The sequence below is a fragment of the Desmodus rotundus genome, chromosome 2, assembly GCF_022682495.2.
Source record: "Desmodus rotundus isolate HL8 chromosome 2, HLdesRot8A.1, whole genome shotgun sequence".
Lineage (NCBI taxonomy): Eukaryota > Metazoa > Chordata > Mammalia > Chiroptera > Phyllostomidae > Desmodus > Desmodus rotundus.
In genome coordinates this window covers 129,211,454-129,283,542 of record NC_071388.1, presented here as the reverse complement: position 1 = coordinate 129,283,542, position 72,089 = coordinate 129,211,454, and the positions used below count along the sequence as shown (strand labels likewise).

The 72,089-nt window shown below is 38.0% G+C and overlaps 1 pseudogene; it reads left to right on the top strand.

Moving 5' to 3' along the window:
• Nucleotides 1-41,074: 41,074 nt before the first annotated feature.
• On the top strand, nt 41,075-71,852 carry LOC112313069 (hsc70-interacting protein pseudogene; annotated as a pseudogene).
• Nucleotides 71,853-72,089: the final 237 nt, after the last annotated feature.

The window sequence follows — 72,089 nt, the reverse complement described above, 5'->3', positions numbered from 1 at the left end:
AACCCCTTAAGAAACTGGAGAGCACAAGAGCCCAGTGGACCCAAGCAAGAGATGTGAGTCAGCTCCCAGGGGCACAGAGATGGGTGACAAAAGGTAGAGAGTGAATCTAATTGGGCAAACAGGAAATATCTAACTAAGTAAGTAGACTGGTATATATGTGAATTTTCAGATAGGCCTTATCAAAGCTTGAGCAAACAATAAGTATCAATCATAGCAAATTCTAATTTACATCTGAATCCTCTTGGATTACTGTTTAATGAACTCTTACTGTTTGACAAACATTGTGTCAGATTCTCTAAATATGCTGTGTCTGGGGTAGTTACTATTATCCCTATTTTACAGGCAAAAAAAAATAAAGTCGTCTAATTCTCAGAAACTTGTCAAAGTCCACAGATAATAAGCAGGAGAGCTTATATTCAAAGTCAGTCTGGCTGACTCCCAAGCTAGCTAGACTCTTCCTTATTATTACAGTTTACTAGACTAAATGAAGCAACAATCCAAGAAATGGCTTTGTGGAAAATCCAGGCCTGTGTATGATGTTAATACTCAGAGAAGACAACAGAATTTGAGCAGGGACTGAGTTGTATATACCCTTTGGTTTAAATCAAAGGTATTGAACAATTTCATCCTTCAAAGAATGAATGTGATGGATAATATCACTGCCCCCGTTCATGTCCCTGAGACTCCATCACTTCAAGGAGCTCTAGATGATTTTCAGTTCCCAGTACCTACATCCAGAAGTGTGGAAGTCCATGCTGCCCTCATGCATGGCAAGTCACTGGTACCTGTTAATAATCATCCCTAAAAAAAGCCCTCCATCACTGACTCTTAGAAATTGGTATAAAAATATGCCAGTTCTCCTGCCACTCATATGGGATAATTCTGAGGGGTCTTTTATACTTTTCTCCAGATTTTCCCTGGTGGCAGGTTTAATACTGCACTCATTTTTGGCTGCCCACCCTTCCAGGATTACTTTCCCACTTCCGCAGTGTGTTCCCTTCCTTCCACTTAGACTCAGATCTTTCTAGCACCACCCAAATTAGAAGAATTTGTGCCAGAAGTTTTTATACCAGTTTTCTCTAGAATAAGCTCCTTAGGAAGGGATTCTAAAATGGGACCAGTGCTCGCCAGATAGCCAAAAGGAGACGGGGGCTGTTGGAAGTGCGGCAGTGATAACCTTTGGCACACTGCAGCACCCAATTGCTAACACTCTCATCTGTACTGGACTGGAATGGAATAGAGGTAGAACCAATTGTATTGGCTTATGAAGTATGTAACTATTGAAAAATATGGCTGCAATCATAATCAAAAGGACCATGGAATTTGTTCATGTCATTAATGTAGTGATAGCTGAAACTACTGCCTGAATTCAATCAATGACCAATTCAGAAGCATGATGTGAAATCTGGAATGTATCTATGGTTGTGTTTAAAGAGACCCTTGTCTTCAGCTGCCATAGCATAGAAACTCTTAGACTTGGTGAAATCATTAACAACAAGCAGGAAAAAATCATGATCATTGTGGAAAGGGAAAGATGCTAAACAGATTGGAAGACAGAAATGTGAAGTCAATGTTTTCTCCAAAATATTTGACCAACTTAGATTTGAGCAAGTGCTCCTCTTGTGTGCAAGTTCATCAGGGGAAGGCGAAATCTGCAAAGCTGTGAGGAATGTGTACCTTGGCTAAGAGTTTTTGAAGCTGCATGTCAGTCTCTTTTCTTTAATAAGACACTGAATTATTCCAAGCAGACAGAACTCTCTTCCCAAGAAGAGCACAGAAACAACGTATGCTATTATAACGCTTGAGATAAACAGTTATTCGGAAAGCTGAAACAGTCAATCAAATAAATAAATAAGATACTGTAGGCAAACAACAATCTGTAAATGAAATGTAGGATTGGTGGCAAAGATGCTGAATAAATGTGAAATTTAATCTGTAATTATAGTCTAAAACAAACCTTCTAAGGACAGGATAAGAAGTTCCATGTACCTTGATGAAACTGAAGGATAGGCCCAGAGGATTTGAAGGAATGTGTTTCCTTGAAAAAAGAAGCAAGACAGAAGGGAGCTGAGGGCAATTCTTCCCTGATGGTTCACCTGATAAGGATTACCTAATTCTGTGGATACCTTGGATAGGATTGATATCCCAGTTTTTGTTGATAAATTATATTGCTACCCTAGTCATTCACTGTTCACAATACTGCTCAATATTTCAGAACATGGGTGGTCTAGTCCCTACCTTATTCAGGGTGAGTAATAGGAGGCATGTGTAAAAGAGTCAAAAGAACTGGATTTGAGTTCTCTGTTCATATCTTTGTGTCAACCAGGTTTCTCCATCTATAAAATTAGCCTGGCAATATTTTCTCTGTGGTGGCGAGTACAGGCATACTTTGTTTTTTGGTGCTTTGCTTTATTGCTGTCCATAGATGTTGTGTTTTCTACAAATTGAAGGTAAGACCCTCCACCAACAAAAAGATTATGACTTGCTTTATTGTGATACTTGTTTTATTGTGGTCGCCTGGTCATATCTCCAAGCTATGTCTGTATATAAACAAAGCACCTTACTAGTGTTAGCAGTTAGTATTATTAACCCTTTGAGTCAAAGTTACTAGAATTCAGGATGAGCCACACGTGCACCACATTGTGTGGTATGACTCAGGCTTTAATTTCAGGATTATGGTGATTAACAAGACATGTCCTCAGGAACCCAATGACATGGAATGTGATTGGTCAAAATCCTCAGCTCCTGCTCTCTACTACACCTGGCTATGTTAGCGCAGAGGCCATGCTTCCTGTGGACCATCCCCAGACTGTAACTGAGCACACTGGGGTATTAGGGCAAACCCGTGCCTTGGAGACTTGGGATTTCTCTGAAGGCCCACCTGAGTTGAGGAGTCTTCGATAGCCTCCCCTAACTTTCCCTAGTAGTGCCCTGCAGCCTGCCATGCTTGTGCCCTGCCTTCCTGACCTTCTTCTTTCTCTGTTTCACTCAGGGTCACACTTATGTCACAGTCTAACAGTTTTCCCAGCCTCTCTCATCTCCCTCCCTTTTCTTTCACACATACTTTCAGTAACATTTTTTTCTTGCATGCATAATCACATTTTAGCATCTGCTTCTTGAAGGACCCAAACTAACACAAAGATAAAATATTTAAAAAGTCATGAGGATATCACCACTTCTCAAATATGCATGTAGCTGAAAAACAATGCCGCTTGTTTTTATTTACATTTTTCTATTTGCTATGGTAGGTGTAAGTCCTTGGTACTCAGTGAAGCTATGCTCATTTTAACTGAGAGAAAATTGCTCCAAAGACCTTGTCTTGTTCCTGCATTTGACTTAATGAAAAGCAGGAGGATCAACATTCCTCTGACCAATATGATCAAGCAGTCCGCGCCGTCATACTTTCCCCCACGTCATTTCATTAGTGGAAATTATTTCCCCTTTCCTATCATTTAGACTTTTCCTCACCCTTCAGCAACCAACTTAGGTGTCCTCTTAGAAATTTTCTCAGACATTCCCAGAACCACTCTGGTTTTTCACCTTGACCATCTACCTAGTCCATTAGTGATCACAACTTGGCTCTGTTAAACTGATATATCTTAAGTGTATTTTAAAAAGTAACTTGATGAGAAAGATTATAGGACAGTTTTGGGAATTATGCTTGAAAGTACTTAAGAAATAGTTTTTAAGCCATTTAGTAAGGATTTGCTGGTAGATTATTTACAAATGACCCTTAGCGACTTAATGAAGTAGATCCAACAGGAATTATGCTGGGAAACATTCTACGGACTTAAATGAATTTCTGTTTGGTAAACCAAAGAAACTACTTCTTTTTTCAGAAATAGCCAGTAATAAACCAAGTCTCTGACCCCTACCAATGAATGCTATTTGCTGTTTGATTCTAGGTGTTCAAGCATAAAGAATTGCTTGAGGCAGTCAAAGAGGAAATTAATGGAACTTTTTGAGAGGACAATTGGGAATAAATCAAATGTAGAATCTAAGGCCCAAGAACTTTGGTGTAAAATAAAGGTGAAGACTTGTGTTTTGTAATTTTCACTGGGACTATTTGTCTAAAGCCCCCTGACTTTTTTTCTCCCAAACTATAGGACCTTTAAGAGCAGGGACTTTGTCTACCAATTACTTAAGGAACTCGCTGAATGGGCCTATGGGTGGAAGGATAAAAGGAGCCAGCAGACCGTGAGATGGTTTGTACTGACCGTGGATCTGTACCCACTAGGATTGCCTGCCAACAACTATGAAGTAGACACTTTCAATGTTGCCTTCCCTATTTCTCTGCTCCTACGACATAGTAGTGACATGCCTGTCTAAAGCCGCTCCACAGAGAGGACCAGCCCAGCTGGAGAGTGAGTACTAGGCCAGTCCTTCTTATGTCTTCTGTTACCACTTGGTCAGAGATAGCATGTGCTAGTCAACTAAGGTCGCTTACTGGGCACCATATGTATGTGTATATATATATTTAATTTGTATTTATATTTAATTTATAGTTATACTTCCCAGGACTTTCCAGAACAAGAAACCCAGTGGAATCAGGTGATTCCACTCTCAAGGCCACAACAGCAGTTACTACTAGGTATGTAAAAGCCAAGTTTTCCAATGCCTGGCTTGTTTTTTCTATCAGAAGATACTGTTTCATGTCTGCTATATGTTTTAAATTACTCTAACTTTGTCCTATATTTTTCAATCAGAAGATATTAAGTTTCAAAAGGTCTTACCTGTCCTTCAATTTTCTATAGTTTCTTTGTTATTTTATTTGCAAGATCCACTGGACTGTAAAGCCACAGTAGGACAGGGCTCCCTTTTCCTGAAGAAAATGTTTCCCTCCTTTCTCTTTAGTTACAGTGCACCTGGCATTGCTGTTTGATGCAGGTGTTTCTGTCCTTGACAGCTCCAGGATCTTTGGATCTTGAGGCAAAGGCTGTGGAGTTTAAACTGGTTTGAGTTAAGATGCATAATTCAAGGTGCCTTCCCATCCAGGCATAGCCTGGGTGTTCTAGGAGCATTTGGGTTTGGTGGCAAAGAATTCCAGGAGCAAATTTTGAGAAATGTAGCATAATTTGTGATTAAGGTTATCGGTGATGTCTAACCTTTAGTAAATGCCAGCTGCATAATGCTGGCTAGTGTGCATTCTGCAGATACTGCACTGCAGTCAGCTCCACCAGGCCATAAGAATCTATTTAATAGAACTCTAATGGGAAATGACCAGGATCTCACTGCAGAGATTAAAAGTGACAATGCTAATTGACTGCAGAGGTACCTACATGAAGAGAGGCCAGAAAAATCATTTAAGACTAAATGAAATTAGACTGATTTGATATTTGAAAAAAGTATTACCTTCCTGCTATGTTTGGCAGGGTGAATTAACTGCTTCGTGTTTCTTAGAGAAGATTAGTTGTAGAACAATGGGACACAGTTATTGGGAAAAGAACTTTCCTCAGTTTGTTTAGAAAAAAGAATTGCAGCTGAAGCTTTCACTGCTACAGCATCACAGTGCTTAATAATCGGTGAACAGTACTGGTATCTAAGTTTGAAAGGATCTCAGCACAGTGAAGGGTGGCCCAATTCTTACCCCAACCAACTAGGGACAGAACAACCAAGAGATTCAGCTGCTGATTGGGAATGTTGTTTAATTCTTAATTTAGAAGGTCATTTTAAAACATTATTCAAAAAAGTACAAACTAATGAAACTTTAAAGTCAATACATAGTGTCTCTCTTTTCTGACTCATATTCTTAGATTCTTCCCTAATTTTCATAAAATTAATAGATATATAAAGCTTTCTTATCTATCAGCTATGCTCCCAACTATGTCAGTGGATTTGCACACGCATTTCTCTCTCTTCAGTCAGATAATTTCTATCCACCTCTCAGGTCTCAGCTTAAATGTTTTTTTGCTTTTTTTTCCCCCCAAGGACATCTTTCAACATCCAGACCACCAGGTGGATATGTATTGTATCACTGTGGTTGAGAACACACAGAGGGGCTCGTTGAAAACTCTAACTTGGTCACTGGCTAGCTCTGTGGCCATTAGCAGGTTAGTAATCCTCTAACCGCCTCAAGGTCTTCAGCTATTATGTGGAAATGATAATGACTGCAATTACTTCATGGGGTTGTTGTAAGAAACAAATATAAGGAGTTTCTATTATTTTTATAAGCTCTCATCGCCCTGTGTACTTTTCAGTCATTGTTCTTTTTATATTAGTCCTTTTAGTGCTAATTAATGCATATTAGTACATATATTGGTGTGATTATTTGATAAATATCTGTCTCTCCCACTATGATATAGATCCCACAATGTTAGTGAGTTTAGCATTGGATCTCTTGGGTCTAGGACAGTGCTAGTTCATATTAGAGACTAATTAAATATTTGAATGAATGACTGAATAGTGGCTTCTATTGGCAGCAACTTACAACTTCTTACACTGTGGGCAATTGAAGTCATTTCTCCACATTATTTTCCACAATGGTTCACTCAGTGATTCTCAGCTCTCAAACCTCTGCTGAGGTAACTTAGCTAATTAGAGTCTCCAAACTACTTTTTTTCTGAATGACTCCAGGTGTGAATTCCTGGTATACCACTGAGAGTACCAATTCTTAACCCTGGTATGTAGTGAAGTGAAAAGTTTTCTAAGTAATTTGTTACTAATAATGGAAGAAATATAAAAGTTTTCAAGAGATATATTATTTTTATTTATTAAGGTAAAGTTTATAAACAGTGAAATGCACACTCTTAAGTGTATAATGTAATGGAGATTTTGCAAATGTATGCCTACACTAATCAATAGAACATTTCCACACCAATCAACAGAAAATATCTGTAACCTCTCCAAACTGCCTCTTTCTCCATCCAGTCCATTCACAACTCTCATAGGCAATCTCCATTCTGAATTTACTCCTCACACACATCCAATTTTTTTGAGGTATAATTGACATATAATGTATAACTTTAAGGGGTACAATGTGTTGAGTTGATATACTTATATATTGCAAAATTATTGCCACCATAGAATTAGCTAACATTTCCATCATGTCGTATAATAACTATTTCCTTCTTTTGGTGAAAATGTGTAAGATCTGCTACCAACTTCCAAGTATATTAATAATATGGTATTAACCCTAATCACCTTGTGTACATTGGATCCCCAGAGATTATTCATTTTATAATTGGAAGTTTTCATTCTTTGTCTACCTCCTAATTTCCCCTATCCCCTAAGTTACCACCATTCTACTTTCTATTTCTATGAGGTCAGCTTTTTCAGATTCCACATATAAGTAAGATCATATAGTATTTGTCTTTCCCTGTATGACTTCTGACTTATTTCACTTAGCATAATTCTCTCAAGGTCAATCCATGTTGTCACACTGGAATGATTTCCTTCTTTCTCATGGTGGAATTATATATATATCAGGTAGGCCAAAATGTTCATTTGTTTTTCTGTACAATAGCTTTAGGAGTGCTTAGTTGTCTTTACCTTCACTTGAAACAATTTTATTAGATTGTATTGTGACAGCCATCATATCAGTGTATATTTAAAAAATTTACCCAAATTGGTGACTGTTCATGTAGCCATTTTAATATTGAAGATGGAAGAAAATATGCAACATTTTTGGCATATTGTGCTTTATTATTTCAAAAAAGGTAAAGATGCAACTGAAACTCAAAAAAGAAAGATCTGTGCAACGTATGGAGAAGGTGCTGTGACTGACTGAACATATTAAAAGTGTTTTGTGAAATTTCATGGTGGAGATTTCTTGCTGGACAATGTTTCATGGTCGGGTAGACCAGTTGAAGCTCATAGCGATCAAATAGAGACATTAATTGTGAACAATCAACATTCTACCACATGGGAAATAGCCAGCATACTCAAAATATCCATATCAATAAAGTTATTGGTAAAAATGAAAAAATGTGTACTTATTTTATGGAAAAAACCATAGGGGCTTTTTGTCCAACCCAGACACTTTGGCTGTTTCCATATCTTAAATAATTCTGCAATAAACACAATTCTTTTCTTTTTCTTTTTTAAAAATTATTTTATTGTTGTTCAATTACAAGCTTTTGTTTTTCTGGTTTCTATTTCATTTATTTCTGCTCTAATCTTTGTTATTTCCTTTCTTCTGCTTATTTTAGGCTTAGTTTGTTCTTCTTTTCCCAGTCCCTTAAGATGTAAAATTAGTTTTTTTAATTTGATCTTTCTTGTTTCTTAATGTAGGTATTTATTCTACAAAGTTCTCTCAGAACTGCTTTTGCAGCATTATACAGATTTTTATGTGTTATGTTTCTATTTTTGTTTCAAGATTTTTTTTTATTTCTCTTTTGATTTCTTCTTTGACTCATTGGTTGTTCAGGGGTGTGGTTTTTAAAATTTCCACATCTTGGTGAATTCTTAAGCTGTCCTCATATTATTGATTTCTAGTTTCATACGGGTATAACCAGGAAAAATATTTGATATCATTTCAATCTTTTTAAAAATTTGCTAAGACTTGCTTTGTGACCTATTGTATGATCTATCCAGGAGACTATTTCATCTGTGCTTGAGAAGAATGTGCACTTAATTGCTGCTGGATGGAATGTTCCGTATTTGTCTGTTAGGTCCATTTAGTCTGAAGTATGGTTCAAGTCCAATGTTGCCTTCTTGTTTTTCTGTCTGGATGATCAATCCATTGTTGAAAGTTGGGTATTGAATTTCCCTGCTATTATTGTATTGTTGTCTTTAGTATTTGATTAATGTATTTCAGTGCTCCCATTGGGTGCATATGTATTTATGATTGTTAATATCTTATTGATGCAATGTCTCCTTTATCGTCATATAATGACCTTATTTATCTCATTACCATTTTTGGCTTAAATGCTTATTTTGACTGATATATGTATAGCTACTTCTGCTCTCTTGTGGTTTCCACTTCATGGAGTATCTTTTTCCATTCCTTCACTTTGAGCCTGTGTGTGTCTTTAAAGCTGAAATGATTCTCTTGTAGGCAGTGTATAGTTGGTTCTTGTCTTTTTATCCATCCAGCAATATTATATCTTTTGATCAATCCATTTACATTTTACAGTAACTGTCAATAGGTAAGGACTTACTAATGCCATCTTACTAATTATTTTCTGGCTGCTTTGTAGTTCCCTTGTTTCTTTCCTCCTCTCTTGCTGGCTTCCATTGTTAATTGATGATTTTCTGTAGTAGTATGCTTTCATTTCTTTCTCTTTATCTTTCGTGAATCAACTGTAAGATTTTTCTTTGTGGTTACCATGATGCTTATATAAAACATCTCCAGATATAATAGTCTATTTTATGCTTGTAATAACTTAACTGTGATCAGATACAATAACTTCCTTTTACCCCCTCACTTTTGTGTTTTTGAGTTTATAATTTGCCTTTTTTATGGTATATTTATTAACAAATTATTGTGGCTATAGTTATTTTTAATAGTCTTGTGCTTTAACCTTTATACTAGAGTTAAGTTGTTAACACTTTACCACATTACACTAGTAAAATATTCTGAATTTGACCATATACTTATATTTAGCAGTATTTTGTATATTTTCACATCACTGGTTAGTATCCTTTCATTTCAGCTTGAAGAACTTCTCTTAATATTTCTTGTAAAGCAGGTCTAGTTATGATGAATTTCTTCAGCTTTTATTTGTCTGGGAAAGTCTTTTTCTCTTCATTCCTAAAAGACAGCTTTGCCCGTTTAAATATTCTTGGCTATCAATTTATTTATTTCAACACTTTGAATAAATTATTTTGACAGTTTCCTGGCCTGTAAAGTTTCTACTGAAAAATCTGCTAACAGTTATGAGATGTTCTCTTGTAAACCATAAGCTTTTATTTTTTCCTCTGTATGTTTTTAAGATTTTAAATTAAAAAAATCTTTGACTTTTAAAAATATTTCATTTATTTATTTTTACAGAGAGGGGAAGGGAGGGAGAAAGAGAGGGAGAGAAATATCAATGTGTGAGAGAAACACTGATCAGTTGCCTCTTGTGCACTGCCTACAAACCAGGCATGAGCCCTGAGTGAGATTCAAACCAGTGACCTTTGCTTTGTGGAGCAGCACCCACCAACTAAGCCATACCAGCCAGGGCTCTTTATCTTTAATTTTTGACAGCTCAATTACAATATACCTTGTGTAGAGCTCTTTAAGTTACTTTGGTTTGATGACCTATGAGCTTTATGAACTTGTATATTCAAATCTCTCCCCAGATTTGGGAAGTTCTCTGTCTGCCATTTTTGCATTAAAGAAGCTTTCTGGCTCCCTCTCCAACTCTTCTCCTTCTGGAACTCTAATCATTCATATTGGTCCTTTTAATGTATATATTATAGATCACAGAGACTTTCTTTACTCTTTAAAAAAATTATTTTCTTCTGATTGGATAATTTAAAAACTTCCCATCTTTTATCTCATGGATCCTGTCATCTGCTGATCCATTCTGATGCTGATACTTGCTATTACATTTTTCATTTATTGTGTTATTCAGTTCCAGAATTTCGGGGCTCTTTTTATGATTTGTATCTTTTTTGTTAAACTTCTTATTTTGTTCATGTGTTGTTTTTCTGACTTGGTTGAATTATTTTTCTGTATGCTGTTGTAAGCTCATTGAGTTTCCTTTAAATGGCTATTTTGAATTCTTTGTTAGATAAATTGTAAATCGCATGTCTTTGAGTTTGGTTACATATAATAGTCCTTTGGTGGCATCACATTAGATTAATTTTTCATATTCTTTCAAGTTTTGCATTGCTATGCTTACATTTGAAGTAACTGTCACCTTCTTCATTCTTTACTAACTGCCTTCCACTGTAATGTGTCCAAACTAATATTTTTACTCTAACAGTATCTCCAGTTTTTCTCCTGAACATTTGGACTTTGACACAGGCTCTCTCATCCATGGGTAACTGTCTAAGATAGTGTCTTCCAAGTGTTCCTGATGTGTGGCTGAAAGGTGCTGGAGCCAGTTCATGGGCCACTGCAGGGTTCACAGCCAGGACTGAGGTCTGTCTGCTTATCACCAGATGCATAGGTGGGTGAGATTCTCCCTGGGTCCCATGGCATATGGTGTTTGATCCCACAGTTCCTTCAAAGTCATTTTTGTACATGGATAAATGCTGATTTCTGTTGTTAGTGAATGGACCACAACACAATAGATGTTTTATGCTGCCATTATGCTGACATTACTTCTCACTTCTATTACCAGAGGTTAATTTTCTTGTTCATGGACCTTAATACCCTAATCTTTTGTATATGGCTTTTATTCTTCAACATAACAATTTTGAGATTCATCCATGTTGTGTGTTTTAGTAGTTTCTTCTTTTTTGTTGCCCAGTAGTATTCCATTATATGAATAAACACACTTTGCTTACTAATTCTCCTGTAGAAAAATATTTGAGTTGCTTTCATTTTGAGTCTACATAAATTAAGCTTCAGTAAATATTTTTTGTCAAGTCTTTTTGTGAACATATCTTTTAATTTCCTTTGGGTAAATACCTAGGAATAGAATTTCTGAGTAACAGCATCGATATTTGTTTAATGTCCTTAACCAAACTGCCAAATGTGTTTCCATAGGTGTTCTATCATTTTACAATCTTATCAACAATGTCTGAAAATCTTAGTTGTTCTACGTCCTTGCCAATAACTGGTGTTGTCAGTCATTACTATTGGTCATTCTATTAGGTGTGAAATGTATCTTATTATGTTTTGTGCTAATAATCTGAAGAACCATTATACCCTTATTGGCCACGTCTGTATCTTATTTTTTAAGGCAACTCTTCAAGTATTTTGGACAAAATACTTGAAGAGTATTGAAGGTTGGACTTTTTATTGAGGGTTGGATTTTTAATTGTTGATTTGAATATAGATACAAAACTTTTGTCAGATATCCATAAAAATGATTTTTTTTCAGTTTATGTTTTCCATTTACATTTTATTAATGGGGACTTTTGGTGACACAGTTTTAAATTTTGATATGGTCCAATTATCTTTGTTGCCAATTTATGATTAACCCTTTTTGTGTTGCAAGTAATCTTTTCCTCCTCTAGTATGCTTTAAGATATTCTTCTATATTCTGGCCAAAATGGAGGCATAGATAGATATGCTTCACTTCCCCTCACAACCAAAGGCTAACAACCTATTTAAAAACAAAACAACGACATGAATTGCCAGAAAATCGAACTGTATGGAAGTCCAACAGCCAAGGAATTAAAGAAGAACCATTCATCCAGGCTGGTAGGAGGGGCAGAGATGGGCAGCCAGAGCAGAGAGGATGTGTGGCAAGGTGGCAGGTGGTGGACTAGGTGGTCCCACATTTGTGTGCACATAAAGCAGGAAGAAAAATTGGGGAGTGAGATAGACCATGCAACCCAGGCATCCACCAGTGGGAAAATAAAGCATCAAAACTTCTGGCTATAAACACCTGTGGGTGTTGTAGCAGTGGGCGAAACTGACAGTCTCCCAGGAGAGTCTGTTGGAGGGTCCCATGGGGTCCTAGAACATACACAAGCACACTCACCCAGGAATCAGCACCAAGGTAGCACCTGGTAGGGTGCAACTTGCTTGTGGGAAGTGGGAGAATTGACTGAAAGTGAGGCAAGAGCCAAGCAAGCAGCATTGTTCTCTCTTTGACCCCTACCCCACATACAGAGCCACAATGCAGTGAAATGGGTGGCCCTGCCCTGAAGAATACCTAAGTCTCTGCCCCTTACAACATAACAGGTGAGCTGAGAGAAAAAAATATGGTCCAAATGAAAGAACAGATCAAAACTCCAGAAAAAAGAACTAAGTGATGAAGAGATAGCTAACCTATCAGATGCAGAGTTCAGAAACACTGGTAATCAGGATGCTCACAGAAATTATTGAGTATGGCCCTAAAATAAAGGAAGAAGTGAAAGCTATACAAAGTGAAATGAAGAAAAATATATAGGAAACCAACAGTGAAGGCAAGAAAACTTGGACTCAAATCAATGATTTGGAGCAAAAGGAAGAAACAAACATCCAACTGGAATAGAATGAAGAAATACAAATTCAAAAAAAATGAAGAGAGTCTTAAGAACCTCTGGGGCAATTTTAAACATCCACATCATAAGGATGGCAGAAGGAGAAGAGGAAGAGCAAGAAATTGAAAACTTATTTGAACAAATAATGAAAGAAAACTTTCCCAACCTGGCCAAGGAAATAGATAAGTCTAGGAAGCTCAGAGAGTCCCCAAGAAGTTGTACTCAAAGAGGAACACACCAAGACACATCATAATTATATGACCCAAGATTAAAGAGGAGAGAATCTTAAAAGCAGCAAGAGAAAAGGAGACAGTTACTTACAAAGGAGTTCCCATAAGACTGTCAGCTGATTTCTCAAAAGAAACCTTACAGACAAGAAGGGGTTGGAAAGAAGTATTCCAAGTCATGAAAAGCAAGGACCTACAACCTAGATTACTCTATCCAGCAAAGTTATTGTTTAGAATAGAATGGCAGATCAAGTGCTCCCAGATAAGGTCAAGTTAACGGAGTTCATCATCACCAAGCCATTATTATACGAAATGTTAAAGGGACTTATCTAAGAAAAAGGAGATGATTAAAACTATGAACAGTAAAATGACAACAAACTCACAACTATCAACATCTGAACTTCAAACAAAAACAAAAACAAAAATAAACTAAGCAAACTAGAACAGGAACAGAATCACAGGAATGGAGATCCCATTGATGGTTATCAGGGAGAGGGGGAGGGGGAGAATGGGGGAAAGGTACAGAGAATAAAAAGCATTATCAGTAGGTACCAAATAAACAGAGGGAGATTAAGAATGGTATAGGAGATGGAGAAACCAAAGAACTTACATGCACGACTCATGGACATAAAGTAAGGGGGGTGAATGCTGGAGGGAATGAGGTTACTGGTCAGAGGGGGATAAAAGGGAGGAAAAAAAGGGACAGTTGTAATAGCATAATCAATAAAATATACTTACAAAAGCTATTCTGTACCTTCTGCTAAATTCTTGCAAGGTTCATGTTTTAACCCTCCAACTTTAAGTTTTAAAATATGTTCAACAATTATAGATATTAGCAGTTTCATAAGAATTTTAGAATCATGTACTCAATTAAAAAAATTCAATAGTTTCTTGATTGGAATTGCATTAAACATGAAGATTGATTTGAGGAAAACAGGATATTCTAACAATATTGAGGATTTTTTAAAGGCATAAACTTGACATACTTCTCCATTTAATTTTTTCTTATTCTTTATTAATTTTCCTCAGCAATGATTTCCAGTTTCTAATTTAGAGATCTTACACATGTTTTGTTGAAGTTATTTTAAGTATATTTTATTTTTTGGTCTTACTAAAACAAAATATTTTTTTATTTAAAATACTTTATGTATTTTTAGAGAGGGGGAAGGGAGGGGAAAAAAGCAGGGAGAAACATCCATGTGAGAGAGAAACATTGATTGGTTGCCTTTTGTATGTGTCCTGACTGGGGACAAAACTTTCAACCCAGCTGTGTGCCCTGACCAGGAATTGAACCAGTGACTTTTCATTTTGCAGGATGACACCAAAACAACAGAGCCACTCTGGTCAGGGCAAAAATAATTTTTTAAACAGTTTTCCAATTGCTTGCTAATATTAGAAATATGATTTTTATATACAAATATACAAACATACAAGGATTTTGTATACTAACCCTTTACACTGTTACAATCTAAACTTTACAATCTAAATTTACTTCTTAGCTCTACTAATTTTTTTGTAGATGCCCAATCTATGTACATAATCATGTTGTCTGTGAATAAAGAGTTTATCTCCCATTTCCACTTAATTATTATGTCATTTATTTCTTTTTCTTACTTTATTGTGCTAGCTAAAATTTTCAGTAAAATGTTGAATAGAAATGGAAAGAGTGTACATCATTTCTTTGTTCAGCCTTAGCACAAAGCATTAAAATGTCAAAAATAAGAATTATATTTGTTGTAGGTCTTTCATAATTGCTTTTCATAAAGTGGAGAAAATTAAATTTATTCCCACTTTGCCAAGACCTTTCTAATGATTGGATTTTGGGTTGTCAAATGCTTTTTACTATTAAGATGATCCGTTTTTCTTTATGATTTTGTTAATGCTGTGAATCACATTGATTTATTTTTGAAATTCAATCAAAGTAGAATTCCTGAGATAAACCTTACTTGTCCATAATATATTGCTATATTTAATTATCAACTAATTTGTTTTGTTAAGAAGTATTTAATCTATGTTCATGAGTTGCTGTGCTATTGGTCTTTTCCCACCCTTTTACTTTTATTTTCTTTGTGTCTAAATTTTCTTGCAGACAGCAAATAGTTGATTTATCTTTTTCATCCAGTCTGAGAATACTGGCCTTATAGTTGGGGTGTTCAGTGCATGTACATGAAACATAATTTTATGCAGTTGTGTTTATGTCTACCATTTTGGTGTTTGTATTCTTTGTTCCATCTGGTGTTTGTTCCACTCTTCCTCTTTTTCTGACTTATTTTGTGTTAAATGAATATTATAGGACTATAATAGACTAGAATTTTTTATAGACCTTTTACGCTATATCTTTTTTCCTTAGGATGTGTTGACTTATTATAGCCAAGTTAATATTTTACATAAAATAAGGTTAATATAAGGGATAAAAAGGTAGTCTTCCATTTTTATCTATATTTTCACCTTTTCCTATGTTTTTTATTCTTTTCTGTAGAATTGAGTTTCTGTCTATTGTTAGGGAGGGATAATTTCAGTTATGCTCTTAGTCCCAACATGCATTCCTCTCTAGGATGTGTTGTTTATTCCAGGGTGGCCCTTCTTTACCTTATGGTCTTTACTCCTAAGGCTGGCCTTTATGCGGTCTCTTCACTCTGACTGGGCCAGAACTCTAACATCTCCCAGTATTACACAATGTTTAGTAACTCTGGTCAGCACTTAGCTCCCAAGCAACCATCCATAGCCTTGTCCTGCAGTCTCGCTTTGTGCATGCACAACTCAACACTTGATTGAGATCTGCACTTAATGCCCACACAGACTTTGGCACTCCTCCTCCCTTACCTCCATCCCAAGCTTCCTCTTCTCTGGTAACATGCATCAAAATTCCAAATGCTTAAGCAACAACTTAAGCAACTCTTATCAGTAATGTCTACACACTTAATTCAGATTTTTAAAATTATTCTTGGCTTCTACCTTTTATTGTGACAGAAAGTGCAAAGTGAATGTGGATCAAGCCTTGTGTTTGTTTTTTCTCAAGGATCACAGCCCTGCATTTTTGTTGTTTACTGTTTAAAAGAGTTTTCTTTTGACATTTGTTCAATGTCATAGTAATTTACAGTAGGAAGGGCAGTTCAATACCAGATACTCCATTATGGCTGAAAACAGAATTCCCAGAAATTTACTATTTTAAAATAAAGAAGATGGATTCAAAACTATTTACAAAATAAGGTAACTTTTCATATTTTTACATTTTAATAGAAATTTTGAGTGTCAAAGTATCAGATACAGTTATAAATGGCATAATGCTCTGAATAACCATAGACATACCTTTGAGAGTGTGCCCTAAACAGGGTTTCATCTGTCATGTGGGCTATTAACAGGAGGTTAAGAACTCTTACTCTAGACTCAGGGGTGTCCAACCTTTTTGTGTCTCTGGGGCACACTGGAAGAAGAAAACCTGTCTTGGGCCACACATTAAATACATTGCAACATGTAATCACAAAAAAATCTCATAATGTTTTAAGTAAATTTATGGTTTTGTGTTGGGCCGCATTCATAGCCATACTGGGCTACATGCAGCCCGTCGGCCGTAGGTTGGACACCCCTGCTGAGAGAGGGAGCCAGAGTGAACACATCCTAGGTTACCTATGAAAGCATTGCAGATAAGCTGTCTAGTTTCACTGTGTCTTCTGTAGTTGCTTATTTTGAGTTTTGTGTACCTTTTCAGGGATTAAGTGTGTTGCCAAAATATATGCAAGTTGGGTAGCAAATTTGCATTTTCAGTATATAATGTATTACTTATAAGAGAAGCTGACTCCAATGGGACAAATAAACTAGATATCCTTAAAGTCCAAGTCTCAAGACTGGCTTTGTATGCAGTTGGTTCTTACCGTCCTCACCATACGGCAATACGATCATATTCTGCTCCTAGCTTTCCTCCTTGTTTCAGCTCCATGGTACTTCATTCCTGTTTATCTCTGGGTCCATTGTCTAGTAATTGATGTCACTGCCATCTTCCTATTTCATGGAAAGTAATGTGTTCATAGTGATACTGAATAATTTGTTCATTCAACCAATAGTATTATGAGGGTCTTCTAGTCACTCATGTAAATGTTGGAGACAGAACAGTGAGTACCCAAAGTCCCTGTTCTTCTGGAGTTCATAGTCTGGTGGCATCAGCCTAGCCCAGAATGCATACCACCATGAATTTGCATTAAGTTTAAGGGCTAACTATGGGTGCTAAAGGGCAGAATTTCTTCACTGGGGAATCTGCAGCAGAGTTATGATTTACTTTCCTGCTTCCCTGATGTGTAGGTTTCATCAGGGACCAACGTTGGTGATAAACACTTCACAGTACTTTTTTTACTTTCATATTTGTAAACTATTTCAGTTCTTTTTCATAGTTTGTATACTATTTAATTAAATTAAATAATTGTAGTAAATGTAACTGGCATAAAAGGTTTGGTAACAAACAACTAAATTGATGGAAAGATAATGTTTTGGTCCAGAAATTCTAGAGATTAGTCAAAGTATTAAGTGTTCCATGGGAATCAATTTGCCATACAGAACAGATTGAGAGGGTCAGTTATTTTGGAAAATTGTTTATATGGAGATATTAAAGACTCTGTGGAGTATGCTCCTGAGTTTGGAAAATAATGAGGTGGATAGCATCAGGAATGGGTGCATAGAAGGAAGTGGGGCAGAACCCCTGGGTGTCACTTCCTCTTAGGTACAGTGAATAATTACTGGGAGTCCTCCAGCTAAAACACCCAAAAAACCAAAGTTATGCCAGTTATCCTGATCAGAAGCTCCAGTTCACACATATCATATAAAATACAACACAAATGTTTGCTCATAAGTTCATAGACACTGTTTGAGAGTAGGACCTGCCATTTGTATCTTGAGATTAAAGTTCTAGAAAGATTCTCCCCCAATTTTTTTTAAAAATCCCACAATTGCTGACTTATGCAGTGTCTTCATTGTCTTTCTTCTTGGGCTCATTTGTTAATTTATAATTCTCCTGATCATTATAGCACATTAAATTCCTAAGCACTTCCCCAAAAAGAATTTATCAGATTCCCTCTATGAAAAAGGCTAAAATAGAATGAGTACATTGAGTGACTCTGCGTGTGTGTTGAGGGGTGGTTGATAAAAAAAGAAATTCAGAAAAGGGCTTAGAAAAAAAAAGGTGAAAAACCTGAAGCATAATCTTTTTCTTTATGAATTTTGCTGAGTGCTAACGCCTCAGCTATGTATTCTATATGCCAGCCAATGAACTGCTGGATGGAGACTGATGACTTTTAGATAGTCTTGATTCCCATCTTCTATCATGGAGAATATCCAAACAGATTAAAAGTGAAACAAGTCAAAGTAGAGCTTTCTAAAAAAATTATATCATGGTTTAGATGAAAAGATATATTTCTCCATTAAAATCATATTCACTTCTTTTTAGTTGTCAATGTGGTATGTGCCCCATTTATAACTCTGCACACATGGATTATCCATCATTGCCACCAGATATAAAAGTCACTACAGTTGTTTTTTCTTTTCACCAACTTACTATTTTGACATGTAAAGAAGAGGCATTCTGTAAAATTCTAAACTTTTACAAAGGTAAGAAATGGTAAAATAATAACAACATTTGTCTTCTGTCAGGAAATATTGACACAGAATTGCTATAGAAAAATTGGTTTGTGTTCTGAAGTGTGTCTTATAGATAAATCAGATTTTAGATTTTTACAACAACCTAAATTGTTCTTTTTATGTTAATGCCTATAAAAACATCAGGGCATATACATGAGTGAAAAGATTCTATGCAGTAGGCATCCAATTTGGATAGGAAACTTGCTATCTGACATTAATACAAGGTCATTTTCAAAGTATATGTGGCATATTTCATATTTCATTTGTGTCTAAACTGTGGACTTCTTGGGCAAACAAAGCCCTTTGTAAATGGCAAGGATATGTCTGTTTACTATCTTTGCAAGGTTCTATCCAGCGAATTGAGGGGAAAAAATGGTGCACTGTGTGAATGAAAACAAAAGAATTTATATAGCAAAATCACATAATGGAAACAAGCCCAAAATGATTGAAACATTGGCAGCAAAATCTCTTAGCAGTAAAAGTGAACTATGGTCTACTAGTCAACAATTTCTGAAATTGTTGGAAATTTATCTCACTTCTTGTTTTTTATCCATGCCCATCAACCACAGGCCGAAGTCAAACACACACCGCCATCTGTCTAATCAAACAAGTAAAACTACAGGGTATGGAAATGCAGACAAGGATGCCGTGCACACTTTTAGTAGCCTTATTTTGATGTTAAAGAGAAAAAAGAGCCATAAGCCAAATGTGACTTAATTTAATTTTAAATTATTAAATTGAGAAATAGCAATACTTAAGTCATTTGCTTTCAAACTAATAACAGAAAATTCAAATTCAAATCATATTTGTTAAACATCTACAATATTCAAAGCGTATGCAAGCAAATTGAAGGAACACAGATGACTAGTAAGGAGTAAGGAGTGTGCATCACAGGCTCATGGGCTGCTGTGGCCTTGTGGATTTGGGATTCTGGAAGAGATATTGTCCTAAGAGATAAGGCTGTAGAAGTGAATGTCACTTGAAGACTTTAAATGGGAGGCTAAGCAATATTATCTTTGTGTTACAGGTAAGGAGAAGCCATTAAAGATTTCTTTCATAAGGGAAATGAGCCATTAGGAAGATTCAACTTGATTCAACCTTTATAAGAATGTTTACATAAAAAACATTTCATTCCCTTCACACCTTGGTGAGGTAAGGAGGAGAGTATAAGAGAAAGAGGGAGGAAGGAAGGAATAAAGTATATAGAAGTAGACATTAAAGGTGTACGAAAAAAGAGAAATATTCCAAGGATGGGAAAAAGTGAGAAAAAGAATAAATAGAAATTTTAAGTAAGTTTTGGCTTGAGAATTAGGTGTAGGATATGATCTATTTTGTTAAAGCTGTCAGTTTCTGAGAACTCACCTAACATTTCTTAAACTATAGGTTAATCTGGTTGCCTGAAGTCTGTAAGTACCTAAGACTTGGACTTATTTTGTTTGTATTTAATTATCTGCTTTTAATTTATCTATTCACTTTTAAATTTGTTTATTCTCAATACATTTTTAACATATTTTAGATTTGAGTGGCTTTAGGAAGTTGTTCCACTCTGTGGTTTGTATACCTTCCTGACCTCTGTAAATCTTTGAATTTGTGGATTGAGAACAGTGGGTTGTTAGTGGGAAATGGATCAGATGCTCACAAAATGTCTTTCATGCTTTACCAGCAGCCATTGAAAGAGCATCTGCCACAAATATTCAGCCTCTCTGATGTTTTTATACAGTCCTTTGCACCACTTTGGGCAGGAATCATTTGGTTAAATCCCAATTTTGCTCATTTTTTTCTTCTCTTGCTTCAAAAATACTAGTGGATTTCTTTTCCATTTGCTTTTTATTTTTTTAAAAAATGGTAGGAACCAATTACGCATTACTGAATGGTAAAGTATAAGATATTCTTTTTTTCATAATTGCTTATATATGAACAATAGCTCTGCTATTGGCCATTATCATTAACTATATTGCCAACTATATGGGTTTCCCACTAATTTTTATCCAGATGTATGCCAAATATGTACAATTATTTTCTAAAATGTTAAGATCATTAACTGACTCTCCCTCCATCCTCAGCAGAAGGAATGCACATATTTATCTGTGTGGGTTTAAGGTAGAAAACGCATATGTAATATGATGATTCAACATTTCATTTTTGAGTGGGTCATTTCAATCCTCTAAAGTCTAAAAATTTTATGAAAGTTTATACTTAAAATGTGGTTTTTATTGTCTGTGAATCATGTTTTACTCTCTTTGCAAGATTCGATCCAGAGAATTGAGGAAAGAAAGGGAGCAACATGAAAGATTGCAAACATAAGAATTTATATAGAAAATAAAAACATTAAATACTTATTAATATTGTATACTTAATAATAGCACATATTTATTATACTTATGTATTATATAATTTATACTTATAAAAATATCTTTATAACTATAGGACAACTGGATAAACATGGCAGAGGGCACATAAACTTGTATTTGCTTCCACTTCAAATCCTATCAAAATAAAGGTAAAGAAAAAAATTATAAAACTTGAACAGAGTGACTAGGAGTGGAAAAATCAGTTAATTAAGAATAAAGGCTAACAAAATTTAGAATGACAGGAATTAAAGAGAAGAACCTAAATCCTAAATGTTTGCAGGAACAAACAATTAGTCCACCACAGGCTTTCAGAAAATAACAGGTCTCAGAAATTGGTCTTAAATACCCCAAATGGGGTGACTAGAATACAGAGCTGGAAATAAGGTGATCAAGTCAGGCCAAAAGGGTGAGTCTGACTTTCAAAATTAGTAGAAGCAACCATTCAGACTTTGTTCAAGATTTCTTTTCCATTGGCACCAATGAATCAGTAAGCAAGCATTACCAGGATAATCCAAAAATAAAGGTAAGGGAATAAATAGTCCAGCTGTTAGTCTCCCTGTATTTCCTGCATAAAGGTACATTTGAATTCTGGTAAAACAGCTTCGTGTGCAAGAAATCCACAAATCAGAAGATCCCAGAGCCACAGGCATGTTATATATCATTATAAAAGGTAATAGCTTCCATTATTCCTAAAAGATCTAGCTAGTACCCTGTGGTGGTTAATTTTATTTGTCAGCTTGCCTGGGCTACTTCTGGATGTACCTGTGGAAATATCTCCAGAAGAGATTAGCATTTGAATTTAAGTAAAAAAAGATCACCCTTACCAATACAAGTGAGCTTCATCCATCCAATCCATTGAGGACCTGAATAGAACAAAAAGACAGAGTGAGTACACATTTTTTCTGCTTGACCTGGGACATCCATCTTCTCCTGACCTTGCATATTAAGTGTTCCTAGTTCTCAGGCCTTTAGACTCCAAATTACACCACCAGTGTTTCTGGTTTTGTAGCTTGCAGATGGCAGATTGTGGGACTTCTCAGCTTCCCTAATCTCATGAGCCAATTCCTATAATAAATCTTCTCATATACCCTATTGGTTCTGTTTCTCTGGAGAACCCTGACTAATAACATACACCCAAGAAGAAATTCTTGCTCTGCAACAGTGCTGCTCTTTGGTGTTTTGTAACACCTGTAGCAGGCCTGGTCGTGGCCCAACTCAGAGTAAAAGCCTGTGCAGGAGGCAGCTGGACATTCAGGATCCCAGTCCCATGTTGGGTGGCCCAGTGACTACCCTTTCCACCCTAATGGGAGAATAGAGGTAACTTCTCCGTATAAATTGAACAAGAGGATAGAGCTAGTTTTAAAACAGAAGATTCAAGGAAATGGGAAAAATATAACAGATTATATACTTAAAAAATTATTTAAAGCAAGGTACAGAAAACAGAATAGTAAGATCTCAAGCATCTTCTCAGTGGTCCAAGAGCCAGGTAGAGACTAAAAGACCCTTCTCTGAACTGTGTCAGAAATGTTAAATGAGACTAACATTTTAGGGCTTTACATATCATCTGTCTGCATTGAATCCCACCAATCAATCAAAAAAAAAAGGTATAATTTTGATTCATTCATATCAAACAGATATTGTGTTAGTTGTTGTCATTTTTAAAATTTTTTATTGTATTTTTTCCATTACCATTTAGTCCCCTTATACCTCCCTCCCCCCCTGTAATCATCCCACTGTCATACATATCCATGATTCCTTTTTCCTTTTTTGCTCAAACCCTTGGATCCCCTAACATCCCCCACCCACTTAGCTGTCATCCTGCTCTGTATGTATGAGTCTGTCTCTATTTTGCTTGTTAGTTCAGTTTGTTCATTAGATTCCACATATGAGTGAAATCGTATGGTATTTGTCTTTCTCTAACTGGCTTATTTCACTAAGCATAATGTTCTCCAGGTCCATCCACACTGTAGCAAAGGGTAAAATTTTCTTTTTTTACGGCCGAGTAGTATTCCATTATGTAAATGTCCCATAGTTGTTTTATCCACTCATCTACTGATGGACCCTTGGGCTGCTTCCATATTTTGGCTATTATAAATAACACTGCAATGAATATAGGGGTGCTTGTGTTCTTTTGAATTGATGTTTTGGGTTCTTTTGGATATATTCCCAGATGTAGTATTGCTGGGTCAAAAAGCAGATCCATTTTTAATTCTTTGAGGTATCGCCAGACTGCAGTCCATAGAGGCTGCATCAATCTGCATTCCCAACAATAGTGCAAAAGGGTTCCCCTTTCTCCACATCCTTGCCAGCACTTTTTGTTTGTTGATTTATTGATGACAGTCATTCTGATAGGCCTGAAATGGTATCTCATTGTGGTTTTAATTTGCATTTTTCTCATTATTAATGATGTTGAGCATCTTTTCATGTGTCTATTGACCATCTGTATGTCCTCTTTGGAGAGGTGTCTATTCAGGTCCTTTGCCCATTTTTAAATTGGGTTGTTTGGTTTTTTGGTGTTGAATTTTGTAAGTTCTTTATAAATTTTGAATATTAACCCCTTATCAAATATATCAGCAAATATTTTCTCCCATTCTGTGGGTTGTCTTTTTATTTTATTGATGATTTCCTTTGCTGTGCAAAAACTTTTTAGTTTGGTATAGTTCTGAACTAAAAACTATTATGTATTTTTTTTTATGTTTCCCTTGCCTTGGAGAATATCCAATAAAATATTGCTACAAGCAATATCCAAGATTTTGCTGCCTATATTTTATTCTAGGATTTTATAGTTTGGGGTCTAATATTTAAGTATCTAATATATTTTGAATTTACTCTTGTGTGTTGTGTAAGAAGGTGATCTAGTTTCATTTTTGTGCATGTATCTGTCCAATTTTCCCAAGACCATTATTGAATTAACTGTCTTTTGCCCATTGTATGTACTTGCTTCCTCTGTCAAATATTAATTGACTATAAAGGTATACTTTTATTTCTGGGCTCTCTATTCTATTCCATTGATCTATGTGTCTGTTTTTATGCCAGTACCATGCTGTTTTGATTACTATGGACTTATAGTATAGTTTGATATTTGGTAGTGTGATTCCTCCAACTTTGTTCTTCTTCCTCAAGATCGCTTTTCCCATGCAGAGCCTTTTGTTGTTCCATACAAATTTGTGAAATATTTGTTCTTGTTCTGTGAAATATGTCATTGAAATCTTGGTGTGAATTGCACTGAATCTATAAATTGCTTTGGGTAATATTGCTATTTAATGATGTTAGTTCTTCCTAGTAAACATTTACACATCCAACATAGGTGCACCTAAGTATATAAAGCAAATCTTGATGGACATTAAAGGAGACACTGACAGGAATATAGTCATAGTGGGGGATTTTAACACCCCATTGACTTCAATGGATAGATCTCCCAAACAGAAAATCAACAAGGAGACAGTGGCCTTAAATGACACAATAGATCAAATGGATTTAATTTATATCTTCTTTTTTTAAAATGTGAGAATCTAAGGGAATGGAGGTCATCACACTTGACTAAATAGTCAGGTATTTCATGTTTTAAAATTTTTTGCAGCAAACTTCCAGCTAAGATGGGGGCATAGGTAGATATACTGTGCTTCTTCCCACAACCAAAAGAAGGACAACGGAAAATTTGAAAGCAAAAAATAACCAGAACTGATAGAAAATCAAACCATATGGAAGTCTGACAGCCAAGGAGTTAAAGAAGAAACATTTATCCATAACAGTAGGTAGGGAAGAAATAGGCAGCTGTGGTGGAAAGAACTCTCAACAAGGCTACAGCTGGTGGACCAGGGCAAGTGAGGTGGTGGCTGGTGGAGCGGGGGGCGGGGGGGGGGGTCCCACAGTTATGTAAGGATAAACTGGGAGGAACAACTAGGGAGCGAGACAGACTGCCCAACCCAGGGTTCCAGCCCTGGGAAATAAAGCCTCAAAACCTCTGACTGAAAAGTCCTGTGGGGATTGAGGTGGTGGGAAACTCTCAGCCTCACAGGAGAGTTCACTGGAGAGACCCACAGGGTCCTAGAACCTACATAAATCCACCCACGTGTGAATCAACACTAGAAGGGCCCAATTTGCTTCTGGGTAGCAGGGGAAGTTACTGAACGCTGGCAAAGAGCTGAACAAGTGGCACTGTTCCCCCTGGGACCCGTCCCCCACATTCAGCACCACAACCCAGCAACATGGGTTTCTCCACAATGGTGAATATCTAAGGCTCTTCCCTTAGACTTCCAGGAAGTCCAGGAAGCTCAGAGAGTCCCAAAGAAGTTGGACCCAAGGAGGAACACACCAAGATACATCATAATTACATTACCCAAGATTGAAGATAAAGAGAGAATCTTAAAAGCAGCAAGAGAAAAGGAGACAGTTACCTACAAACGAGTTCCCATAAGACTGTCAGCTGATTTCTCAAAAGAAAGCTTCCAGGCAAGAAGGGGCTGAAAAGAAGTATTCTAAGTCATGAAAGGCAAGGACCTACATCCAAGATTACTGTGTCCAGCAAAGCTATCATTTAGAATGGAAGGGCTGATAAAGTGCTTCTCAGATAAGGTCAAGTTAAAGGAGTTCACCATCACCAAGCTCTTATTATATGAAGGGACTTATTTAAGAAAAAGAAGATCAAAAATATGAATAGTAAATGACAACAAATTCACAACCATCAACAATCAAACCTAAAACAAAAACAAACTAAGCAAACCACTAGAACAGGAACAGAATCACAGAAATGCAGATCACATGGAGAATTATCAGTGGGGAGATGGAACTGGGAAAAAGGTACAGGGAATAAGTAACATAAATGGTAGGTAGAAAATAGACATGGGGAGGTTAAGAATAGTATAGGAAAAGTAGAAGCCAAAGAAATTATATATATCACCCATGGACATGAACTAAGGGGAAGTGGGGGGAGAATGCAGGTGGGAGGGGGTATTAAGGGTGGAGGGCAATAAAGGGTGGAAAATGGGACAACTGTAATAGCATAATCAATAAAATATATTTGAAAAAACTTTGCAGTACAACAGTTGAAAATGACTGCTTTAGAGGAACAGACTATGCTCCTTTCAAAATCATCAAAACATGGGTGGAAAACCCTACTTGTTCACAAATACAGATGATTTTTGACATGGGGTTAGGAGCACTGGCCATTCTGTGCAGTCAAAAATCCATGTATAACTTTTGACTCTTCAAGACTTAGCTACTAATAGCCTACTGTTGATCAGAAACCTTACTGATAAACATAAACAACAGACTAACATATATTTTGTATTCTATATATGTTATATATATGTATTCTTAAAATAAAGTAAGCCAGAGGAAAGAAAGTGTTATTAAGAAATCATAAGGAAGGGAAAATATGTACATATATTTTATGCATTCATAACATACCTAATGTTTTCTTATTTTTTTTCAATATTTGTAGGCTGAGTGGTTCATCTGTAAGTTTTTTCTAATTGTCCCAAATCTCCCCCAAATTTTTTCAATGTATTTATTGAAAAAAACCTGTGTCTAAGTGGACCCATGCAGTTCAAATCCATGTTGTTCAATATGTTCATTATCACCTGTACTGTCCAATGAATTCACAAGTTTTTCTCCCAGTTAGTACAAAGCTGTACAACTCAATTTGTCCTTACTCATAACCCCTTTTCAAAACACCTTGGTACCTTCCTTAGAATTGACGGGGTCCATACTCCTTGCCCTAGTCTCTTCACACTGCTATAACAAATTATCATTAATTGGGGGACTTATAAACAGTAATTTATTTCTCACATTTCTGGAGGCTGGAAAGTCCAAGATCAGGCACCAACAGATTCAACGTCTGGTAAAGGCCCACTTCCTAGTTCACAGATGATGCCTTTCTGTATTTCGCTGTCCTTCTGTGGTGAAGGAAACCAGAGGGATCTTTGAGATCCCTTTTATAAGGTCATTAATCCCATTCCTGAGATTCTACCATCATTACTTGCTGCTTAAAGGTCCCATCTCTTAAAACCATTACCTTTGAGGTTAGGATTTTTCAACATATTGTTGGGGGGGCAAAAACATTCAGACTATTGGTAACAAAATGGCACCAGAATGTTACTTGTGATTGGATCTTGGTTCAGCAACCTCAGTACTTGAGTTCTGGCTAAGAAAGAATGCACAACCAAGACTCAAATAGGAGTAAAAGTTGATTTAGAACGTCACAGAGGTAGAAGAAGTGAGCTGTGGAAGAAGTGAGCCAGCTGGGCTGTGTGGGCTCAGGAAACAAGTTACAGAGGCAGAGGAAGTGTCCTTGCAGCTTAGGAAGAAGAAAGCAAGGATATATGTGCCTGGGGGAAGGGGAGAGGGAAAGGTGCGGGTGTACTGTGCTTAAGAGAAAGCCACCCTGGGTTCTTTGTTTCAAGGGTTTTTATTTGGAAGTCTCAGAAGAGGATCCCAATAGAATATTCATCAGCTTTCCAGGTGTGTCTTTTTAGAGTTGTGGTCTCTACTGATTGGTCAGTGCCAGGGAAGGAGGTCATTAGTCAGCCATGATCCTGACGTCAGCCATGGCATTGCTTCATCTCATTTTGCTGCTTTTCTGGGCCTGGAGTTGAAACACAACTGAGGCCTACATGTCATCTCTAGTTTAACCAAAACTCTGTCTCTGTGGTCAACAGACCTGAGACTTGGTTCTTAAAATTATTTATCTGATGAGGGTCAGAACCTCATTTTCCTGAGGGCTTAGTGCCTAAGGGAGTGGTTGTGCAAGGGCTTGTATGAGTCACATGAGGCTATTCTCTGGCTTTCTTGTTTCTCCTCCAAAGGGGTCTAGCACATGACTAGCAACATTCAGAAGAGGAAAGGTTAGGGGGTCTAAACAGCATGACCAGAAATATGATAGGGGAGGAAAGGCCACCGTTGGGTTGAGGTCCCACCCTTCATAGTCCATTGCTAGGCACCCAGGGCTTTCCACCCTGGGTGATCCTCCATACCTGGTCTGTTGTCTTGCTCTCCTCATGAGGAACTGCCTACTCAAGACCATAGCACTAGGACAAAGAAGAATTAGAACAGTGCACATGGACATAGCTGTAAGAAAGTTGATTGAATCTATACATGGACATGACTCTGGCTAAATGAACTTACCTTCTCCTTTTGCTCTCAGCATCCCCTTAATAAACCTTTACCTTTCTGTATTACCTTCCCCTGTCATACCCACCACACACAGAAAAGCTCAGAGGATTCATTATTAAACTTAATGCTTGTTCATTCTCAACATAAATTTGTTGCACAGAGGGAGATAAGCAGCTTCAGAATACAAATATGTTTTATTATTAATGATATGAAAACCAATGACAAAAGATAGAAGCGGAAACACAAAATCTCATTACACCTGAGTCACTCGAATCTTCACTGTTTTGTTTTTTTTTTCCTTTTTGGTGGAAGGTTGGAAGAGGGAATAGAGGTTTTGGAAGAGGAAGTTAAACACTTGAAAATATCAATATGAATGAAAATATCATAATGTTCTCAGGTGACTGGCTGGGAACATGGATTATATTATGCCAGACTATATTAGCACTGAAACAAAGCAGAACTTCCAAGCTCTTATTAGCTAAACAGAAAATAAATAATGATGCACTGTGTTTTTACAGTTATAAACAAAATCCAGAACAATTAAAGAGCTATTATTAATCATTAATTTCAAGTTATAGTCATTTTCTAATTAGATTTAAATGTAGCCATTAAGCTGTAACAATACTTAATCCTTGGCTGGCTTCTGCATTTCATGTATGTTTAAGAAATAGAAAAATCCTTTTATTTCACTGGTTTGGAAGGATAAGGCCAGTGCTATTAAAGCTGGTGTGGCATTGGACATTTTAATATTAAAGTCAGAGAAGTTAGAGAGAGCAGAGTTAACCTATAGTATATTCAAAACCATATTACAGGAATCCAGTTCTCAAACAAAAGTGAAACAAGGAAAACCTCAGGGACCATAGCAGGAACATAGTATGTAAGAGACATTGATCTTGCTGGGCAGTGACAAGCATAGGGTTTGAGATTAGAAGTGCTTGGTACAGGTAGGAGCCCTGCCCCTTGCGTGGTAACGATGGAACATGGGACGAGCCTCTGGACCTATAGCTGAAGACTGGGCGTCTGTATGCCTGTCATGCCTTCCCGGAGTAATTAAGTAGAGACCAAATAAGATCACATGTAACACTTTCACACTTTGTAAAATAGAGTGTTTTACAAACATAATGTATTAGTTTTCATTCTTGGGTAAAATAGAAAAAAAGGCTCAATTTTATGATCATCTGAAAACATTTTAAACTAAGCTGTTCTTGCTGTATTAGTTACTATGGAAAAACAAATTTTATTTACTGTCATTAAATAATTTTTTATAACTACGTTCTAAATAAAACCCAGTCTGATTAGATTTTGTCAATGGCTGATTTGAGGGTAGCCAATTTTAATAATGACAGGACCAACTTTTAATGGACAGAGAAAGACTGAGGCTAAATAGGAGGCATTATGTTACATACACATGATGGGTCTTCTTATTTAACATACAATCAGTATTTTGTCATGGCGTGGAACAATTATGTTGTTAATACTCATCAAGAGGCCACCCTTGCTCTCTTTATCTACAGAGAATCACAGCTTTAAGAAGTGTTACAATTTCCAGCAACCCTAGTTTGGAATTTTCACTATCATCTTTTTCTTGATAGCAGTATTTATGCTTTAAAATAAATAATTACACCTACAAATACCCCTTTAGAATTTTAGAATTAATAAAGCAGTTTCAATTCCATGACCTCATTTAATATTTACACAACACAGTGTGGGAGGTTTTACGATGACGATGACTGAACTTGCCTGTAACACAGATACCACGGGAAGAGACAGCAGTAATAATATAATGTTCGGACTCTGATCAGAAGGCCTATTTTGTGGCTACCAGGCAGTTTAGCAGTGGAACGAACGAAGCCCAGATTCATGGTCGCGTCAGGCCCAAATGTGGCTCAACATCAGAAAAACACTCCAACAACCTGCGCTCCCACGCCCAAGCATAGACTGACAAACCACTCGGACCCATGGGCTCGGGAGCTTTCATAATTCCTTTCAAATCTACAGTCTCATGCCTTGCCTTACATTGTTAACACCTCAGTTTAGCGACAATACATTTTCTAAAGAACACACATAAGTCGGTTTTTATGAACCATATTGCCTTAAATCAGTTTTGCATTGGCAAAAATGCTGTCGAGCCCTCATTGTCTCATAAATATATATAAGAAGGAAGGAATATTCTAGAAATATAAGATGGTCTTTGTAAATTCACTGTTAGAACACCAGCCTCCTGACTCTGCCTGACCTTTTCCTTCAGGGGACTCCGTCTGACCCAGTACCATTCCCAAGCACTCAGGCCAACCACCCTAATATCTCATAAGATGGGCTACCGGCCCTGCACAGCACATTTTCTGTCCAACAGTCATGCAGTTGCCACCTCAGTTCCAGGCAGGGCCACGAGTCGGTTCATATTCGAAGGCACATCATCCCAAATGGTGAAGAAGTTCTTCACCTCTCCTATCCCCTAACTATGGGCTGGTACAGTAACCCCTTTAAGTAAGGATGTCTTTAAATCGGCAAGAAAACAAGCAGAAGAGTTTATTCCCTCTTCTAGGTGTTCCACCAGTGAACCAGTGATACCAACACCACTACAGACATCATATATATTGTCATAATATAGGAGTATATGTATATTTTTAGTTGGTTTTCTCCTAAAGGGAGACTTTGAGAGTGCACAGCCATGGCTGCCACTGATGTTCTCCTTTTATTTCATAATAATGTTTTATTTTTTTAAACTTCTAGATTTTAAAAAACTTTTATCTTTATTGTTTATGCTGTTACAGTTAAAAGATCATCACATTCCTTTCAGCTCTGACATTCGGATTCTTAGGTCCTAGTAGTACCAGCAGAGGGAGCTGGCAAACCCACAGGATAGTCAAATCCACAAGACGGTTGGAAACATAGTGAAACCAAATTAAAACACAGAGGTAGGTTTTCCTTAGGCTTTTGAGTTACTACATTTAGCTACTGGGGCCAAGGCTGCATAATAACAGCTGAATCTCTCCTGACTGAATGCGTCACTGGCCATCTGTCAGAAGTTTACGTGCGCCAGAGACCCACATTTATGTCATTGCTTCTCTGTGTGCACACGTGCACATGCACACGCATGGAGAATAGCGCACAGGCAGTAATTGACATTTGACAATTACTGTGTGTGTGTGTGTATACGCACACACACACATCCTCACCCAAGGATATGTTTATTGACTTTAGAGAGGCAGGAGGAGAGAGGGAGAAACATCAATCAGTTGCCCCTCATATCCACCCTGACCAAACTCACAACCTTTTGGTGTATGGGACGATGCTCCAATCAACTGAGCCACCCAGCCAGAGCCCAAATATATTTTGAATGATGTGGAATACTATAATGGATTGTCATACCTGTAAAGGTGTTGCTTTTAACCTCTATATGCTCTGTAATCCTCTATATGATGTCTTGTTTTCACTGGACAATGCTCCCATGATGGCTGCATGTTTCTCCCTCATATTTGTGGCCTCATCTCATGTTAGTATTTTTTTCTTTTTTTAAATTATTTTATTGTCATTCAATTACAGTTGTCTGCACTTTCCCCCCACCACTCCTCCCAACCCCAACCATCCCCATCTCCCTCCCCTAATTCCACTCTCCCTTGGTTCATGTTAGCATTTTTATAGTAATAATGAAGTGGACTTTCCTAACGTATCTAACTTCTTGTTAATACATTGAGAGCCAATTCATGTCTCAGTTTGGATTTCAAAAGATTTGTGTGAATACAAACAAGTATTCTTTCTTCAGATACAACGCAAAAGTTTAAGGGAGTAAAGACTGTGTAGACAAATACATCGTAATTACTTAAGCTCCTACTGGTTTTAGTAGTCTTTCCCTGTCATCACTGCTTGTGCCATTGTCAATTGAATACTTACGTCAGAAATGGATCCAGTCAAACTCCAGATACACTTGCTCTTGACGTCTTGGTAGTCACATATGTAATACTGGGAGCAACTCATTCCATGCTGCCTACAAAATAAACAACACTTTCAGTGTAATATATGCAAAGTCTTTGGGAAGCTTCAGGAAAAAATGTTTTCGTGTATTCCAGAATGCATGCATATTCTTCTGTTACCATTTGTTGGTATCATTTTCATCAATAAAGACCTTCATCTAGTTGTAAAAAAAAATACAAAAGAAACCTCTTTCTATATCATAGTGAGAACAACCTTGATGTAGTTCCCAGCTTTGAATTATAATGTATGTCATCAGTAATGTAAGTTGTTATAATTTGCTTCTGACATTAAGATGTTGCTTTAGGGCATATTGTTGCAAATGTATCCTATTCACTTTCTTGCCTTCTAAATGCCCTTCATGTTTCAGTAAAACAATCCAATCAAAGCTAAAGACCAAAAACACTGTAAAACAAACCAAGCATATAAACAGTTTCTAAGCATTCCTGTTACATTTTAGCCCTTTAGCCAGAGGCTCTTAAATTTTTTCAGCTGTGTATAGTAGTTTAACTTAGCAAACTGACCACAGAAAATGTCATCCATGCATATTGTATTCAGTCAGGTTCTTAAGAACTTCACCTCAGAAAGACTTGGAAGATACTGGAATAATTTGGAGTATCAGAAGCCATCTCTCACAGAGCATATCCAAGGTCGATTAACCATGTTCTTTCCCTTGGTACTAGCTTGGGGCAGGACCCTGGAGCCAACAAGCAATAGCCCCACTGCACCTTCTCCCCTGAGATGTTCTCAATGAGACTGTGAGAGATGGCTTTGGGAGGATTCGGATTGTCCGGGGTTGGTGGCAGGAGAATAAATTCAAAGTTGTTAAAGGATCTTCTATTTCACAGTCTCTGGAAAAATGATGTTAATCCCTGTTGTTATTAGCGATGTGGTAAACTAAATTCCTGGAGCAGGATGTTCATTCACTGTGGGAGAGTATGCCAGGATATCAGTTCACTGTGGGAGAATATGCTGTGTAGGATCATTGCAAAACTATCAGGCCACTAATGCTAGAAGTAATAAAAAAGTTGTCTCTGGAGAGATGCTTCCTTTCCAGGGTCCAACAGAGATTTTAATATTATGAAATAATTTAATATTAACTCTTAAATACCCTGCTTTCAGACAAACCATTTAGAGAGAGTATGTGTATATATATATATAGTTTGTCACATTACAAAATGACCTCAGAACTTGAGTCCTTTCAATTAGTATCTTTCCAAATTTCTGATGATTCTATATATTTCATAATATGCATCAAACATATTACTCTCCTAGGCACTGGAGATACACTAGTGAATTAAATAGATATGGCCCTGGCTTCATGGAGCTAACATTTTATTTAGGCAGGTAGGTAATATATGCATATAAATAAAGAGATTAACAATATACTTTCTGATTATGATAAACACTGGGAAGAAAATAAACAGGCTGATGTAATTCAGAGTAAGTTAACTTGAATGTTGTTGCTTATAGCATCAGAAAAAATTCTCAAAAGAAATATTATGTGAACTAAGATACAAATAACCAGAGAAATTTGTCCAGAGTAAGTGCAAAGGCACAGGGAGGAAACCACTTTGACCTATTTGCAAAGTAGGAGGGAAAGACTATGGTTGCTAGTGTCCAGGGAATGAAAGGAAGATGATGCAGTAGGTGGGCAGGGGCAGACAATACGCAGGCTGCACTGTAGAAGGAAGTGTGGATTTTGTTCCGAATGCAGTGAGACATTATTGAAGATTTAAAGAAGGTTATTAGCATATTTTAATGTATGTTAAAAGGCCACTCTGGCTAGTTTGGGATAATGGTATAGGGAGGCAAAAGTGGAAGAAAGGAGACAAGATTATTAGGAAAAAGGAAAGAGACAGTAGTAGCATTGAGCTAAGATAGTGGCAGTAGAAATGTTGAGAAGGGGCCAAATTTGGGTAGAATCAGAAATAGACCCTAAGAAATTATTGAAGGTTTGTAGTAAATAGAATTCAGAAATGGCCCCTAAGACTTAACCCTTTGCTATACGGGCTCTGTATAATCTTCTTCCTTTGCGTGTGAACAGGACCTGTGAATAGCACAGTGGGGTAAAATTTTTCTGCTGTCTTTGAAGAAGTAAGCTGCCATACTGTAAAAGGACCAGCTAGCTAGGATCTGAGGTGTCCTCTAGGTGTTGAGAGTGTCCCCCAACTGATGGAGGGCCTTTGCCCCACAACCACAAAGGTCTAAATTCTATCAACAAGCTGGTGAGCTTGGGAGGGGGACCTGGAGCTTCAGACGACATCATGGTCCAGCCGACACTCTGATTACAGCCCCTGAGCATCTAATCAGTGACTGGACTCCTGATTCATGGAAACTGAGAAAAAATAAACTGTGTTGTTTTCAACCACTAAATTTGTGGTAATTTGTTATGCAGCAATAGAAGCTAACACATGGTTTATAATGGAGAGGACAAAAGAAATGTATAAAACTAAGAGAAGTTCAAAGTTTTGGCTTATGTCTGAATATCATCATTTGCTAAAAGGAACAGTATTCCATTGGAAAAATAGCTAATTATGGAAACAGGGGAGGGAGGTGGGGAGGGCTGGGGTAGGGAGAAAAGGCAGAAAACTGTACTTGAACAACAATAAAATTTTTTTAAAAAAAGAAAGAAAAAAGCTAATTATGGAGCTAAGTCAGGGAAAGAACAAAAGGAGTCATAATTTTTTCATTTGTTTCAGAGAGGAAGGAAGGACTTAAAGACTGAGCAATTTAAGTCATAGGGGACATGGGGCCAGATTAAAGGGGACTGACTCCCACTGGCTCACTCTAAGATAGCCTGAGCAGCAAAATTGAATTAGGAAATAATGTTCTATGACCCATTAAAAGAAACAGCAATTTATAGGCCCATAGCATATAAATAAATAAAAAGGTAAATAAATCAGGGAGAAGGGGAAGTTCTTCCTTAGAGCATTATACTAATAAATATAGGAGAAACTATAGATATAGAAAACTCAACATTTGATAAATATCACAGGCATGAGTAAGTCAAGTGGAAGGTATGAAAGGATGTGAAGACTGTTGGGTGGAGAATTGATGAGAACAGTAGATCAGTCATGGTCCAAGCAGAGAAGCAAAAACATGAAAAGATTTTACATGTATGCATACATGATTTATAGATATATATTTTATACATTATTTTAAATACATAATGATTTATCATTATCATTTTACTACACATTATAATATATTTACATTATATAACTAATATATTTATTATATATGTACATCTCACATTCTTGCAGAAGTATTTGGCCTTCTGCAGCTGTGGAAGCCAATTAAGTAGGCTCCTGTCTTTGAGTGATGAGGGAGCTCTGAGTCCAAAAGGCAGGCAGTAAGCAAAGGAAAATGGATGCAAGGTGGTTGGGGGGTGAGGGAAGCAGGAATGAGCTGGAATATAAGCAGAAGCTATAGACCCTGAAGATGGACTAAAACCTGTGTCAGTCTTTGTTGCTTCTGGTGACGGTGTGTGTTGTGTCCACACAAGTCAGGGCCTTTCAACCTGGCCCAAGAGTCAGAGAAGCAGAAATGGGAACAAGGGAGAGGGGAGCAGTTGCACATCAATGATTTCAGCCAATAGACAAGTGACACGGTGCGAGAGGGCAGAATGGCTCCTGCTTCACTTCCACACCCTGAATGACTCACAGGGTTCTTGCATGGCTCTGCCTCGTGCAAACATTCTGGGAAGTATGGTTCAGCCTAGTCATGCTGACACACTACAAAGCTATCAAAAGTGGGATATAAGGTTAGACCTGGTGTACCTATCCACTAAAAGCTTACCATTTACAAAGGGGAGAACGGTGAGTTTATGGTAAAAACAAACAAACAAACAAACAAACAAGGGAGACACCAACTGGTTGAAGGTTTCCATCACTTCCTTGTGCAAAGATCATCCTCAGGAGCCCCCTGAAGCCCTGATAAGGATACAGCATCATTTCTCTGGTATTCCTACCAAGAATGCATGACCCCTGTCCGAATTCAGGAAAACTTCAGACACACCCAGGTTGAGCAACATTCCACAGAATGAAAGATCTGTACTCTTTAAAAACTTCAAGGCTGTAAAAGGCAAGGAAAGGCTGAATAACTGTTCCAGATTTTTAGAGACATGAGAACTAAATGCAAAGCATGATCCTGGGTGGCATCTTGGACAAGAAGGAAAAGATCCTTAACTGAGAGCTGGAAAATGTGAATGAATTTCAGGTTTGGTTGTAGTTGTCCATCAATGTACATTTCATATTTTGGATGATTGTGTAACAGTTATGTTGGAGAGTATCTTGGTTTTGGAAAATATACACTGTAGTATTTAAGGAGAAAGGAACATTACATAGCAATTTGCCCATAGTTGTCCAGAAAAATAATAATGACAATGGAATTTATATTATGTATATTCATAGGGAGAGAAACAAATATGGTAAAATACACACAATTGTGGTAACTAGGTGAAGGAAATTTGGAAGTTCTTTGTACTGTTTATGCAAATTTTTAATAGTTTAAAATTGCTTGAAGGTAAATTATAGAAAAGAAATGAATAGGAAATGAAGAAGGAAAGACAAATATTGACCACAATTTTTCTAACTTTTGCTGTGAATTGCAGGTTGAGAAATGGAACCAGACTAATAGGGATATTTGGTCTCAAGGAAGGATTTTTTAAAGATAATTAACAGAACTTATTTGTATGTTGACGAGAATGATACAAGTGACTAAGAGGACGCAGACAGGGTAATTTCAAGGGCAAAATCCTTGAAAAGTGCCAAAGGGATTATGTCCATGTGACAAGTAGATGGAATGGTCTCTGAAAGAAACAGAGCCATTTGCCCTTCAAAAGAGAAAGGAAGCTATGAATTTAGATTCATACTATAATAGGATTTGTTATATATGAAATACTTAAAAGTAGAAATGTCCCTAGACATGATGATTAGGAATTATTGTGAAAATAGTAAGGCAAAAATAAATTATATTATTTTTAGAAGTCAAAGCTTTATGCATCCATGTTTAAAACTTTTCATTTATTACAGAGAAAACTAACACATAAAAACGTACACATCATTTCCAGACACCCGGTCCATGGACTCCTGAAGAATTTCTTGCAAAGTCCAAAGAGGAAACAAGGCAAACAACAGAACTGGGATGATCAATTGGCCCTATGTATTTATTCTCTGGCGATGAGGTAAGTTACAGGTTGTATGAGTCATAAAAATGAGTTGCATGAGCCAACAAGTAAAGAAGGGCTATAGGATCAGACCAGACTGTTCCAACTCTGGAAAAATTTGTATGATCGCATCCAGTCAAGTTTCCAAAGATTTACTGACTTATATTCCTGGTTCCACTCTGGATTTTTCAGTAAAAGTGAAAAGCAATTTCCATTTGAGCAAAAAAAATGGTTTGTTAGGCAATGAATGTGTGTGATTGTGTAGTAGAAAAGATAATAGGGGAGTTATGCTTCAGTGTTTTTTGTACAAATTTTGCAGGCTTTATTGAGATCAGTCATTGAATCACAATCTTTTCACAAATACCTTAAAATTTTAGCATTTTAATACTCTATTATATTGGAATTAGTAGGTATTTTCACTTGCTTATCAAGATATAACTCCACAAAGCATTTTTTAATATATAACTCCACAAAATTATCCTTCTGGAGTATTGGTGAATTTGCCAATGTTCCTTCCCTGCTGCGTACATTTTTTCTGTTTATGTTTCAACTTAAACATATATAATTATTATCTGTTTTATAAATACTCTTTGTAGACCCTTTGCTAACCAAGGGAGTTGTATCTATTTGAAATGTGTACACAATGTTACCTCCACTGGCCATATGAATTGCACATTGGTGATACCACTTTGGTGATACCAGCAGGCTCCGTCTTAAATCTCAACTCCACCACTTGCTACCTTCTTGACCTTCAAAAATGTACTTATCTCCAGGAGCCTGCATTTTCTCAAATGTAAAACACAGTAGGGTAGCATCCTGTGATTCATTTCAGCATGCTCCTTCTATAACTTATCCTTCCCCCACTGGAGTTACACTAAATATTGTAATCCTCCTGGAATTTCACTATGTAATTAGTTTAAATCATGTGCATAAAGGTCATTGCGACTTAACACTAAAATTGAAAGAAGTAAACTCTTTAAGAAAGCAGGGACTGTTTAGAATTATCCACGTATTCCCACATTTATCTCTATGGGCTTTTAAATTATATTAGTGATATTTACTAAATAGTTAAGGGCTAATTGTAGACCCAATTCTGAATAAGGTGGTCCTGCCCTGTGGTGCCTACATCACTGAGATGTCATGCAGATTAGATGAGGGCATAAACACGCAGCTCTTGGTGAAGTTTCTGGCACATAGAATGTTCTCGGTAAATGTTAATAGCTATTGTTGTCGTTGGTTGTTCCTATTGCTCCCTTTTACTCAAAATCATGCTGCTCTCCAGAAGCCAGAGAAATAATATACTTCACTTGGACAACCAACTTTGGAAACTGTAAAAGGTATAAAATACCATTCCAGGAGTAATGTAAGGATACAGGATGCTAAGCAAGGAAATATCACTGGCAACACCAAAATCCATCTTCTGATTTTTGGTCTAGTTCTCTCTAGTACTCCTTTCAGTAGAGTTACTCCACTACATCCCCACACTGCTTCCGAGGTAGTCTTTATGTCTTTATGGCAGACTCTCATGACCAGTGTTAATCCCATAGCATCGCTTGCATCGCCGTACAGAATGTCACTCAAGTAAGAATATATTTATTTACTGCTTCTTCCACCCAGTTCCATCCTCTTACTAACAGAGATACATGTGCACTTGCTGTACTTACCATTTCTTGCTCTAAAGAGGTTAGAAATCCTCATTTTTGTTGTTCTTATCCATTGTTAAACACAGTTCCATTTTCACTTTGCTAAAGTTTTCTAATTTAATGGTTAAGTACTTTTGCATTTAGCCCATTGATTTGAATAGAACTTCCATGTATTTCTTGAGAGGAGGGCCTAGGAACTTTGTATTTTGTAAAAGATTATGTTTTCACCAAGGGTTAAAGAAATCTCATTACTATATCCAATATGGATGGACAAAGACACTTGTCTGTATTAGAGACCACCATGTAGATTGGTTATTATGACTTCTGTATTAGTTACTAGAGTATCTCCAGAGCTTTCAGCCACACAGAAATGACTGCCTTCTTAGAAAAGAAGTCTAAACACAAATGATTGCCAATGGCCGGAAGTTAAACCCTGTTAGGAACCATGCTAATGAAAAGCAATTAATGCACAATGAGAGCTGACGTTGTCTTCCATTTAAAACCATTTGTCCAGCTTTTAAAAACTGAAATAAAATTAAGGATCATTAATGTGACCTGGGAGATACAGATTCTAATACAAATGGAAAGCATATTTACAAAATCACTCCTGATATGAATGGAATGGGAGGGTTTCAGAAATATTTCATTAACCACTCACTACCAGTCTCCTACTTCTGCTGCCTCTTTGTCAACTCCTGCCGTATGAGACTAATCAGCACTTGGGGCACTGCCTCTTCAGCTTTTCCTCAAGTACCTGCGCTGCACTTGGTCATTTTGAAGTTTGAGGAAATCTGAAAAGTTTTACTGGAAACTTTCTGCCTGGAGTGATGCCTTTAACCTTTGGGGGATTGAAAGAAGGAGGGACAAGGTGCATCTTGTGTCTAGGGTGACCACTGGACCATGGATGATTTACGATTTCCGGGATAAAGGTGTCAGGAACTGATTGTTTTCCTCCAGCCTGTCTTGAGGTCTTCATGTTTGAATTAAACACACACAGTGTTGGGATACAGTGTGAACCAAGATTACAGGATGGTTTATGGGAAGCAGGAAGACTTCAGTTCTGCATTCAGCTGTCTTTTCCAGTCACTAGGGAAGGGGCAGAAGACCTCTTCCTTCTTCCCTTTTAGGTTGTTTGGCTGGTCTAATAATTAAATTGACATAAGACAGATTAAAAGGAAATAAACAAATTTAATTTTGTATGAATGAGCACCACATAAAATTATTAGACTCAAAGAAGTGACCAAAACAGAAAGCTTTTACACCTTTTAGATACAGAAACAATAAATTTGTGAAGAATTGCAAGACAAAGAGGTTTCACCTTGGATTAGTAAATTGATGTAGAAGTAACACGGTTTGTTTATACGACTCCTTGATCCTAAATTTCCTATCTTTGGTTACCAGGATGCCTTCTGCCCTCCTGGTACAGGGAGGGTACCTTCCACATGGGAGATAAATCTCATGCTTTGAGGGGGACAAAGAAGAGTTAGAGTGTTCTTCTTGCACTGACTTCCCAAGTACTTTTAAGTCAAAATAATCCATATGCCTGAGTGGAACATTTGGGAGTGGCATATTCTGGTCACTTCACTGGTGAAGTTTTTTTGTTTGGAATTTTTATAAATGACCAACAATCATTAATACCAAAGGAACCCACAACTTATATATAAGCTGAAGCTGAGTACTTTCTAGATTTTTCTGGTTGTAAAAGAGTTTACAGAACTACAACATTCCTCACATTTTTGATGGCCCTACTTTGCTTATTCCTTTTACCATGCTTAACCTATTTTCTTTTAACCTGTGGGTCAGTTTAACAACTTGCCATATCTTCATCCATTCACATGTACTTATTTGTTATATTATGTGAATTTATTCTGTTTATACAATACGCTCGAGGTTATGACAACACTGAGGACATAGCAGTGAACAGTAACCTGACCCTGCAGTCGACACCCTACCAGTTTAGTAATGATGACGGACAAGAAAATCAGCAATTATAACTCAGTATTGTATGAGCCATGGCATGCAAAGGGTCGGGAGGTATGTTAGCACAAAATATAAAAAGTAATTCAACTTCAGTGTGGGAGGTGAGAAGGCTTCTCAGAGCAGGTACTGTCAAGATCAAGATCTAAAAGTCTAGTAGGTGTTTTAAGGAGAATTAAGTTCAAAGCACAAGTGTCTGAAACATTATACAATTATATTTGTTTTTTCTCTTGCATTCATGCTTATGGGTTAGACTGAATTACCATATTCATCCATTTATACTTGGAGATGGGTAAGCAGAGCTTATCTGCTCACACATTTAATAGGGAATTTCTGAAATTGAACTCTGAGTCAAGAGAAGAAAAATGCATGTCAGCTTAGATGTCAGCAGTTTAGAGCTTTTTCCTAGGCCATTAGCTTCAAGTCTGTGATTTTTAGGTTCAATTTATTATAGCAGCCAGGGTCCAGGGGTGGCTTGAAATTTATAAAACCAGCTCAATGGAAACACTCAGGGGGCTTATCAGCATGAAGCATCACGCCATGGTGGCCTGTACCTGTCCCTTCTAGTCTTTGGCTCCCTAATGACAGGGTGGAAAAAACCCTGACTCCTTCCAGTGTGAGCAATTATTTAAGACAATCAACCTTGCACAAATTAAACTCTGTAGGTAGCATTTCCTGTATTCATAATATGCCAGACATATACCTACTTATTGGATTGTTGTAAAGAACATTTATAATCACGTTAATTCTCAAGAACAGAATAATACATGTAGTAAGTGCTCATTTATGTAATTATTTTATGTAATTTCAACCTATGCAAGTATTATCATTATTAGTATTAGTAATACTATATTGAAAGTGATCTCCAGTCATATTTCAACAAGGTATGGAGAATTACTCTCCAAATTATTTTGATTATACCACCAGCAGTTAAAAGAAAGTAAAATTTACTTTCTTTTAATTCTTTTGAGTAATTGTCCAAAATCTAAGTTTAGGGAATAACTACCACACTGGAGCCAGATGACAATAGCCAATTGACAATTAACAATAGCCAAAATTGACTGGAGTCAGTTTGTAAGTGTTATCCATAGAGCTCTGTCATATGAGGGTTAAACTTTTTCTCTCACACTTTACATTCTTCTGATATTTGGTTCCTCTGAGAACTTCCCCTCTTCTAAAATCATAATTTCCAGTATCTGACTATATTTTTCCACATTACTCTTTAGTATTCTCAACATTGTGCCAAAATTTCAAACCACTGACTGTAGGTAATTTCCCACTACCCATCCCACCTACATTCTATCTGTCCTTAACCAGCTCAGCTTCCAAAGTTAATTGTTATGTTCCTCTTTTAATAATCTTTTGGTCTCTCCTCTTTTCTTCTACTGTACTGACCTGGAAAACTCTCATTCTTAAGAATACTCACCTGTCTTCCACTTCATGTCTGGACCCAAGCAGATGAGTAAAAAATTTAATGCTGACTTGGTTAGCCATCAGTCGTGGGAAAGCCTGCTGCATTTCTCAAGTATGTTTGCTTTCACATCCTCCAATAGGACTTCATAACATACTTCTTGAATCATGTGCACCCCCTGCCAACACTTTCTCTCAACTGATGGTCTTGCTAATATTTCTCTGATAAATACATATAATTACAAAGTAGCTACTTCATCATATCACCTCCAAATCTGCTCATTTCTCTGCACCTGAACCCACATATTCTTCTGCCTTTCCTCTACTACTATGGATAAACGCCCTTACCTGTGCCCAAGGCCATTCCTTCCAGTTTGCTCCACACCTCAGTTCATTATATAATGTGTAGGAGCCACTTTAGTTTTGCCCTTTCTATCTTACATCATCATTTTTGTCCTCATCCTTAAATTATCTCCAAAGAATAAAAATATGCTCTAATAATACCTCTCCAGTGACTACAACATTTCTTCCCTTCCCTTCCCTCCTAAACTTCTTGAAGTTTTTCTGTGTAGCTGCTGTCTCCATTTCCTTTTACCCTTTCTTCAGCCACTCTACGCCGGCTTCTGTTGCTGACTCCTCGGAGCACTCTTGTATCATCAACAACCCTGCAGGTGGCCAGACCACCAGTCCTTTCTTACACTTGACTCAGCTCACTTCACTCTTCAGCAGCTTTCGACACTGTTCAACATATACTGTTTTTCATGAAACACTGTCTTTTGGGTTTCTTTGCATCCTCCTGCTTTTCTTCCCTTATTATTGGCCTTTCTCAGAATCTGTTGCTGGTTAGTCCTCAGCATGACCTTAAATGTAAGAGTGTTCCAAGGCTCCTTCTTAAATAATTTCTCTTCTCCATCTACCCACTCTCTCCTTAGATGAACTCATTCAGTCTCATTGCTTTAAATGCAAAGTATTTATAAATAATTTATAAATATGCATCTCAAATGTGACCCCTTCTAAAGCTCCACATAGGCATATCTTGCCTGCTTGCCATCACCAGTTAGATATCTGTGGGGCATCTCAGATTTAATATGTCCATCTTTCTACCATTGATTATCTCAACATTTTCATCTGAATTGACTTCTCTTGGGCTTTCCCATCTCAGCAAACAGCACCACCCACTATCTAGCTTAGAAGATTTATTGCTATTTTTTGCTCACATCAGCCATCCATTTCATCTGCAAATTCTGTCAACTCTACCTTTAAAACATATCCTCAATAGGTCTAATCATATCTTTTACTTAATTAACAAAATAACCTCCAAAGGGGGGGTTATCTCCCTTCCTACCCTTACCATTCATTCTCCGCACATTAGCTCCCAGAAATGTGCATCAGACTATGTTCCTGTGCACCCACTGACCTGGGTGCACCCACATCGTGCTCAAAACTTCTCCAAAGACCTCTCATCATGCTTAGAATAAAATCCACACTCTTTCCTCTGCCTAAAGTGCCCTGAGTCTTGCCCACTATACTGACCTCATCTCTCACTACTCTCTCTTTTCTGTTTGCCTCTCTCTTTGTTCCTTACTCCCAACTTTGGTTCATTACACTAACCGTTCCCTTTTAGCTTAAAAGTCATCTCCTCAAAGACATCTTCCTGATATTTGGTCTAAGGATCACTGCTCTGTTTAGGTGTTTTTTTTTTTTTTTAATCTGTGTAACACTTACCACTATCTGAGATTTATTCTTGTTTATCTTTATTCTCTTACTCCAATTCTAGAATTCAAGCTGACTGAGAGTGGGAATCTCATCTGCTAACGTCTATGTTATTATATCCATAGAACTTAGAAAAATACCAGGACACAGTACATGTTCAACAAGTATCAGTCCAATAAATATTGCATTGTGAATACTGAGCTGTGAAGAGGGGAGGGTAGATGGAGTGAAATGGGGAGATGCCAATTTCTTGAATTTATGAGTAGAGTTTTGAGAGATAGAGTTTAATTATGATTGAAAACAATATTTCTTAGGTATGTTAAAGTGAAAAATATTAAAATATACTAAAACTAGTGTGGATTAAGATGAGGGGGAGGGTAGTGTAGTACAGTGTATGCCATCTAATTCCTTATATTCACAGTGACAGACAATGAATACTGTCTGAATATGATAAATGGATTAATAGACGTATAGGCATATTATTGAGATATAGGTAAGTAACCAGAAGAATTAAAAGCAGAAGTGTTTCTAAACAAATGTACGATGATTATGTAAGATGTTAACACTCGGGGAAACTCAGAGAAGGGCTTATGAGAACTCTGTGTTACATTTGCAACTTTTCTGTAAATACAAATTTGCTCCAAGTTTTAAAAATTATGTAAAAAATGGTAGAAGTTGATGAAAGTATTAGTATTTTGGGAATGTGACTCGTGATAAGGAAGGTAAACATGGTTTTTATTTTGTGCTTTTCTTACTATTTGATGTTTTTCTTTGTGTACTTGTGCATAATTGATGGTAGTGATGATAATAAAGAGGACAATGGTGATGACAAGAAAAAGCTTTATAACAGAACTTTATTTAAAAAAATCTTCAGCTCTTTCTAATGGTGCCAGTTGTCTCGGGACAACTGTCACAAGCACTGCGGGACCAGGGGTAAGAGAAAGCACCCACACGAGAAGTGAAAATATGTGCTGGGGTGCCCTGCTGCCAACACAGAGGTAGCCCATGTGCGGGGAGGCAACAATGCGTATCATGCCTTAAGAACTGGACATGGGCAACTTCTCCCGGGGCTCAGAGTGTTGTACACACAAAACAGGGATTATTGATGTTGTCTACAATGCACCCAGCAATGAGCTGGTCCACACCAAGACCCTAGAAAACAACTGCATTTTGCCTGCAGTGGTACAAGTCTCACTGGGCACTGCCTCTAGATTGAAAGAAGGGGACCAAGCTGACTCCTAAGAAGAAAGAGATCGTAAACAGAAACAATCATAGAACATTCAAAAGCAATATGATGAGAGGAAAAAGTGCTACAGTCTGCTGTCTTCTGGAGGAGCAGTTCCAGCAGGTAAACTTCTTGCATGCTTCACTGCAAGAGCAGGCCCACGTGGCCACAGAGATGGTTGTGTGCGAGAGGGCCAGGGGCTGGGGGTCTATGCAAGAAAGGCAAATAAATCCTCCTTTCTCCTATCTTACCTCATGTAATAAAGATGTTTCTTGTTCTGAAAAAAAACTTTATGAGGTACAATTTATATAAAATAACATTTATCCACTATAAACATGTTTCAGTGATTTAATAAAATAAAATGCAAATAAAAATCACTCTCCTTGGGCAATTTTAATGTTATACTTCTGCTTTAAAAAATATATATTTTAGAAGAAGGAAAATATACTTGTTAAGATGATTGAGTAAAGGGCATCATCATTAGGAAGGAAGGGAAGGAGAAGGAAAGGAGGGAGAAAGGGAAGGAAGAAAGGAAGATTTGATGAGTAGGACTAGGTCCATGCCATGCTTGCTGTTCCAATGGGTCTTAGATGATAAAAACAGAGGAACAGCAAGAACCCTCAGGACTGGTCACAGCTTATGAGTTATTTCAATTAGAGCTGTGTGCTGACTGGCTACTGCTTCCACTGAAATAGTGTAGTTCCCAAATAAAAGCTACTAAGAGATGGGCATATTGTTAGGACCTCAGTCTAAGGAGTTAGGGACAAGACCAGAGCTTCAAGTTAGTGTGTACACTGGCATACAGAGCAGAGATATAGGGAAAGCAATTTTATAGATCAAAGTGAGAATTAGAGGGAAAATGTCAAGTTAGTTAATAGGTTCCCACAGCCTTCCTGTATTTGTTTTCTACAATTTACCACAAATTTAGTGGCTAAAACAACACATAAATTTATCTTATAGTTGTGCGAATCGAAAGTCTTACTAAGTCTCACTCGGCTCAAATCAAAGTGTGGACAGATGCTCCTTTATTCCTGGAAGGTCTAGGGGAGACCACCCCAGCATCTAGAAGCTGTCAGTTTTCCTTTGCTCATGACCCTTCTGCTCTTCAAAGGCAACAACAGCAGGCTGAGTTCTTCTTGGGTAGATATCTCCCTGGTTCTTTTCCATCATCATCATCTCTCTCTTTGATGAACCATAGCTAGGGAAGATCTTCTGCTTTTAAGGACTTATGTGATGAGACTGGGTCCACCTGGATAATCTAAGATTATTTCCCCATCTCAGAGTCCATAATCTTAATCATATCTGCAAAGTGCCTTTTGCCATGTAAGGTAATGTATTCACAGGTTCCATATGATTATTGTGTGGATATCTTCGGAGGCAATCATTTGGCCTAATATACCTCTCAAAACTCATAGGTTTTCAGGTTCCCAGCTTCTGAACTTCTTCCAGAAATCCAAGTACGTATTTCTGGGGATCCTAGTTTTGTACTGATGAAGCTGGTTTAGGGCCTGGATGGACGTACTTGTAGGTGTTCTGCCTCGATGCCTGTATGTGAGTGTGCTGTAAGGTGGTAGGCTGACACAGAACATGTATGGTGATTAAAATGGTCATTTGAAATGTTATTCCTCTTTTATCATTTAAAAATATAATATTTAGAAAAAGCAGCTGCTCCTTTGTACGAGGTGGTTTTTTATATCTAATTCTCAGAGCAACCAGTAATTATGAAGATGAGAACTGCACAATAAAATTTAATTTCACCAGGGTAATAAAAAGAGAAAAAACTTTTCTGTTTCTTTATTTTCAATGAAGATGATTGGAAATTATACCTTCTCATCCTTCTATGCGGTTTCTAGGCTATGTTCCCATAATGGATTGTTATGGGTTTTATAAGTAATTTCCTTAATATTTCAATGGTCACAGATAGTGGGGATTGCATGTCTCTTCAGGAAACATATATTTCATCGGTGCTGTCACAATCTGGAGTCCCAGAGCTTGTAGACTGATGCTTTTGCCCATTCTTGCTATCAGACACATAGCACAGAAATAAATGTGTTTATTAGAGACTTTAATGAAATTGAAAATGTTGTAACATTTTTCAATGTCAATGAGCTCATTTTCTTATTTAGATGCTAATGTTGGTTTTTCCTGAGGATTCCACCCTTTAATTGTGAATCATTATTTTTTTTATGTCTGAGGACTCTATCCAAAGAATGACTTGAATTATGGTGGGTGGTTTTCAGCCCCAGATAGGACTATATATTTTTGTTTACCTAAAACCTATGTCATAAAGTAAAGAGATGAGAATGGAAGAGTAGGTGAAGCAGTTAAACTTTAAGTGTTTACCATGATTTTGAGGTCTTACAAGCTGCCAAGAACTGTGCTAAGAGCTGAGCATACTCTATATATGGTACTACACTTGTTTGTTGCTGCTATCATTTTCCCTCTCTCATGTTTTTTTTTTTTTTTTTAATTCCCACTTGAGGATATGCCAAGTGATTTCAGAGAGACAGGGAGGGGGGTCAAAGAGCGAGACAGAGAGACAGAGACACATCAGTTGGTCTCCTCTTGCATGTGTCCTGAGAGGGGACCGAACCCACAACCTTTCCATTTACAGGATGATGCTCCAATCAACTGAACCACACAGGCCAGGGCTACCATTCTTCCCATTTACTGATCAGGAAGTGAACTGTAAATAACTTGCCTATGCTTTCTCAGTATGTTATACAGAGTTAGCGTCCACATCTGACTCCAAATTTTGCCTGTTTCCACCACCACTCAATCCTCAATACTACTGCCCACGTCCATCCTGCTACGAGAACCTGGAGTGACAGACAAGGAGGGAAAGCTTATCTTGTCTTTTACTCTCATCTCTGTTTTTATATCAGATTTGATTTCTACAGTCTGGCAATTCACAACACTTTCACTAGGCTAAGACTAGTTTCTGTTCCCAACTCCAGGGTGTCAAGGTTTTTTTTTTTCTTTTTTATGCCGTAATAACAGGTCTTGATTAACTCATGCTCTTTTAGACCCCTTTGCCACTCATCATTACGTTTCTACTTTCCTTTCCTACTTTCTTCCTCCCTCCTTCCATTCCTCACTTTTTTCCTTGAGTACCCCTGTTGTAAACATATGCTTTATTAATGGTCGTCTAACATCTTTTGACCACCTCTCCTATTCGAGAGACATTTTCTACATTATGAGTCCTGGTTGCCAGACTTGGAATCTAAACCCTTTTTCTCATTCCCCATGGTCTGTCTGGGTCCAAGCAAGGAATCTGGGCCATGCAGCAGACATGACAATGATTTTTTGTTTAATTTGGAAAAAAAGAAGTTAACTTTTCTCTTATGAAAGAATAAAAATCTATCTACTCTAAGAAGGCCATAGAGACACAGGCTCCTTTCAGCTGATTACCAACATGAGAGAGTGACTGTCATGTCAGGGCCACACTGTCCTTTAATACCTCCCATTGGCCCAAACTTCCTACCACGGCCACGTTCAGCTTCAAAAGAGGCTGGACAATGTCGTTTTTACTCTGAGAATCTGGCCATGTGACTAACTAAATTCTATTACATTACAATTCTATTCTAAATTCTATTCTATTACAATGGAAAAGGGAGAGAATGTATAGTGGGGTACAAAGAACAGTCTGTCTTGTAAAAGAGAACAATATGATGATGTAGACACTCACTGAATCTACCTCTTGGCACTTTGTGGTTCCCAGTGGTTCAAAGCATTTAGCTTCTCAGAGGCATCTAGCATCTAGTCTTGAGCTTGATGGGCACAATCTGTGATATTCCAGTGCACTGAGAGGTAGGCCCCACATGTTGACAGCAGTGGCATTTTTAACAATGATCATCACGCATTGAGCATTTTCTGTGGCTGTGGCTTGCTAGCCCTTCTGGTAATCCCCAAAACTACCAAATGCCTCTTAATAAATTCAATTTTTATCAAAGCTAACTAGAACAAAGTCCATGGTATGCATCTAATAACCATCTCCTTACCAGTGTCATCAGATGGAAGATTATAATATTTTCCATTTTTCTCAAAATCAGTTAGTCAATAACCTCTTTTTCTACCTTTTAGAGTAAAAGTAAATGAATACCCTTAAGTATTCCTCTCTATCACATGAAAAATTCCCCTTTTTTAACTTAATATTATGTGTAATTTTATTTATTCTTAAATTGTTAAAAACCACATTTGAAAAGAAGCAAAAGGGAAATTGCTTTCCTGGCCACATGATAAGAGAACCACGAGGTAGAAACAACATATGCCTTGAGTCATAGAATGAAGGGCAAGCATCCCTAATGAGCTACCCAATTTTCATGTGACGAGAAAAAACCTTTGTGTTACAAAGTCACTAAGGTTTAACATTTGTTAGAATTCTTTCAGTAGAGAGCTTCTGACATGCTGTTGTATTTCTCCACTTGTGTAGTGGGGACACAGGTGCATTCACTTTGTGCTAGCTCATCAACTGTGCCTTTCTGATTTATGCATTTTTCTGGATGATTGTTTCACTTGAATAAAAATTTACTAATTAAGAAAAAACAGATAAACCAAAAAAAACCCCAAAATATGTACTATGCTGGATGCTTTCATAGTTTATATAACTTTCCATTCTCACATCTAATTGTGAAGCAGGTGTTGAAAATTTCCAGGGTACACAAGATGAATCTGAGGCTCAGAGACATTCTGACAATGCCAAGGTTAGACAATACCTTGTCATTCTCATAGAATCTCTCCAATACAGGTGTCTGGATCCTCTCACTCAGTTTTCCCATTATACTCTCTATTCAGGAAAGGGTTTTTATAAACCTGCAACACAACACTAAACTGTAAATAGAAAACTCATAGTTGAAAAGGTGCCATAATGAATGGAAACAAAAGTTTGATGAAGAAGGTTGTGAAATGGGAACTACCTAATAAGGAAAAAGTGGGAGTTCTAGGAGATTCCAGTGAAAGAAAGTAATTCCCTTTTCCCTTTGCAGAGAAGTAAGTGTTAAGAAATGTGGGGGTACACGGGGCTAAAAGGATGCTGGAATGCTGGAAGGATGCAAGTACCCCTGGGAAGCCAAGGTGAGTCACAGAAGTAGTAGATACGTAATGCAAGTCACAGACATAACTTTGAAAGTATTAAACTCATAAATGTGGTTTAAAATGTCTGAGACTTTAACTGTATCTATATTTAGGACCAATAGTTGTAAAGATTTACAACTTTAACAAATTGAATATTACTCTTAAAACAAGTTTTTTTCTTCTTACCAGTGTGTTCTGTGTATATAATTTCCATTGTACATTTGTATATCGGAGAATTTCTAGACTAATTAATCTCTACTTTGTATAGAGGTCAACACAATATAGATCAGGAGTTGGCAAACTTTTTCTATAAAGGGCTAAGGGGTAAATATTTTAGGCATTGTAAGTCAAAGAGTCTCTGTTGGTAACTACTCAGTTCTGCTGTTACAGCATGAAAGTAGCCATAGATAATATATAAATAAATGGGTATAGCTGTGTTACAACAAAATTTTAAGTGCAAAACAAGTGGTGAGCTAGATGTGACCTGTGAAAAAAGAAAGAGAGAGGGAGAGAGAAAGAGAGGGAGAGAGAGATGGTGGAAGGGAGGGAGGAAGGAAAATTATGGAAGATGAGATCAGAGAAGTAACCTGGAAACAAATGATGTGAAATCTTGCAAATCATTGAAAGGGATGGCTGTTTGTCCAGGGACAAGGCATGATGTGATTTCCCTGTCAGAAGTGTTTGTTGTGATGGAAAAGTCTATGGTGGGCAAGGAGGGAAGTAAGAACACTAGCTGGGAAGACATCTTGGTGATCCAAGTGAGACTGACAATGTCTCTGACCAAGGTCACTTCCGTGGAGGTGTGGGAAGTAGTCTTGTTCTGGATATATGTAAGATAAAGGCCAAAGGGCTTTCCAGTGTATTGTTTGTTTGATAGGTTTGGGATGGATGACTCCAAGTTGGAGGTGGACCAGATCCTACCTAAGATCTCTCCTCTTACTTCATATTCCTCTCATCATAGAGGATGCATCCAAATTGTTTTTGATACTCAAAACTTGGGTTTTGGGATAAAATGGGAAAAGCAGTTTCACCACGGCTCCTAGAATTTACTGCTGCATAAAGTTTTTCTGCCTTTGGAAAAGCAGAGGCTAAGTCAGAATTGTGGAGACATGCATTGGCTCAATATGTATTATCAACAAATAATTTTGTTTTAGGCATCAGAACACAGGCACAAGTGCTAAGTTATTCACTTTGTCTCTCTTGGGATAATAAAATATTCTAGCCAAAACTCACTAAACTATAAGCCTCTGTTTTTTTCCCCCTTACCCTAGAATATGTTTATTGATTTTTAGAGAGGGAGGAGAGAGACAAAGAGAAACAATGTGAGAGAGAAACATCAATCATTTGCCTCCTGCACTCACCCTGGCTGGTCAAGTCCACAACCTAGGTACATGCCCTGCCTGGGATTCAAACCCACATCCTTTTGGTGTATGGGACTCCGTTCCAACCAACTGAGCTACCCAGCCAGGGCAAGCCTCTACTTTTTAAGAAGAAAAGTGGAACCACAGAAAAAGTGGTTATCCTGGTTTGATAATCTGAAACTATCTGTGTCTAGAAACTCTCTGAGAATAGGTGCTGTGTTCATCCCCTTAGATGGTCTAAAATCAAGTTCTCCTTCACCAGAATTCCTGTGACTGACATATTGTACCTCCAATAAGTTTGAGTAGCCATTAACATCATGCTATCAGCTGCATCTAATGCCCAGAGAAAGTGTTCCTACTAGCATCTGCATCATTATGCCACCCTGGGCCAGCAGAAGGGATAGACTATTGACATTCTTTCTACTTGTTTCTCTATGTCATTGTCCACAGTAGGTGGTATTCTTTATGTTTAATATTCTCGTTATTAAATGTTTTATATTCAGATAAAATATGTAAAATTTCCAAGGAGAATTAGAATTTACTGTGAATTATTTAAATCAATTCACAGAAAGTCTACATTGTTCTTATTCATTCTATCATCTAATAGACAAGTAGTCAAAAGCAGTAAGTAACATACCTGCTGGCATGTTAGAAACTACCAGGGATTACTTTGGTTTACAGGCCCTCAGGCCTTACACCAGTGCTTACCAGAGTGCTGGGAGTTATGCATGGAAATTGTGTTTGTGTTTTGTTTCTTAAAATCTGCACAGAAGATCTTGACATCATGGACCTGGATCAGATTTTCCAGAATGGTGCTTCAGTCTTCCCATGATTACTGCGATCATGAGACTTGGATATGCCATCAAAGCAGCTGTCACTAAAGAACTGAAGCCTTTGAGAAATTGTGGCCCAGACAGGATTTGGGGCAGACCTGCCGTTCCCTGTGAACACAGGATCTGACCATTTGAGATAACGAGCTGAGTGCAGGTGACCTCTATTGGTCACACTGACTGATCACCTATAACTTCATTTCTTTAACTTTAGATAACCAAATGATCAACTCTGCTTCTGTTTGGAGAATTTAATGTGGTTTGTTAGTTTATTTCCACCATCAGTAAATTGCTGATCCCTGCCAAATTTCACTGAAACAGCCAACCATACAGTCTTCAAAATAATTCACATCAATAGCATGAATTGGAAAGCTCTCTCATTCCTTTCTTGGCAATTACAAACTGCTGACTCACACACCTTTCTATGTCGGGTGTGTTTAACCTCATATTGCAGCTTAATAGTTTCATTCCAAACAAAGGCTGGAATTGGAAAGTGCAGGGCTAAAGTGCAGTAGATGAAATGAAAGTTTTGCTATATGTTACCATGTATAGGAATCTTAAATTACCTCTAAATAATACAGAAGCTATGACGTGAGGCTGAGATGAATCTGTGACAGAATGTTTTACCCCGACTCAACTCTCATCTTTTCTCCTAGCAAAGATAGGAAAACAAATTTACTTTGTGGAATTTTTTCTAATTAAGGCATTTTCATTTCAAATTCGAAATTATCACTCAATTTTCTGGATGATCCAGTGAAAAGAGCTGGTTCACCCATCATTTTAGCCAAAATCCAGGCTGTTATTAGTGAAGCATGATATTATTTAGTCATTTGATTTTCCCAGAATAAAGTTCAATATGTTATCATTACAGTCTTGGTTTTTTGAGCATCCAAAATTATCAAATTAAAAAAAAGTAATAGTCAATTTCTGGCACCTTTAAATTGGCAGTTCCCTATCTCCATTCCTACTCTGTGGTAAGATTATGAAATTAGCAAGCTAATCAAGATAAAATCACATGCATTGTGACTTTTCTAAAATGCTGAGCAACCCCTTGTAAAGTTCTGACATACCCACATACATGTTTTTCCTGGACTTATTTGGGAATCACATTCCTGAAAATTTAGTAACAAAACCATATAAATTATTTTGCACTTACATGTAAAATGGAGTTGTGTTCTTGACTCAGGTAACTACACACAGGTTTTCCTACATGATGTTCACTGGGTACTCAATAACATGTGATGTTAGAATTCTTTACTGCCTGACAATATAATATGCATTCAGGCTGTTTTTTTAATCCTTGGCCCCTATACACTAAATGCCAGTAGGGACTCCTCATTGTTGTGACAACCATAAACCTCTCCTTATAAACTTCCCAAGGAGAACTCTTAAGAACCACTGATCCAATTGATGAGGAAATAGCCATCCTTCCAACACACTGAAGGACAGCATCCCACTCAGAGCCTATAAAACGGGGCATTACAAGGTAAACTGGCCTCTACATTTTGAGAGCATTCTCAGTCCTTTTGGACTGGGGGGTGAAGTGAGAGTGCTGTGGATTTACAGTGAGAAGAATCTAAGCTCTAATCATGGTCCTGCCTTGAATTCAGTAACTATGTGACTCTGGGCAAGTTACTTCCCCCCATTCTGAGTCTCATTACCCTTATCAATAAAACACAGGTAAAATAGTGACTGTCCTGCCCATCTCACAGGATTGCCCCCAAATCAAAATGGTATGTGATCTGACTTTGTTATCGAGCTGGTTGTTAGAACTGTGCAGTAATTCTTGATGCTCAGTAATGCCATGAGGAGATGGGCAGGTGACTGTGCTTATAAGCCTAGGACTGGCTTATGTCTGGTTGTATGGATTGACTAAATGTGAATTCACCATATCCAGTGAGTGATGATCGTACCAATCCATGGTTTCCATCCAAGGGTTTACATTGGATATGTACTCCTGTCTGCCTTCTGAACATGTTTCCTATGTTGTCTCTGGGTCACATCTTCCAGGGCTTTCTCTGCTCTCTTTTCTTCAGTCTCTGGCCCATCTCTCCACTGACACCTCCCCTGTTAAGCTATCACTTTCCCATCGACTTATTTTCTCTGCTTTATGAATGCACCCACTCTCCCTTACACCTGCCCTTCTTTCTCCAATACACTTTCCATAGATATGTAACAGTAGCTCCTAACATTAGAATCAGAATTGTAATTATTCCTACCATATTAGTTTACATGGCAAAAATTTCCTAATCATTGCTACTCATCGTTTTAATTTCCAGTGACATTTAGAAAGGCTGTAGTAGACCTTTGGAGTTAAAAAATCAGCTCAGGTGGGTGAGAGCCAACCAGTAACAAAGTCTCCAGGGGCCTGTAATTTGATATGGCTGGCAGATGTCCCCACAAGAGTAAGAAAACTACAAAGAAGTTGTGAAAGTCTAGGAGAGAAGCTGGGAATTAGTGCAGAAGTTCAGGGTCAATGGTGAGCACAGATTAAAGAGTGATCCAGTGGTCTTGATCCAGATGTCATAAGTATGTCAGATACTTCTCCTAGGATAGTGCTTCTCTTGAAGTCTTAGATGTGTCTGAGGATTTTTCTCCTTGCCATGTGAAGACAGAGCCCTAGTGCTGGTTTTCCCTAGCATTGGGCAATTCATATACTCACCAGGGAAAATCTGAAATTTAGAAATTTGACATGGATTTCATTAAAACTCATGAGTGCTCTACTGAAAGACATTCTAAGTTATTCCAGGTGAATCTTAGTGAAAGGCCAGGCTAGAGGTAGGAGTTAGACCTAGTTTCTGAGGGCATGATTTTGAGACAACTAGACATTAACCAAAGGAGCTCTGGAACCAGAACTGACTCAGGGCTCCTCTTAGGCCAAGGTATCAGGAGAACCAAAGTAATGGTGATTCAAAATCAGATGGGTAATTTGTTCATGGTTCTGTGTGGTGGAGGGGTCTCTTCTATTTAAGTAGACCCTACCCAATATCTGGGAAAACTGGAAAAGGGTCCACCTCCCCAGGCAAAGGAACAGAAAGGCATGGCCAGGAAACAAACCAAGGGCTTACTGTTATTAGCAACATTCTCTTCTTAAGAGAAGTCACACCTAATTTAGAAAATTAGTCTGAAATGCAGTTATTCAGGCTGAGCAATGTGGCTGAGGTGAGAGGAACTTTCAGGCTCTGAGACATTCTTACCCCAAGAGCATTAAGCAAGTCTGATGGCAGAACTCACCGCAGACTTGTCCTAAGATTGGTTGGGCCTGAGTAGTATGGTATGCAAGTTAATGGCGTGAGTTTAGGGATTTCTTTTTCTTTTTAATTTTTTAATTTTAATTTTTTGGGGTTTTTGTTTTGTTTTGTTTTGTTTGCTGATTGAGCCTGGCCTGTGTGTCTTTGGGAACTAATAAAATGGGCCTTGGGTCTGCCTGGGCCTAAAGGCTCCCATCCCAACCTCTCCCTGTGGAGAGCTGCTCTGATCCAAAGCTGGTGGCCATTTCTACAGTAATCTGTGGACGTGTGGCTTCCCTGTCCACAGAGGCTTGGCCTGAGCTGTGTCCTCCAATGTTTTTGAACCTTAGCCACTTTACCCCCTACTCACTCAGAGTTCACCATCAGCTCCTTGACCTAAAAGACATCCTTCCTAACTCAAGTTTTGGATTCATCCTCCATGGTCTTCATGAAAGTTTGTGAGCTTACACAGCACCCCAGCCACTCCAGCGGCTTCCCAGGGGCAGCAGTGCTGCTATCCGCAGGATTTATTCCAACTCATGCTTTCTCCATGGTCACCGAGGACCTCATTTTGTACATTTTTTTCATTTTCTGTGTTTCGTTATGGATAGATAGCAAAAATTTCCATTTCCACTGATGACACCATAAGACTTTGGTATAATCGATAGTGAACTGAGATTCAGAGGGCTCAGGGTTAGCAGGCTCTGCCGCTACCAATGCAGATTTAGATGAGCATTAAGCTTCTCCGACCATCCATTTCTTCTTCAGTAAAATGAAAAGGTGGCATCTAGCTCATTTCATAGTTGAGTCACAATAAAAATCAAATGAAACTCTAAATACACACTATAAGGAAAAATACAGATTGAAACTATTGATCCATCTACCCATTCATTCACTCTCAAAGAGTTGATGAGCCCCTATTTATTGTGGCAGAGAAAGTTAAGCACTGGGGCTACTAGTCAAGTGAGTTATTTGGATATAAATAAAATAATCATTCTGACAACTGTAAGTTATTATTCTGACAGAGGCAATAAAGCAGCGGTGTGTGGTTCATGTAGTAAGGAAGATCCAAACTCCTTACGGTGTCAGTTAGCTGAGCTATAGAGGATAGAGAGAATTTAACCAGCTAAAGAGGGTAAGCAAGGGAATATCAGTGACTAAGAAGAGCCTAAGTCAGGAGGGAGCATGCGAGAAATAAAGGACCACCAATAAGCCAGCACAGCTGTATTGGAGAGAAAGATGAGGTGGTAGATGATGAGGCTTAGGAGGCAGGTGTGCACAAGATCACACACTGCTTGTTGGTCATGGTAAGGAGATTTGGCTTTGACCTAAAAGTGATACACCAAGAGGGGAGATGAGGGAGAAATAGAGGGAAGTAATATGTCGAGATTTGCATTTTAAGAAGATTCCTCTTACAGATATTTGACTGCATTTCTTGTATTATTCCTTGACTTTATCTTTCATGGACCCCACCTCAAATCCCTTTGATTACTGTGGTGGGATGCCCTTGGAACTTAAAACGTTTCACATACTTGGACTTATATTTTAATTCCCCCATTTATAAATTATATAATCTTAAAGAAGGAGCATATTCTTCACTAAATCTTCATCATCTAATCTGTGAAATGGTCATGATAATTCCTCTCTCAGAGTTTTGAATGAATAAATGAGATTATGTATACAATTTCTGGCACATAATGAGTCAATAAATGCTAGTTTGGGTTATTACCTTCTCTGGTAATTTACTCCCCTTGTAATCACACTCTTTTAGGTAAGATACATTTTAATTTTTTTCAGTTTTTAATAAGAAGGTGACATAATTGATCTACTATCAGTAGAAGATGCTATTTCATTTGTTTCCTACAGAGGGGATAAGATTTGCATCAAGACACTTACATTTGCTTCTCAGGCTCACTGATACCCACACTCTACATTCTTCATCGAGCAATAACTTACCTGATATCAGTAATTAATATCATTATCCTTTTAGGATTTTGCCAAATTGAGTAATATAAAATGATTCCAGACTCCAAAAAAAGGGGTGAGTGGGAATAAATTTAGGTTGCACCCCTACTACTGTTAGCAGTAGCCAGTCAACTCAGACAGTCTTTGGCTGCATGGCACCTAATCTTTTTCAAGTGGGAACAGTGGTCCCAAATAAAGCAGGTGCAGTTGGTTTTATAGTATTGGAAAATTGTTCCCCCTAACCAATAAGATGTTGGGTGGTTTGGTGACTTCAATAATCAGGCTCCAGAAACTCTTGTAAATGGAAATGGTCATTTTTGAGTAAGACACAATGGAAAATGTTAGGTAGTGTTTGACCTACACAGGGTAAAACATCAAAATTAATTTTGGGATAAAATTAAGATTCTCCTCACAGTCTCAAAGCTTTCTTCTCTAATCACAGTGCAGACGCTATCAGTGAACAGAGAATCTTTGTATTATTTCCAAGTTTCTCCCATTGTCAGTCACCATGACAAAGTGCCGGCCAATCTGACACAATGATGAATCACTCCAGACATTGAGTTTTCACATGGCCATCCGGGGTTCTTAGAAGGCTGTGGTCTGGAAATGCCACAGACCAACAAAGGGTGCTCTGCTCATGAACAAAGCTGGGATTTGGTAAAAGTTAAGCAGGTGCATTTAGGGAAGGGAGATGCGTAATAAACATTTACTGTCTTCAGTTTTACTGTGTCTTCATGTTGCAATTGGTTTAAATGCCTATTAAGTAAATCCTCGCTTTCCAAATGCCTTCTTCTATGCTCTGCTGAAATGTGTTAGATTTGAGAGTACATTGAAAAGTTTAAATATTAAACAAATATTTTTGTTTATTGTTTTCAGCTATAAAATAACATGTGGGCTCTCCTTGCCCTTTATCCTTGAAATTTGAACAAGTAACATAATTCTCTGCTAATAATTTTTAAAACTGATTAGATCTAACAAACCAAATGCTATTGGAATTTATGATGGATTGGTGCATTGTCTGATGCAAATGTACTTGTAATGTCTGCCTTAGTTTCCTGTTGAAGGGCTTGTCAATACACCACTGCCTCAAATCCATTTTCTTGGTAAAAATGTTGTAGTTTTCTCATTATTATTCACAAAGGCAGCTTCCTGAGTGATTTCTGCTCCTGCACAATATTCATGATAGCAATTTGATACCTTAGCAGTTTCAAGGTTATCAAGTGATTGAAAATCCTACTGCTTACTTCAAGGTGTAACATACAACTGTGCTGTCATCCATTATAGCAGCATAATAGTTTTTTGTAATGCCTTTCATGAACTGCTGATTTAGAAGTGTAAGCCTAACTTCTGAAGGCACTTATCAGTCTCAGTCTGGGGAAGTATTGCTTAACTGGAAAACATTAGTCAGGGACCCTTTGTGTGACTTAAAAAAAAACAACAAAGGAAAAAATAAACAGGTTTTATTTCTCTTTTAGATAGTGCTAGAAGTCATTAAAGTGCATTTGCAAAAACAAACAAACAAAGGCATAGTTTATCTGGTCCTCCGAATGGCTAAGGCTAATCAGCAGTGAATCTAAAAAGCATTGGATTTTGAAGGTTGTGGAGATTACGTTAGAAGCAAGAAATTACTGAGAGAGATGATGGAGATGTTGCTAAACTAAAAACACACAAAAGTCAAGCAATTTCATAATAAAGCTGGGAAGTAAGATTAATCATTATTCCAAATCCCCCTTTAAGCTCCATCCACACATTGAATTTTGGTTTAGGAGTCTCTGGTTGGAGCAGCGGGTTTGCTTGAATAAGTTTAGAAAGTAGCATCTGTTTAAGTAACAGATGTCTGTGTCACCAAGGTGCTATGTTCTCCCTTTTTATATATGGGGAAATTGCTGCTGAAAGAGTTTTATTGTCTTTATGCAAATGAAAATATCACATTCTTCTCCTTACAAGGTTTCTTTTCATGATGTGATTCTGCAACAACCATAAAGAACCTCAGCTTCATCAAATTTTTTTCATATTTTAGAATGTGATAGTTTCTTATGAACTTTCAATTATGCATGAAATGAGGTTTGGGATTGCAGACGTTTAAAAAGGCCCAACTGGGTCGAAGCAAATTGGGCAGGGTGAGAGATAGTGTCTCCTCTCACCTGCTGTGACATCAACAGACAGGACCTGGGGAGGCCCTCACACTCCCTCACAGAGCTCTAAGGATCGGGATGGAGGACGCCTTTTGGAATGATTTCAACTTCATTCATTTGGTTTTCAGTTTATGGAAATCTCTCTACTCCTCTTTTTTTCAGGAGAGACGGTGAGTGGAGTCATCCAAAAATATCCTCCAACATGACATAAAATCAACCATCCTAAATAGGATGGGAAGTATGCATAAGGAACTGCATTTCTGCTGCATACCCAGGTACAGCGGTTGTCTTAAAGAAAAGCATTTGTGCAATTGTTTGAGTTGCGAGCCAAACTGCTCATATCTTTCGTGAATGCCATTTTTACTTAAAGGTCAAAAAAGATAAATTATGGATATCCAGATTTGGTTATTTCAAAAACATTGTTAAAATGAATTAAGTCTGTCACTTTGAAGAAAATGACAGACAACATTTGTTGCCAGTGATAAAATTCAAACTTTCAAGTGGAAATTTGAACTTTAGAAAATTTGTATCCATTACTATGAGTTTACCAGCTTCCCAATACTTAAAGACTTTTCTGATGAGATTGGTGGTGCTGTTAATAAATGAGAATTTTTGATATTGTGTAATGAAATGTGTCATTATTTGTAAGCTGAGATTTTCCAAGTCATCAATGCATGATGTTACAGGCTCACACATGATTTAAAAATCCATTTGAAGTACAAGATGGGCTAGTGGATTATGATGTAATTGTAAGAAATGTTCACTGAAATGGTTTCAGGTCAACACACAATTAACTTTTAAGTAACTATTACTTGTTGAGATTTGGTATACTAAGGAAAAAGAGTGTTTGTAATTATCTAAAAAGGCAATTCAAATTCTCCTTATTTTTCCAACTATAGACCTGAGGACAGATTTTTGTCATGTATTTCTCTAAAATAACAAACAACAGATTGGATACTCAAGTATACATGGCAATCCAGCTATCTTCTATTCAGCCAAACATTCACAAGATTTATACTCACAGAGGTATTCAGAGACTATTAAATTGACTGGCTTATTACAGTAAACCTGAAAGATTTTTTGTCAAAGTTATTGTTTTGTGGACAATTATAAAAATCAAAGTGATTTCAGGAGCTCATGGGTGCCTCATATTTTCCAAGAACAATGGATTCTACATCTATAGAAATCATGTACCTATGGTAAGCCAAATATTCCTAGGTATCGGCAGCCTAGTACAAGCAGCTGAGGTCAAATGAACATTAAGGCCTTACCAGGCTAATTAAGACATACCTGCATACTTCAGAACCTCAACATTCCCTCTTCTGGGTCCTACACTTCTCCCACCCCACCAGTTTTCTGAAACTATCAAAAATTTTAAAAAATATTTTATTATTTATGTTATTACAATTGTCCCAATTTTTCCCCCTTTTCCCCCTCCACCCAGCCTGTCCTCTACTCCCCATAGTCGATCCCCACACCATTCATTGTCCACGTCCATGGGTCATTCATATATATTCTTTGACTAATCCCTTCACTTTCTTTCAATCAGTCCCCACCTCCTCCTCCCTTCTTACAGCTGTCAATCTATTTCATGTCAAACTATCATATATGTTTGCGAATCAATTAAGTTCACAGGAATCCTCTTGTCCTTTCTGTGTAGCTCAAGTCAAAGCCAATATTGTTCATGCTTTCCTTAAGGTTACTAAAAACTGGATGGGCTTAACATTATTGTCATCAAGTTGCATCAGGCACCATTGCTCTGAGAAAGCTGGGAGGATGTCATTTTTTCTAAGAAATGGGAGTATAGTGAGCATCCTACTAGGGTCTATGAGCTATGAAATAGGAAGACACTTGCTGCCTATTCAAGGTCATGAGGAACAAAGAGATGGTAGTCCCTCCAAACAAACAAACAGCCCACCCTAGAAACCAGTGGGGACCAGGTGTAGGGTCTTGGTTAGCACTTGGCAAAGGATGGAGGATATTTGGGAGTGATGAGGTAAAAAGCTGAGCTTCCACAAAGGGCATAGCTATATTAGAAATATAGTTTGTGAAAATGTTCTGGTAACATAAAATTGATCAGAAAAATGAGGTCCTCATGACACCCAGATGTCCCCAAAATGTCTATAAAGCCACCCTAGCTAAAGGACAAAACACAGCTCAGGGTATAATGATTCTCCTTTATCAATACTTACCTGAGAGATGATCCATTTCCTCCAACCCTGTTTTTCATCAAAAGGTAATAAAACTATGACTGGTTATTGAGTGACTCCTCCAAAGAGAGGGGAGTTGTCATAACTCAGTGGGATACATTTAATGTTGGAAATTTAAGAGGCAGGTTGGGGTAGGCAAGACTTAAATACTCCTAACAGCTGAAAATAGCTGCAAACCCCACTCACACTGAGGCCACTGCTTCAACTGAAGTTGAACCATTTTTTCTCTGTTTCTCTTCTCTGAATATTCGTTGTCTTAAGAATCATATTTTGGGGAAAGAGACCTCTAGAGACAGGGAATTTCAGAAAATACCTTTCAAGCACTCAAGTGAGCTGATGCTGGGCCCCTTTGTTCCTCAGACTGTATGAGTGTGTTTATGGTTAATAAACTAGATATTTAATAAACTAATATTTCAGTAAACACAACACTTTTTTGAAGATAAGTGTGACTTAGAAAAAGGTTTATCATGATTCAAAATTATTTTTAATTATAAATGCTGAAATTCATCTCCATAATTATAGACAAGTATGATTTGATAATCTACATAAATCAGTTTTCAGAGATTATTATGAAATTTTAGTGACGTTGTTTGAATTGAAGAACATAGAATATAACAGGAGGCTTAATAAAAAAATTCACTTCAGTATTATGGCTACAATGTATATGAAGGCAGGTGTGGAGGCTTTGTCTAAAAATGGCAAAACGCAATTGTCATGTCTGTAGTGCAGCAGCGGTTTATTTGTGGAAATTTTTATAGATGTCATTAAGAATGGTCATTATTAGTCATGTGATTTCCCAGATAACCTAACACTAAGAGGAGAGTATCAATCATGCCTGAGTAGAGTGTCAAATGAGGCATCTGGAGACTTTGCTGCATATCTCAGTTACCAAAACTGAACTTCTAAAGACACACTGTACATGGGAGTAGACGATCTCTGTCATCACCATCTTCAACTCCATTTCATTTACATCCTCAACAAAGCAGCTCCTGAATATTGTCTGAATATTATGAAGGCAGGATATAAAACAGTAGGGTAGGAAGTAAAGTTAACTGGGTGTGATGGTGAGAGAAATGTAAGAGTTCACCATAGGGCAGTCATGAAAAGAGGTGTGTTGCAGCTAGAGTGGGAGCGGAGGCTCGGGGTCAGAGGGCAGGTGCTTGCTTTCTTAAGTCAAGCCTAGATCACACTGCCTTTGGCCCAAATTAACAGGCAGGTGTTCAGGGAGATTCCAGATTATATACAGCAAATAGATTTCTTCTGGTATACTGATGGCACTTGATGGATAACGGAGCTAGCATTCCGTACCGAAATAGAACTGGGGTTGTGGGGAAGAGAAGGTTGTAATTCACTTACAATATCTGCCATGGACATGACAAGGGTGCCTGCTGCATGCGTGACATATTTACCACCCTGCTCCACATTTTTCTGAGCAGCCTGCTAAATGTATGACTATCTCTTCCTTCCACGTTCTCAGATTCTAAGGTCACCTTGATGCTCAGTGACATTGCCTGCTGTAGAGATTGACATGTGGGTGAGAATTCCTGGCACAGGCACTTCTGTCTTTTCTCGTCCTCCCATTTCTAGAAGACATAAGGGATTTAAGTCTCTATATTCACCATTCTCATAACCCTCCTCACTGGTCCTGTTCCCAGAATAATTTTCCTAAGACTCTGCCAGAGATGCTGTCCATTTCTGTATTCTCTCAAATGAGAGACATAGAAAAAACTAAACTATTTGTCAGAGAGAGAGGACTCAGTGGGACTATTCCCTTAGGCCACTAAGATCCCTACAATAATTCAAATGAAATGACAGCCAAATAACTTCTTTATTTGTTCCCTTCCCTTGACTTGCCACCAGAATGTGGATAGTTTTTAGAAAGCCCAAGTTAAAAATTGCTTCTTTTCTCTATTTATATTGCATTTTAATTTAATTGGTTGCTTTCCTCCATTTGTTTGGAGGTGGCGACCCAGCTCTAGGGGCCTAGCGATGATGAAGTAAACAAGGAGGGAGAAAGAGAGCACACACATGAAAAACCCCATCAGCAATACTTTCTCTTATTTATAGTGACAACCCCCAGCAAAATATAAAAATATATTTAGGGAGATGACAGCTTTGTTGCTTCTTGATAACAAACCAGCACTTTGGAGTTCACTTTTGTGAACAGACAAAAACAACTGCATCTTGATAAAGCAGAGTGACAAAAAGGGAGATAGAGAAATTGGGCAAAGGGCAATGTGTCCTAGACAAAACCAGTATAGGGACCAATACTCTAAACAGAAGGGAGATTCTTGGGTTATTATATGTGGATGTCCTCGACTGCAGGTGGATGAAAACCACTTCCCATCAACAAATTAGAATGCCAGGAAAGCAAGAAGTCTTTAGACTTGCCTTCCAGTACTAAGATTTATATTTGATAAATAAAACATTCAGTCTTCAATTTACTTCCCATCAAAATAAGAGATGCATGGAAGGATGCATGAAAATATTTGAGGTATTCCTATTCTTGTGTTAAAATAGAGGCATTTTTCAACTCATAAATGGGCCCATGTTTGAAAGTTCAACAAAAGTGCACTCTGTGCTAAGATGCAGATCTGCTCTCAAAAGACTTGCTTCAGTGGAAGCAAACGTTTTCTGGAAGTTGATTTGAAATTTGCAGTGCCTTTAAGCTCTGTTGGGTGGCTCAGTTGGTTGGAGCATTTGCCCTTCCACCAAAAGGTTACAGGTTCAATTCCTTGGCAGATCACGTACCTGGGTTTTATTCCCACTCAGAGCACATATTTAGGTTTTGGGCTTGAGCTTCAGTCAGGGCACATACAAGAGGCAACTGATCAGTGTTTCTTACATTGATGTTTCTCCCTTGCTCTCCCTCTTGCTGTCCCCCTCTTCCTCTCTTCCAGAAATCAAAAAAAAAAACAAAACTTGTAATGCCTTCTCCATAGAAATTATGTTAAATGTGGCAGTTGGTTTTCAGTTCCCAGTTACTTTGTTTTTGAAATATTACATCAATTGTGCCATATCAACTCTTCTTTTACTGGTACCATTATTATTATTTTTTTCTATAACGGGAAAATGTATTTTGAGTTTCAGTCTAGGACAGAGGAAGTGAATTGCTGACAGAATCCATTCAAATATCTGACTTCCCTGATGCTGAGTCACCTGAAAGGGGAGAAGAGCTGGGAGAGAGGTGGGGGGCAGAAGGTTCCCTGTCTATGAAGATGTCAACAGTCACTCCTCACTACAAGTGTGAGTGCCCAAGAATCCCAGTTTTGACTTAGGCTGAAAACAATTCAGCCTAAGTCAAACTCACCATTGCTTTAGATATGTTTCGCTGATTCTGTCCTTGCTATCCATTCCCCCAAACCCCCTGGTCCACCTAACCTGACTAGTTTTACAGGTACATGCAGTTTTACATTAAAGTCCTTTCCCAGGCAAGACCATGACCCATTACTTCCTGTCCACCCTTGTTTCTACTCCTGATTCATGTTCGATTACTGTCTCAGCTCTTCCACTCTGGCTGACTCTTAATCAGAACACCCAGTCTCTATGAATCCGCTTCTAACCCACCTTAGCTTATCTTTGTCATAGTTAGGTATTGTCTTTGATGTGTGATTCTGCCTGCAAGTAATCACCCCCACCTCCCTGACTCCCCTGTGCTCTCTTTGGTATCTGAGGTGAAGAGAAAATATTCCAATGAGGAGTATGAAGAAGAGGAAAAAGGAGTTATTTATTAACTTCAGTTAACTCTTATTAACTCTATAATTATTTAGAGTTATCTAAGTCAGCCACCCACCCACCACCTCCACTAATTCCACAAGTTAATTTAAAATGGGTTCTTTTGATGATACTGAGGTCACTAAATCCCCACATATTCTTCTCCATTCCTTCCCTACTTCCCCCTTTCAGACTCACAGGGGTCTTGCAAAAAGAAAAAGAAAAAGAAGTTACACACCCCTCAACTCAACTCCCAACTCTACCACCACCAACTATCAGTGTGTAGCTTTTCCATCAGCACAGTTTCCCAACCATCAGAATGTTCTTTCCCAGGTTATAGTTCTTTTCCTCACCCTCACTAATTTGAAGTTTGGTTCCTAATTTTTATCTCTTGTAATAAAAAAGAAATCAGCAAACACTGGGGAAGTGGGCAAAACCACCTGGAGAGGTGGGCAGGAAGGATGCTTTGAAATAGTAATTAAGAAGGTGGAGAAATACCAGTTAGATGTCAAGTCCACTGGTGGACACATGTAACAGAAAGCCAAACTGATAGACTTTTTAAAAATGTATAAGTAGATAATGTTTACTTATTTATTTTAAAATTTTTGTACGCTAAAATCCCCTCCCTTTTGGCATACAGTTCCAGTTTTCACAAATGCCCCCACCATTCCCAGAATACAGAATACTTCCATCACTCCAAAAATACTGCCTCTTGCCACTCCTTTGTAGTCCAACCTTCCCCCAACCTTTAACCTTGGCAACCACTGATCTCTTTTCTGTCCTTACCATAATTTTAAAATTGGAGATGAAAATTTCCCATATGGGTGGTAAAAGTGGTTTCCTCCTTATCTCGGCATTGCCCTTGGTCTGGAGTTTTTTTTTGCACTATAGCTCACAATAGTGAAGTTCAAAGAAGAGCTATGGTTTTCCAAGCATTCCTATCATTGTTTTGGCAATTGCTCTCCTGTCTGGATGCAGAGGAAAGTGTGGGGGTGGGGACAAATTGTGTTTGAAAAAATGCACAAGATCTCATAGAAAGGCCATTTTCAGCACAGAATTGCAATCCTGATATCAAATTAGAACTGCTTCCCAATGAGGAACAGCCTTTATTAAAGTAGACACAAACTTTTTCCAGAGAATCCCAGGTTTGGTATAATTTTAATTAAGTTTCTCAAAAGCTGGAGCCCATTTATTCTTCCCTCTGTCTGCCACCTAGCAGCAGTGTGCAGGGCTCTGTATTCACTGAGACCTTGCTTGGAATTCTAATTCCAATTTGAGTTTTTATACATAATTATTGTTCATTCTATGAGTTTTCTAAAATTATTTGCTTAAATATCATCAGTATCTCTTTCCCCCTCTCCCTCCATTTTCACTATGGAAATCTCTCTGGGTAAGGTTATTAAGGAGTTCAAGCTATCTCTTTTCAATACCAGATTGCAGTTAGTATTTTAAAATCAAATTAAACAAAATAAATTCCCTAAACAAATTAAATTCCAATATGCATTCATTTCTTACCCTGACTGGAGATAAAAAGGTGATAGAAAGAACCTTAGGAAGATGATTTTGGCAGAAGTATTATGAAAACCAGGTAAGCTTTTTAGTGTTTATCTGAATAATGAAAGGCCCGATACTGTGAAAAGTTTTAACCAACTTTGAAATACCAACTAGCATTTCTTTTGGCATCCAGACTAAAAGCAGACAATAAAAAAGAGCAGGCATTGGTATGAGGCAAAAATCACTCTGTGGCTTTTTTTTTTTTTTTGGTGGTGGTGGTAATATGTTTCAGAGGCAAGAAACCTACACATGTATTCAGGATTCCCAAAATCATATTTTAAAAGTTACCAATTTCATTCCATACACCTTTACTGTCTTTAACCCAATCTGCATTCCATCACTGCTAGAATTATACCGATGGAAGTATTTATTTAGACTAGCAGAAGAGAGAGGCTTTATATGCACTTTGTATACATTACACATCCTCGTTTAATCATGTGTTTATTGACTGCAAATTTTATTTGACTACACAAAATGCATTCAGAATTGATAACTCTAAAATGTAACATCAACTGTGCTTATGAGAAGCCATGTTATAGCTACTTAAATTGGCTGACACCCCGTGTATGATGTCTCATTATAGAACATCCGGGGAAAGGAACTAGTTCCTCAGGTGCTATAGGTAATAACGGCAACTCTTAGATGCTTACATAGGAAATAATACCTAAACACACACATATATATATACATGCACACATACATTCACACATATGCTTTATTTTTAATTAGCCATATTGATAAGCAGATCTTAATTATTTTACACCATCGAGATCATAGGGTAATTGCTATGATCCCCTTATGTTTTCCAGACAGTTAGTGTATTATGATGATTTGACATACGCTTAAGGATGGGAATTGAGTGAAGGAAGGTTACCAAAGAGTCAGAGAAGCGGTGCGCAGAGTGCACATAGGCTACAGCAGGGTGTATTTACACATCATTTCATTCACATGGGTTCAGCGTGGTGCTCAGGGCATGGAAAATTCAAGTTTTACTTTTGGAACTTTCTGAGATTTTTTTACTTCCAAATATTTTTAATCAACACTTGGTTGAGTCTGTGGATTGTTGGGAACCACCCTGCTGTTTTCAGAAGCTGTAACCCCCCATGGCTAAGGCTGAGTAAAAAGACCTTGGGTCCATATAGGAGACCGTTCTGTGTGGTGTGGGCCCAGCTCCCACTCAGAAAGGCCAGTGGAAAGTGAGGTCCAGCACATAGGACCCACACCCAGGGATAGGTTCTCCCATGGGGAATCAGGCCTGCCTCGTACCTAGGCCGCTTTGAGACTTGCTTTTTGCTAAAACCCCCTCATTCTGAAATGAGGCAGCAAATGTTTACAGCATATCTTTAAAGTAACTTCCTGAAATCTATGCTAAACCTCCCAAGGATGAATGTAACCAGTTCAACCGCTTTTCCCTTTACCTTTGCAAATATCCTTCCTTTTTGATATAATTAGCAACATACTCTCCTTTGTTTTCTGTAAAAGGTAACCACCTACAGCGAACCTGTGCATAGTAAATGAGGACCATCCTCGAAGTAATGGACCCAGAAAAGCAATAAAAGCCTGTCAAGGCAAGGGTTGCAGCGCTCTCCTCTTGAGAGAGAGGCCGTGCTGTCCCTTTCCTCCACAGGACTTGGTAGTCCGTGTGAATTTGTCTCGTCTCTGCCACAACGCTGCAGACACTGCTTTCTGGTGACGACAGGTCAACAGACAGATCCATTTCTAATTTTTTGACGTATCTCTGTACTGCTTTCCACAGTGGCTGCACAAGTCTGCATTCCCTCCAACAGTGCAAAAGCATTCCCCTTTCTCCACATCTTTGCTAGCACCCTTGTTTGTTTATTTATTGATGAGAGCCCTTCTGACAGGTTTGAGATGGACATCTACACAATGGAATACTACTCAGCTATAAAAAGAAGAAAATTTTACCCTTTGTGACAGTATGGTTGGACCTAGAGAACATTATGTCAGAGTGAAATAAACCAGTTAGAGAATGAAAAATACCGTATTATTTCACTCATCTGTGGAATCTAATGAACAAACTGAACTAACAAGCAAAACAGAGACAGACTCATAGATGGGGAACAGATGACAGCTAGTGGGGGGGTGGGAGGTTAGGGGTAAAGGGATTGAGCCAAAAAAGGAATAAGGGCTCATGGACATTGACAACAGTGTGGTGATTGCTGGGGGAAGTGGGGTATAAGTGTTACAGAGCAAGGCAGGGGGTGGTTCACAATAAATTATTACAGAAAGGATTCCCCATTTCTGTCTCTGGAGGTTCCTTCCCCCACGCCCACCTGCTAGGTTCGAAATGCCCGCCGCCAGAGGAAAGACGTCTCTCAATGCCAGAGACTGGTGAAAAGGAAAGGAATCGTTTATTTAAAAGTTACACAGACTTAGAGTAATGGCTTAATGTCTTCAATAAGATACTGAAGTCCTTTAGAATACCCACAGATGCACAGTCCTTCCCTCTCCCTGTGCCCAGTCCGGGGTACTGTGTCTCAGGAAAAGAAGTAGAAGTCTGTGATTCAGGCTCCCGGCACCATCAGCTGGGTGGCTGCTGCAATCTCCAGTTAATCCAAAGCCATGTGGCACCTTCTCATGGCCCACCAGCAAGAGTCCTCTCTCCCCTTTCTTCCCGGCAAAGTATCTCCTGCTGCATAAGCCACATGGCAAAAAGAAGCACTCCAAAACCTCGTGGTCCTCTTCCTTTCCCTTCAGAACCGCATGGTCCTCTCTTTACTTCACCAAAGCTGCCTGATCCTGGCCCTCTTCCTTTCCCCTCAGAACCTCGTGGTACTCTCCTCTTTTACTTCAGAACCACATGGACCTCTATCTATCTACTTGCTTCAGAACCTCGTGGTTCTCCCATTTACTTCAGAGCCGCATGGTCTACTCTACTCTATGGCTGCCGGGCCTAGGTTTTAAATCCCAGTGCCCATCTTCCTTTGCAGCCCCATTTCTGACTCCTCCTACAGTCAGTTACACCTGCCAGCATCCTTGTATTCTTCCAGCTTTACTGGGCTGCCATAGTAAGTCTGGGCAGGTGTGGCCCCATGGCATGGAGCCAATCATCTCCAAGCTCTCCCACAGGCCCTATAACCAGGGGGAGTTGCTTCCCAGTCCCATCTTGGGTGGAATTTGGTCCCATCCCCCTGGCTCAAAGCATGGCCACAGCTACTTAACACATCCATGAAACCAGTTAAAGGTTATAGATATGTTAAATGACTGTGCCAGGGGTTAGCTGCAAAGCTCTTGCTACCCAAAACAGCTCTGAATGGCCCTGTTCCATGTGTCCCATCCCCCCTGGCTCAGGCCTGTGGGGGTGAGGACATCCTACACACATTTTTCTAATATTTCCTGGACACCCCGAGTCCTGGACCCCATCACAAATCCCTTCTTGGGGCCCTCCTCTTGGCTGCACCCTGCTTCATAAGGAGACTAAAAGGTAATGGAAAAATACAATAAAGATTAAGCAAAAAATAAAAATAAAAATTGACCATGAAGATGTGATTGAACAGACACTGATGCCCCTCAAGAAATGGGAGATGAAAACGTAGAGATAACTGAGGAGATGAAGGATCAGACAAATGGTAAAAACGTGGCTACCATTGATGCCCTGGATGACAATGAACTACAGAAAGCTTGTTCACAGATGCCATGAATCTAAATCCTCACTTGGCCATTCTGTATGCAAAGAGAAGCAGTTTCTTCATCAAATTACAGAAGTCAAAAACAGTCATCTGAGACTGTGACAGAGCTATTGAAATATATCTTGATTCAGCTCAGCCTTACAAGTGGTGAGGAAAAACACACAGACTTCTGGGACATTGGGAAGAAGCAGACCATGATCTTGACTTGGCATGTAAATTGAATTATGATGAAAATGCTAATTCAATGCTGAACGAAGTTCAACTAAGGCCACAGAAGTTTCAGAACATAAGAGAAAGTATAAGCAGAAATATGTCTAGTGAGAGAATAAAGAAAGAATAGAAAGAGTTAAGAGAGCTCAGGAAGAACATGAGAGAGCCCAGAAAGAGGAAGAAGTCAGACAACAATCAGGAGTTCAGTATGGCTCTTTTCCAGGTGCGTTTCCTGAAAGAATGCATAGTAATTTTCCTGGTGGAATGCCTGGAAGGGAAGAGGGCATGCGTGGAATGGCAAAAATGCCTGGGCTCAATGAAATTCTTAGTGATACAGCAATTCTTACAGCCATACAGGATCCAGAAGTTATGGTGGCCTTCCAGGATGTGGCTCAGAAACCATCAAATATGTCAAAATATCAGAGAAACCAAAAGGTTACACATCTCATCAGTAAATTGTTAGCCAAATTTGGAAGTCAAACATAATGTCCTTCTGATGAATGAAGCCCTTGCTGAAGGAAAAGCAACTTAGATCAAACCAACGGATATTACTGTATCACAAACCAGTGTACCTCTGAACTTCTCGTGAAGAAAGCTGCAATGCTTTAAAGAGAATCCCTACTCCTCTGCCCCAAATGCAACTATAACATTTTACACTGGTTTGCCATTAGGGTATTCATTCAGATAATATTTTTCTCATGGAATCATAAAGTTTAAATACTT